The 72,089-nt window shown below is 34.4% G+C and overlaps 4 protein-coding genes across 6 annotated transcripts; 1 reads left to right on the top strand and 3 right to left on the bottom strand.

The window, feature by feature from the left end:
* Window positions 1–17,363: 17,363 nt before the first annotated feature.
* LOC109008308 (hydrophobic protein LTI6B) lies at window positions 17,364–18,923 on the bottom strand. Its single transcript, XM_035683911.1, has 3 exons — window positions 18,672–18,923; window positions 18,365–18,495; window positions 17,364–17,662 (listed from the first exon to the last, which is right to left on the bottom strand). The coding sequence occupies exons 1-2, from the start codon at window positions 18,762–18,764 to the stop codon at window positions 18,409–18,411; spliced, it is 180 nt and encodes a 59-aa protein (XP_035539804.1). The 5' UTR covers window positions 18,765–18,923; the 3' UTR covers window positions 17,364–17,662; window positions 18,365–18,408.
* A 28,910-nt stretch (window positions 18,924–47,833) lies between these two features.
* Window positions 47,834–59,583, top strand: LOC109008307 (flap endonuclease 1). 3 transcript variants are annotated; one of them, XM_018988351.2, is made up of 17 exons: window positions 47,834–48,017; window positions 48,111–48,227; window positions 48,361–48,419; window positions 48,589–48,648; window positions 48,778–48,831; window positions 48,923–48,971; window positions 49,078–49,125; window positions 49,332–49,397; window positions 49,500–49,550; window positions 49,762–49,881; window positions 49,954–50,038; window positions 50,348–50,429; window positions 56,727–56,841; window positions 56,939–56,995; window positions 57,115–57,161; window positions 57,259–57,313; window positions 59,283–59,583. In XM_018988351.2, exons 1-17 carry the CDS (start codon window positions 48,006–48,008, stop codon window positions 59,355–59,357), a joined length of 1,152 nt encoding a protein of 383 aa, XP_018843896.1. In that variant the 5' UTR covers window positions 47,834–48,005; the 3' UTR covers window positions 59,358–59,583. The 3 variants fall into 3 exon arrangements, with proteins under 3 accessions (XP_018843896.1, XP_035539553.1, XP_018843895.1); XM_035683660.1 differs by having other exon boundaries at window positions 47,847–48,017; window positions 57,264–57,313; XM_018988350.2 differs by lacking the exon at window positions 59,283–59,583 and adding an exon at window positions 58,783–59,276 and having other exon boundaries at window positions 47,847–48,017.
* A 2,186-nt stretch (window positions 59,584–61,769) lies between these two features.
* Window positions 61,770–64,922, bottom strand: LOC118343764. The gene is made up of 4 exons (XM_035683458.1): window positions 64,652–64,922; window positions 63,152–63,245; window positions 62,275–62,342; window positions 61,770–61,928 (listed from the first exon to the last, which is right to left on the bottom strand). The coding sequence occupies exons 1-4, from the start codon at window positions 64,853–64,855 to the stop codon at window positions 61,770–61,772; spliced, it is 525 nt and encodes a 174-aa protein (XP_035539351.1). The 5' UTR covers window positions 64,856–64,922.
* A 4,858-nt stretch (window positions 64,923–69,780) lies between these two features.
* Window positions 69,781–71,178, bottom strand: LOC109008306. Its single transcript, XM_035683316.1, has one exon. It carries the CDS (start codon window positions 70,938–70,940, stop codon window positions 70,413–70,415), a length of 528 nt encoding a protein of 175 aa, XP_035539209.1. The 5' UTR covers window positions 70,941–71,178; the 3' UTR covers window positions 69,781–70,412.
* Window positions 71,179–72,089: the final 911 nt, after the last annotated feature.

Raw genomic sequence — 72,089 nt, 5'->3', positions numbered from 1 at the left:
GTACCATTAGTGACCGTAAAAGTTTCGTAACTGAGCTTGGTCTGATCAGTGGCACTAAATCCCTTCGCGATATTATACCACTGGCAACCATTAATATGAGCTATTAATACACTGGTGCCTTGCTTCTTTAAATGGCAACCACAAAGTTGCCCACAGTTGTGGCTTCTTGCTTGTGGGTTCGCACAATCACAGGAATTTTGGTGAAATGTTCCCATGTCGACGACCTTTTCTTTAGAAGGCCATAATGGTCGATCGTGCTCAATGGGTATCTCTTCCTCTTCGTTGAACATATCATCATCTTCTATATATATTGGGAGTCGACTACTCGCATAGGATGTAACTGCTCTAGATGTGGCTCTAGATGTGCCTCTAGGGGTGGAAGTACTCACCGGTGTAAGAGCAGTAGGACTGGCATCCGCCACATCCCCTTGTGGACGATCGTCTCCACTGGGTGTAGCATCCATATCACAATAAAAAAAGCTGAAAAAATAAATTAAAAGCAAAAAATTAGTTTCAAAAATAACTAGGCTATATTATAAGGCATCAACTCATTTAAGATGGAGAACAATCCTAGAAGCTAAGGCTAAAGAAACATACATGGGCTGCCACCCAAACTAAAAGTGCATGATTTCCATAAAAAAGTAAAACTCATGAATAAATTATATCAACAAAAGTGAAAACAGCTTTAATTTCGTGATTGGCACTAATTAATTAAGACGATCATGAATTAATGGGATTGAAGTATTGGAAAAACAGCTTCTATCTTTGCTAATTTCAGAAATTAATTGTATTAATCGACTAGTACGAGCGCTAGCATGCACGCATTCTTCAAAATCTGCAGTCAATTTTAGAAACTTATTGAGAATTTCTTGTGGCAATTCTCGCAGTAGTACTTTCTACTTACTAATAGTTTTTAGAAACTTACACATTTTATACTCGTACTAGTCTATCTACAGTCATTTATTTGCTGATGATTATCTCATATATAATTCCCCATGTCATCACTCTAATCAAGTTTCCTATGATATTAATGTATATGTATGCAGCCTTATAGCTAGCATGGAATAATAATTGTAGGAAGAGATAAGGATTAGGCACACTAATGCATGCATGGTCAGATGAATTACGTACTAGCCCACTAATATTATATGCCTGCTAGCTTTGCATCAAATAACAAGCTTAATAACTAAGCAAAATCCGTAACATAAAGTGATCTTGCAGAGGTTAATTGGTTGCCTTTCACACACGAACCACTACTACTACTTTTTGCCAAATATATACTGGGTAAGAACTAAGCCACTGCATGTACAAATTTGCACCCACATTATAAATCACAAATTATCACACCCATTTGAAGATGAGTCTCACGTACAACTTCCACCATTTTACAATTACAAGCAACCCAACAAATGTAATGAATTCCAGCGTGACTATTAAATATTATTCCCGTATTTTCATCATCTTCTCACTGTGTTCATCTTACACATTTTTTCAAACATAGTGCATGCATACTACATTTCCAACGCATTAACCCGATTCAAGTGTATCACATTTCCTTACTACAACACATGGTTCATTACAACAGGCCAACAACCATCAACTAGACCCAAAACAACTAATTCCAGGCAACCTAACAACATGGGAAAAAAAATTGCAAAAATTACATGATTTAGGGCTCGAAGTCGGACTACACTTACGAGTTACGGCTTCACAGCGGCTGAACGGAGGCTGGCCTAAGAAGTGAAGGGGAACGGACTATGGAGGCGTAGAGAGGTAACAGAGGCAACAAAGAGGGAACAGACGCACGGACGCTCAGAGGAGAGATTCAAAACTCAGAAGGGAAGAAGGGGATTTGGGGAAAAAGGAATAAGAGAAGGGGGGTCTAGCATTTTGGACCCCCGTGTGAAGAAACAACACCATTCCACATTAAGTGGAACAACGTTATTTAGTTTTTTTTTTTTTTTAAATCCTTTGGATTTTGTTTTTTAAGTCGGACTTCGAAGTTCGGAGCTCCTTGAAGCTTTGAACTCCGACTCCGATAGTAATCTCGGAGTCGCTCCGACTCCAACTTCGCATTCCGAACACTTGGACTCCGTCGAAGTCAAAATCAAAGCAGAAGTTGGACGGAGTCGGAGTGGGCAGAGGGTTTGCACAGTCCTATATGTCGTACACCAAAACATTTGATAGACTTATATCAGGCCTCCATTAAATAAAATGAAAAGGGGGTGAAAATGAATTTTGTTAATCACAAGAATCCAGCAAATTCAACATGTACCCCAAATGGAATGGATCTCACCCATATGGATGTTTCTGATTTCTTTGTGAACCCCAACGAAAATACTTTCTTATTTTCAATGTTTAACATTGAATAGAGCTAATGTCAACCGCACTATATCTAGTTCTTCAAACCTAAATGAAGGCTCCAAAGAAGTAAATATAGGGCTCGTTTGTTTTCAGAGATGAGATGAGATTAAAGTTAAAAAGTTGAATAAAGTATTGTTAAAATATATTTTTTAATATTATTTTTATTTTGGGATTTGAAAAAGTTGAATTGTTTATTTTATTTTGTATTGGAAGTTAGGAAATTTGTAATGATGAGATGAAATAAGATGTTTTCTGAAAACAAACGAGGCCATAATGTTACTAGAAGGAACACAATTTTGTATTGACAATACTTTGTATTCTTCAAAATTTAGAAGAAATTTACTAAGTTTTAAAAATATTTGTCATAATGGCTATCATGTTGAAACCAATGAAAGCTGTAATGAATGTGTTTACATTACTTCTATGATTTCGGGTCAGAAGCTCAAATTAGAAAAACTGATAGCTTTCTCTCCGGACTTATATTATACAACTATGAGTACAATTGAATCAAATATTGTAATGCACCGGAAGTGTTCTGATCCAAAAATTTTAATGTTTTGGCATGATTGTCTTGACCGGGATCAATTATGATGTGACGAATAATTGAAAACTCACATGGACATCCTCTAAAGAATCTGAAGATTCTTTTACGAAGTAATTATCTATGTGCATCATGTACTCAAGGAGAACTTATTATCAGACTATCCCCTTCTAAGGTAGTAATTGAATCTCCATCATTTTTAGAAAGAAATCATGGGGATATATGTGGGTCAATACATCCGTCATGTAGATCATTTAGATATTTTATGATTTTAATAGATGCATCAACTAGATGGTTACATGTTTATCTACTCTCTACTCATAATGTTGCATTTGCTACACTACTTGCACAAATTATTAGATTTTGAGCTTAATTTTTTGATTATCCAATAAAGTCTATCAGATTGGATAATGTAGTAGAATTTACATCTCAAGCCTTTGATGATTATTACATGTCAATAGGAATTCATGTTGAACATTTAGTTGCCCATGTACATACTTAGAACGGTTTGACCGAATCGTTTATTAAACGACTTCAATTAATTGCTAGACCTTTATTTATGAGAACAAAACTACATGTTTCTGCTTGGGGACATGCAATTTTATATGTTGCATCATTAGTTTGGATTAAATTAACTTTCAATAATAAATACTCCCCATTGCAACTTACTTTTGGTCAACCACCAAATATTTTTCATCTTCGTATTTTTTGTTGTGCTGTTTATGTTCCGATTGTAGCTCTCAAATGCACTAAGTGGATCCTCAATGAATACTTGGTATTTATATTGGTTTTAATTCTCCTTCTATTATTAGATACATTGAACCTGTAACTAATGATATTTTTAAAGCACGTTTTGAAGATTGTCATTTTGATGAAACAATTTTTTCACCTTTTGGAAAAGAAAATATGTCTGGAGCACAAAAAGAAATAATATGGAATGCATCGACATTATCTCATATTGATTCTCATATAAATTAATGTGAACTGAAAGTTCAGAGGATTATTCATTTACAAGGTATTGCAAATCAATTACCGGATGCGTTTATTGATATTAAGAAAATAATAAAATCTCATATTTCAGCTGCTAATATCTCTACGCAAATTGAAGTCCCTGTAGGACAATCAAGAAATCAAGTAGCAAATGAATCTAAGATATGCCTGAAACGTGGAGACCTATTGGTTCAAAGGATAAGATTCCCTGAAAGAGAAAAACAAACGAAATTGGTATTCTTGAAGAAACCACACCCACAAAACAAGTAACAAATGAATTGATTCAACCAAACTTTTAACACCAAATTCTCCTGAAAAGGAATCCCCTGAAGAGGAATCTTCTGAAGAGATTTCTCTTGAAGAGGAACAGATACCTGAAAATAACGAGATCTCAATAAATTATGTAAGTACAAGAGAATTATGAGATAGAAATAAAATTATTTTTGACAATATATTTTCATTTAAAGTTGCAATTGACATTACCAGAAGTAATGATGAAATTGAACCACAAACCGTTGCAGAATGTCGACATAGAAATGATTGGCCAAAATGAAAAAATACAATTAATGCAAAATTGAATTCACTTGCAAAACGTGAAGTATTTGGACCTGTAGTCCAAACACCTAAAGGTGTTACACCTGTTGGATATAAGTGGGTATTTGTACAAAAACATAATGAGAAAAATATCGTGAGACATAAAGCACGACTTGTTGCACAAAGTTTCTCGCAGAAATTTAGTATTGATTTTCAAGAAACATATTCTCCTGTAATTGATTCAATTATATTAAGATTTTTTTATTAGCTTAGTAGTAATAGAAATTTTGGATATGCGTTTAATGGATGTGGTTACCGCATATTTATATGGATCACTAGATAATAATATTTACATTAAAATCCTTGAAGGATATAAACTGCTCGAAACATATAATTCAAAATCTAAAAATATTTATTCTATTAAGTTACAAAAATCATTATATGGTTTAAAACAATCCGGACGCATGTGGTACCATGTGTTTGGTCTAATATATGTAAACTGATGAACTAAAATTTCATTTTAAAGATGTTCAATTTGTAAATTAGGACAAAATTTGATTTTTCCAAGATCTTCCATTTCAAATTAATTTTTCAAATAAATTGCAGTTTTCGTGAGTTCTTTTGGAGTCCCAATGAGATTTAAATCATCCACATATATTGTAATAATTGTGAATCCAAACTCTAACTTCTTAATAAAAACACATTGACAAATGTATTATTCTCAAATCATTAGGGAATATCTATTGAAAAAATGATTTGAGAATAATCCAATTTGTCCATGTATTTTTATTAAGAAATCAAAGTCTGGATTCGTAATTATTGCAGTGTATGTGGATGATTTAAATCTCGTTGGGACTCCAGAAGAGCTCACGAAAACTGCAACTTATTTGAAAAATGAATTTGAAATAAAAGATCTTGAAAAAAATCAGATTTTGTCTTGGCTTATAAATTGAATATCTTTCAAATGAAATTTTAGTTCATCAATCAACATATACAGAAAAAGTCCTGAAGAACTTTTATATAGATAAACCTCATACTTTGAGCACTCCAATAGTTGTTCGATCACTTGATGTTGAGAATCACCATTTTCGTCCTCGAATGGAAGATGAAAAAAGTTTTGGTCCTGAAGTACCATATCTGAGTACAATTGGTGCTTTAATGTATCTTGGAGATTCTACAAGACCTGATATTGCATTTTTAGTCAATTTACTAGCAAAATATAGTTATGCACCAACTTGAAGTCATTGGAATGGAGTCAAACATGTTCTACGTTACTTTCGTGGTTCAATCAACACGAGATTATTTTATCCAAAAGAATCAAGCACACAATTATTTGGATATGCAGATGCAGGTTATCTATATGATCCGCATAAAGGGCGTTCTCAAATAGGATACCTATTTATATATGGAGGTACAACTATTTTGCTATTTCATGGAAGTCTGTCAAACAAACAATAGTAGCTACTTTTTCCAATCACTCAGAAATTATTGCAATACATGAAGAAAGCCGTGAATGCATTTGGTTAAGACCAGTAATTCAGCATATTTAAGAAAAATGTGGTTTACCCACAATCAAAGGCGGCCTAACAATATTATACAAAGATAATGCTGCATATTATGCAAATAAGAAGCGGCTACATCAAAGGCGATAGGAACAAGCATATTTCACCAAAATTATTTTATACACACGAGCTTGAAAAGGGTGGTGACATTGATGTCAAGAAAATACAGTCAAATGATAATTTAGTAGACTTATTCACTAAAACTTTACCAACTACAACATTCAAAAAGTTGATAAACAATATTGGAATGCGACGGCTCAAGGATATTTCATCATGAGCAGTTGAATATTTGCATACCTACAAGTGGAAGTCAATTATCATTTAGATTGTACACTTTTTCCTTTGGTAAGGTTTTTCCCCTAGGGTTTTCCTTTGCAAGGTTTTAATAAAACAATCCTAAAGTATTCAAAGACACATTAGAATATTGTACTCTTTTTCTTTCGCCACAAGTTTTTCCCGTTGGGTTTTCTTTGGAAAGGTTTTAACAAGGCATATTCTTTATGTATGGTCATTGAAGGGGAAGTGTTGTAAATACATGGAATGTATTTGATGGATGAACATTAAAACTCTCGCATATTCATGCATCTCTATTTCTCATGTTCATGTATCCCTTTGATTCAAGTATTGTCATTCCCTAAGTTCATGTACTCATTTAATATCATATATACTTCATGCCTAAAAATGGTGTCTTAAGGAGCATTTGTAGTAGACTCACAACAAGGAAGTTGAGAGAAATAATATTTAGTTCCTGAAGAACTAATTCTAGATGTTGTGGTCTTTTAATTCTCTTGCTACTTTTCTTTAGTTTTACAACATGTTGCTATTATTTGGATCCATTTAGGAGTAATAAATGGGGCTAGTTTCCAATTATCACAAATTTAACAACCAAAAATAAATAGGTTTTGGTTAGACAATACTTGGACTTATCGGTCCATATATGGGCCTAATGTTTCAAAACTACTTTATTTTGAATCTAGGTCGATAATTTCATATACAATCATATCTCCTCAATACAATCTTCAAATAATAAAGTCTAAAAAGTTGGGTCTAAAAGCTAAAACTATGATCTACAATCTCATCATCAGTTTCTGATGATGTTTTGTAGTCTATCCATTTTATAAGGAATGACAATCCATATTTACTTACCATTTGATATTAGAAACCATTATTAGTATTTTCCATACCAAAAGATATTATTTATCATCCTCACACTACACACTAACATATAATTTATCATTTTTGTCTTTCTATTTAAATATTCATATTTATACATCAATGTGTGTATTTAAATAGAATGATAAAAATGACAAATCACATGTAGATATGTAGTATAGGAGATGGCAAGTAGAATTTTTCTTCCTATTATATGTTGTATATATAATCAGAAATGTAGATTTCGAGAACAATATTGAAGTCTTAAAGATGGGCATGCTGAATATATCGGCAAAGGCTGTTAATCAACCCTACCGGGAGAAATGAGGCTTCTAAGTTGGAACTGTCGGGGGCTTGGCAACCCTCGGATAGTTAGGGATCTTAGGCTCTTAGCCTTTTGGTTAAGACCCATCAACCTAGTATCTTGTTTCTTATGGAAACCAAGATGCATAGGAATAAACTAGAGGCTATCAAAAATAGGTTGGGTTTCAAACGCTTACTTTTAGCTAAAAGAGTAGGAATAAGTGGAGGACTGGCTTTGTTTTGGAAGGAAGGCGTCAATCTTAGAATCCAGACTTATTCACAGAGGCATATTAACTCATGGATTGATCAAAAAAACTTATCTTGGATGATGACATGTTTCTATGGTCATCCTCAAACAAAAAATAGGGACAAAGGGTGGAGTATTTTGAGACACCTTAAACTTCAACATCCCAAAAGGTGACTTTGCATAGGAGATTTCAATGAAATCCTATATCAAAGTGAGAAGTATGGAGGGGCTGAAAGAGAAGAAAAACAGATAAAAACATTCATAAAGGTGTTACAAGATTGCAAGCTAACTAATTTGGGTTCAATAAAAGGCAGGTGCACATGGGCTAATAATAGATCAGACCAATCCTTTACTAAGGAAAGGCTTGATAGAACAATTGCAAATTCTTAATGGTGTGCAACATTTGGTGGAGGAGAGCAATATAATAAGGCAAACAGAACCACTCGAGTGAGAAGATATGAAGATAGATGGTCCACCTTTTCTGATTGTGAAGATGTGATAAAGAAGACATGGCAGCAAGTGAGAGGAAATTCAGGTGGATTGCAAAATATAAAGGAAAACTAGATAGTTGCATGAGTGAGTTAAGGAGATGGAGCTACAAAAAAGAATATGAGGCAGAAGGCTGCTTACTTCAGAAAACAAAAATATTGCAACAAATGCAACAAACACTCATAGCAGACTCAATACAGCAGATGAAACAGATTCAACAAGAAAGAGATGATTTGCTTGAAAGGGACCATTTAAAATGAAAGCAAAGAGATAAGGTGGCATGGCTACACCAAGGGGATCAAAACAAAAAGTAGTGTCATCTATGTGCAAGTCAAAAAAAGAAGAGAAACACAATTCTGCAAATCATGGATGAGAATGGTGTAAGCATATCAGACATTGAATAGATGGGGAAGGCTTTTACTCAGTTCTATAGGGGCTTGTTTACAACCTCTAAGCCTGATAACATTGAGACTTTTCTCAATGCAATTGGAAGGAAAGTCACCCAACAAATGAATGACAGATTACTGTTACCTTTCAGCAAAGAGGAAATCAAAGAGGCACTTTTCCAAATGGGTCCCTACAAAGCTCCTGGCCCAGATGGTTATGGGGCCTCTTGTTATCAAAGATATTGGCCAGTAGTGGGAGATGAGGTATGTGAGGCTATCATATCCTTTTTAAACTCTGAGCAAGATATGTCAACAATTAACCATACATACCTAGTGATGATACCAAAGCACAACAATCCAAAGAATATCACAGAGTACATACCTATAAGTCTCTGTAATGTGCTTTACAAAATTATTACAAAAGTGTTGGCCAATCGATTGAAGGAGATTCTGCCTGCCATCATTTCACAAAACTAATGTGCCTTTGTTCCAGGAAGACTAATTTCAGACAATATTTTGGCTGCATATGAGACACTTCACACAATGAAAACAAAGATACATGGAAAAAAAGGTTATATGGCAATGAAATTGGACATGAGCAAGGCCTATGATAGAGTAGAGTGGATTTTTCTTAAAGAAGCAATGCTCAAAATGGGGTTTGACACAAAGTGTTGACTCAAAGGTGTATTACATCATCTTCATTCTTAGTTTTACTTAATGGGGTGCCTCAAGATGTGTTTAAACCCTCAAGAGGATTAAGACAAGGATATCTATTATCTCATTTTTTATTCATTATTTGTGTTGAAGCTTTAACTGCCAAACTGCAATAAGCAGAACAGAAGGGTCTCATTTCAAGAGTTCCAATGACGAAGGGAAAGATAAAGATGAATCATGTGTTTTTTGCATATGACAGCCTACTGTTTTACAAGGCATCTATGCAAGAATGGGCTGGGTTAAATGAAATTTTATATGGTTATGAGAAGGCATCTGGGCAGCAACTCAACAGAGAGAAAACATCATTGTTTTTTCAGTACAAACACTAAGCAATCAACAAGAAACTACATCATGGAGATGGCTAGTTTAAGAGCCTTATCTAACTTGAAAAAATATTTGGGATTGCCATCTCTAATTGGAAGGTCAAAAGTTAGAGAATTCCAAAGCATAGTTGAAAGGGTCAGTAAAAGAATTGAGAATTGGAAGAACAAATTCATTTCAAAGGCTAGCAAGGAGATTCTGATTAAGGCTTTCATTCAAGCCATTCCAACATATAGCTTGAGCGTGTTTTCTTTACCAAATGTATTATGTAATAAATTGAATGCTTTGATTGTAAATTTCTGGCGGGAAACTCAAGAAAATTCTTCAAAAATTCATTGGAAAAATTGGGATAGCCTAAGTATGATCAAAACAGAAGGAGGAATGTGATTTAGGGATTTGGTGAGCTTCAATCTAGCTCTTCTAGCTAAACAGTATGGAGAATACTCACGAATTCAACATCACTTGCAACCAGAATATTGAAGGCAAACTATTTCCCTAATTCCTCTATTCTATAGGCTAAACTAGGATCAAGACCCTCATTTGCTTGGATAATCATATTCTCAGCAATTGATATAATAAAGGAAGGAAGCATTTGGGTTGCAAATGGACAAAAAATTAAAGTGTGGAAGGATAAATGGATTCCAAGAACTGGGCTATGCAGCATTCAATCACCAATGAAAGTCTTAACAGAAAATGCAAGGGTTGCAGAATTAATTAATCAAAACAGTAGGTGGTGGAACATGCAACAAAATGCTTTCAATGAGGAAGAGGTAAAGGAGATATTGAAAATACATGTTTCACAAAATGCTAGTGAAGATAAATTGGTGTGGAAAGGTACATCAAATGTGGACTTCTCAATTAGAAGTGCATATCACCTGTATAATCAGCAACAAAGAAGTAAGATGGGGGAATTCTCAACAAAAGGGGACCAAAGAGACTTATGGAAACAAATATGAAAGTTACAAAAAAGAAATTCTGTTAAAGTTTTCATATGGCGTGCAAGTATGGATACTTTATCTACAAAACAGAAACTGTATAAAAAGAAGATCACAGCAGATTCATTATGCCCCATTTGTCAGAATGCAAGTGAAACCCCAGCACATATTCTCTGGTCATGCCCATCTGCACAAGATATATGGAGTTTAGGAAGCAGGAAAATACAAAAAGCTGCAATTACAGAGGAAGATTTTGGGTCCATTTTTCTATCTATGTTTCAAAGAATAGGCCATGATGAAATATGTTCATTTGCAGAAATAGCAAGGGCATTGTGGACTAGAAGAAATCAAAGGATTTTTTAAGGTGGTTTTTTTTATCTCCAGTATCTTTATTCAACAGAGCTCAACAGGCACAACAAGAGTTTAGACAAGCACAATTATCGCATGGAGGTTCATGAAGATAAATAAATCAACAATCACAACATGGAAAGCTCCACCACCAACTTGGCTCAAATTGAATTGGGATGTTGCTATCAGAGAAGCAAACTACAAAATTGGCATTGGAGTGGTGATCCAAGACAATAAAGGTGAGGTTCTAGCCACTCTAATGAAACCTCTTTCTTTTTGCTCATAATCAGCTACTGCAGAAGTAAGGGGTATGGTCACAGCAACAATGTTGTGTAAAATTTTGGATCTACAAAATGTGGTCTTAGAAGGAGACTCAATTTAAGTAGTCAATGTTATGAGACAAAGCAAAGTGCAAAATGGGATACTTAGCTGCATGGTGGAGGATGCTAAAGCTAACTTGATGGATATAAGATGAAAAATTCAGCAAGTTAAGAAGGAGGCAAATAAGGTAGCACATCAACTGACTCAAAAAGCTGTCTCATTGGGTTATAAAGTTTTAGATATAGACTATGTAAACCCAGAGATTATGTCTCTTGTAATGACTGAAGGCCATAATACAATTTGAAGCAACGAAAAACTTGTGTTAAAAAAAAAAAAAAAAAAAGGATGGGAGTGTTGAAGTTAAGCTGTTTTATTTCACAAAAAATTGGCGAGACCGCGGTTTCAGCTTTCGGCTACTTGTAATTTGCAATTTAAATATTGTTGATGATTGATGATGTTAAAATCGTACTGCATGCCTGGGCTTGCCCTTGTCACCTAGCTAGCTTGTGGATTCTTCAAGTTCTTTCTTCCTTCCTAATATATCTTCCTAATACTTAAAAGCACGTATAAGATGAACAGTAGTGAATAGTGAATTCAGTGATTCAGCAGCGTCGTTCAGCAGCGTCGTCTCTCTTATTTCATTCAGTCACATTTTTACATTTTAGTTGAACATTAAACATCTGGTCCTCTTCTTCGGACAGTCCAAAATATCGCCTTGATGGAAGGGATTGAATGGAAGATATTTTGTAGAATCTGCAGACGTTTCATATTCGAGTGGAGGAAGAAATATTTCTTGCCGTGCTGTTTGAGAGTTTTCTTCTCGCCCTTTGGTATGCAAAAATTCTTAATTTCACTTCAGCATGTTGTTTTTCATCTTCTCTTTCTCGCATATTTATTTTCATTTCAGATGTATTTTCGCGTCTCTGTTGTTCTGTGTTTCTTTTTGGTTTGACGAGAGGAAGAGAGAGTTGCCGTGTGCGTGTGAATGGTAGTGTGCGACGGAGAGGGAAAGGGAACTTCGTGGTGGCCGGGTCTGGTAGAGATTGTCGCCGGTATGAAGTGGTGGAGGTGTGGTGGCGTGGGTGGCCGCCTACGGCTGCGCTGGTCGAGAGAAATGGGTTTCACCCATTTCGGATGGGTTTCCGCGGGGGACAAGATTGAGCTGCGCGTGGGGGACATCGGTGGTGGCTGGGTTGGTCGCCGGCGTGAGGGGGAGTCGGCTGTGGTGGTCGTGACGGTAGGTGGCCGCGTACGGCGGCGCCGGTTGAGAGAAATGGGAGAAACCCATTTCGGATGGGTTTCCGCGGGGGAGACCTAGGGCTGCGCGTCGGGGACATCAATGGTGCCTCGGTTGGTCATCGGCGTCAGAGGGACTCCCCGGTGGTGGCGGTGAGACTGGCCGGCGCACGGCGGCGCCGGGCTGGACTGAAGGAGAACGGACGTGAGGAACATTCGGGCTACAGAGAGACAACCTAAGGGAAAAAAAAAATTAATAAAATCATTATAAATTCACTAAAAAAAATAATATGTGTTGAAAAATATCTATTTATTTGTTATTAATAAATAATAGTCAATTGTTTTTTTTTGGCATAAAACTGAATATATAATATAGTGTTAATAGGAATGTTTAGATAGAAAATAACTTTAGATTAAAAACTCAGTAATATCCCTAATAACATCGGTATCCCAGTCAAAATCATTATAAATTCACTACAAAAAATAATTTATGTTAAAAAATATCTAATTATTTGTTATTAATAAATATCAGTCAATTCTTTTTTTCTTGCATAAAATTGAATATATATTATAATGTAAATAGGAATGTTTAGATAGAAAATAACTCTAAATGGAAAACTTAGCAATGTCCCTAATAACATCAGTATCATAGCCAAAATCATTATAAAGTCACTACAAAAAATAATATATGTTTAAAAATATCTAATTATTTGATATTAATAAATAATAGTCATTTTTTTTTTTTTTTGCATAAAACTGAATATATAATATAATATAAATAGAAATGTTTAAATAGGAGTCTATTTCATTAAAATTCCATAAAGCCCATTGAAGTTAATTAGAAGAAACTTTTTTCTGTTTAAGCTAATACAAGTGAGGCCAGGGTGTACGTACTAGGGTGGGTGTAGAGAGGGTAGAGAGGGGATTCTTTCCCATTATTATTTTTAAAAAATAATAAAAATTAATTTAATGATTGATAGACAATGCATGCAGCTGCATCAGAACAATGCGATAGAAATGAGACGGGAACATGAACATTATGCACGCACTCTTAAATGTCACACGGATTTGTGAACAGATCCAAGGCCAAGTATCTACATATGGTATCGACATGATTATTAATCTAGACTTAAGCGATCATATATAATTATTAAGATATTCAGGGACTAGGAGTACTTAGTGTGAGGTTGGGTATTAGCTGTTAGCTAAGCCGGGACCCAAAAATTAAAAATAAAATAAAATAAAATAAAATAAAAGAATTGCAAAAAATAATTAATTAAAGAAAGAAATTTAAATTACCTTCTCAGACACTAATATCCTGATTTAACATAGATCTCAAATATGCCATCTGCATCTTTCCCGCTTGTCTTTCCCCAGTATGCATCCAGCAAACCACCTCTATATATAATTTTATCAAGTATAATTAATATATATATATATATATATATATAATTACACACATCATGTTCATGTAAGGAGGAGGAAGATCAAGAGCAATTAATAAATAATTAATGCTCGGCCAGAAAATTAAAGTGTTTGTTTACCTGTCCGTGAAGAAAACAGTATAGCTATACTGAGATACACAAAATCCAGTCAGTACTGCACACAGAACATTGAATAAAATATGTCAGAACATTGAAGATGGGTTTGGGAGCTGCTGGCAAGCAACTTGCTTCACATTTTCCTCTATGCATGTGGATGGTCGACCTGCCCTGGCACGTGACTTTTGGCTTACTTCTTTTTGTATTGTATTGGTCTTTGTGTTAAGAAAATGAAAGCAGAAATTTGAAAAAATTGATGATTCAAATGAACATATAGTAGTATATATATAAGAGTCTGCAGATAAAATATAACGTTTTAAAAAATTTCAAAATTTGTTGCTCCCTTTTATTTGTTTAAATAGTTGATTCGGTTGTGAGTTTTTTATTTATATATTTTTCGTCTGTAATTCATACTAAAAAAGTCATATAATTTTTGTTGGTGGTGCATTTCTAATTATTATTCTCTATTTTTTGCAGCTTGGTTGAGTTTGCTAACTTGGTTGGATTTCTTTCGTCTATTTCTAATAGTACCAAGGTAACCAACAATGCTCTGAATGTATCTATTTCAATGGTTGTTTTTTATTTGTTCAAACATATATTTTGATTGAAAATGTTTATGACCTTGCATCATCATGAGCATATAGTAATGTATATATAAAAGTCTACAAATAAAATATAACATTCTCATGGATTTCAAAATTTATTGTTTCCTTCTATTCGTTTAAAGAGTTGATTTCATTGTAAGTTTTTGGTTTTGACCTTCTTCGTCTTGAATTCATACTAAAAAATTCTTAGTTTTTATATTTGTTGGTGGTACATTCTGAATTTTCATTCTCCATCCACCAAATACAATACTAACTCTAAATATATAGATTATTGTCTAATATAGACCTTGAATATCCTCATAGACCTATAGTTTGTTTTCCAAACTTGCTTAAACTTATTGTTTGTTTAAACTTATTGCTATTTAAATTAGTAGTTTTTAATTAGCATAATCTATATTATCCTCATAGACCTTATCATTAAATTCTCTTCTTCTACATTATATATTTATATTTTAGAACAATTAAATACAGGGCAAACGTGCATCGCACGTAACTTCACCGCTAGTATAAATATATATATATATATATTTCCATTTTCATATTGTAGATTCAGATGATTTACAAATCTACCACGCAATCCTTAATTTCTCCATTTGATATTTGTAGTCTTTGTTATATTATTGACGATGCCGATGTGGATGCCTCACTGCAGGCCACGTTAGGAAGATTAATTGCGTGACCGTGTAGCTAGCTCTTTTTTGCCTTAATATCTCAGACAAGGCGCGGATGGATGCGCGTTGTGATCAATTGCGGACATGGATATATATGACTATTGATTATTTGTCAATTCATAGATATCGATTTATTTATTTTTTATTATTATTGTTGAGGAACAGTACTCGTGAGCTTTTGACCAATTGCAACTATTTTTGTCAGGTTTGAAGCAACCTAAGTTGGAAAGCGACCACTTGCGTCAGACACCAAGTGGTTCTTATCTCGTAGTCGGTGTTCCCGATTTGCTTGCCACCAAGGACTTCCCAATGAAATTTAGCATTTTAAAATCTGAGTTTGGAGGAGTTTTGCCTTGGATGGTTCTTTTCCCTTGGGCGTGGAAAGCTCGAGATAACTCTTAACTTGCTTGATTTCCCCTCTTGAAGGACTAGGCGTTAAGACTTGGTTTGGATAGGAAGGGTCTATTTGGAATTGTGTTAGGGGTTGTAAAAGAATTTAAATAACCTTAAAATTTTTTAATATCAAAATTAGTTTGTTTGGTGTTACATGTTAAAATATTTTTTAATTTTAAATAAGTTAAAAAATAAGTTTGAGAAAATATCATTTTGATACTTTTCTTCAAAAGTAATTTTTCGGATAATGTAGAACGTAATTTAAATTTTAAAAAGATTGTATAAAAATAATCATAATTATTTTAAAATAATTACAATTTTTAAATTTTTAAAAATATATTCATAATTATATATAAAAGAAAACGATCGATCGTTTATTCTACATTAGAAAATGTATTACCAAACAAATGTAATATATTTTAAAGTGCTTTAAATACATGGTTACTAAATAATAAATAATTTTTTAATGGTATAATTTATTATTTAAGTTATATAAAAATCTGTTAGTCCTAAATTCACGTATGTGACCTCAAATTTCCTCATTTTGTTTTCTCAAATATTTTCAGATGCAAATTACTCAATTAGTTGGAATCCGTATACCGGAGTGAAATTAGTCTACTTGGATTGACCAATCGGGGACCTGGACCCTTTTTTGGAGTCCTATTAACGAACATGGCTGAAGGTCTCTCATTGTTTCACACCTGCATTGAATGGAGGGGCCATCGCCCATCAAAACAAAGGTCACTAAGTTTTGTTTGGATTGATAAATGAGATAAATTGAAATGATTTATAAATAATAATGAAATTTATAAATTGAGATGAGTTAATATGATTTTTAAAAATTTTGTATTTGGACTGAAAGTGAGAAGAGATGATTTTAAGTTGTTTGAGAGGATATACACTTGGATTAATTGTATAATATTTATAATAATTTTATTTTGTTTATAAATATATTTATAAATAATTAATAATAATTTTTTAAATTACATATCCAATTTTTTTTTTATAATATCATTCATAATAATATTATAAGATAACAATATTTTTATAAAATCAAATGATATAAAAAGTATCAAATAAAAATATATTTTATTTACAACATTTTTAAATAATTATGAAATATTTATAAAATCAGTTTTTTTATATTTTATTATTATAAAAATAAAAAATATTTTTTTTCGACCATTTTTTCTCTTTTTTTTTGTTGAAAATGTTAAATAGAATCAATTCTTATTGACCATTTGTCCTTGTTTATCGTCTTCTGAAAGTAATTTAAAATCTTATGAGAAAACTTATTTTGTCCTTTTAGTGAATAGATGAGTTCGGTGAGATCATCCCATCCCACTACTGAATCGAAATTAGGGATAATACTCATAGTAGTTGGGGTGTCACACCATGGTAGGGCAGCTTCGGTTTAGTTTAGGGAAAGAAACAAAAGTAAGAATAAAGTAGTTTTGGTAATGCAATAAGGCATCTTCCTTTCTTGTTTGTTCTACTGATCTGATCTTCAGCTCTTAATTTGTCCAACCCATCGTTGTCATAATAATCGTGTCTGTTTAAATTATTTGTTGCATTATATCATGGGTCCCCGGTAGCTAATAAATAGTATCCCCCCGGCCGTAACGGATAGCTATGAGCTTAGATGATTATTTCGTTCTTTTCTTTCCTTTTTTTTTTTTTTTTTAATTACTAAGCACGCAATACAATATAAGGAATGATGCCTTCCATGGATAAAAACACAATCACATTAACATATATATATATATAAGAATATATATATAAGAATATGTTTTACGATCCAGTACCGTTACCATCGTCTTAATTCATCACAAAATTACAAATATTCCATACCTTTACATGCAGCAAATACAAAGGAAAGGAAAAACCATACACTTTGACACACTAAACTCGGATTCAACTGTACGTCCATCCATTATGGCTACAAATAAACGAACTCCAAATCAGAAACGGAAAGGCATGGATGCGCTTAATTATTAATTCACCTCCACCTGTCCAAAAACCAGCACGATTAATATCATTCATAATTGGAGAAATTAAGGTAGTCCACATGTACTAATTAGTCATAATTATTAATTTATTAGGATCATGAAAAACATGTACTAGTGCAAGTCACGTCAAGGTCAAGCTAGCGCTGTATATAAAATATAAGGTCCTTCCGTTTGGGACCACCATCTCCTACTTTTGTTTTACATGATACTGTCCTTCAAAATGCATCAAGTATATACTATATATATTAAGAGTGCTAGTTATTACAATATCTCAGTATAAACGATAAGAGAAATTGAACTGACCAGATCATGTTACCCGGCCAATAATTAAATAAATAAAAAAAAATTAATGCATATATAAACAATCCATACACACCCCAGGTAAACCATAAATATCTCACCCATCATTCCAACATATATGGATTAATATATGGCTTATTATATGCGTATCAGTACTACCTCGATCTATATATATGTATATGTTTTATAATTCAGCACAAATAACAGATTAAATTATATATCTAAGTACGTATACGTAACACGATAATTTATTCTGACAAAATCACCAGTTTATGCATTGAATATCTATGATGATCACCAAGTAAACAAAAGAAAAATAACAAGAAGCTATAAGGAAATTGGAAAGAGAAAATGAAAATCGAACACAACCGAGGCGCGAGATCAAGAAATCAGAGTACGTACCGAGGGAGAGAGATGTATACTGCTTACAAGAAAAATCAACTACTTCACATCTTGGTGATGGCATAGACAGCATAAATAATCCCAGGGATATACCCCAAGATGGTCAGCAACAAACAGATCCAAAACTCCATCTGAATCACCCCCATGAAAACACGTCATCAACACTTTAATCATCTAATCAACATATATTATGACTCTATATATATATATATATATATATATATATATACATACACACACAGCACACAGCACACACACGAATATATTTGTAGTAAGACGTCATAGAGTTAAAAGGAAAGATCATGACCTTGCAACCAAACTTGAGAAAGACACCAAGAGGAGGCAAGATTATGGCCAAGATGATGTCTACGCAGGTAGCGGTGCCAGCTTCATGTACCATTTTTGGGTTACTGTACGTTTGTGGAAGAGAAAAATTGGAAGCTGGTCTGAACTGATTAACGAGAGAGAGAGATAGATCAGGGAGTTATGCAACTGCTATTTATTGTGTGTGAAAGACTGCAACGTCGGTCAGTGGGATATATAGATCAGCCCCCATGCGTCCGACGCGTTGGATAAATGCACCTAATAACGTCGGCCGGTTCCTTAGCTTGAGTAAAAAATCTCGCTTTTGATTTTCGTAGCTGGCTTACAAAAAAATAATAAATAAATATAATAATACATTAATTTATTCTCTTTGTCATCATCACCATGTGCTAGCTCCTCCTTAATTTCTTCCCATTAATTTATAATTGAGTTATATTAATTTACAATCCAAACGTTCGATCTTATTATAAGTTAAGTCTAATTATCTTATTGACATATATAGCTAGCTAATAATTATTATTTATGTTCAAAAGTTTTGAATCACTCTGATCCGTGAGTGCATGGATCAAACAATTGGAAATTGTCTTTGGATGATATCTGTATTAATCCATTTTTACTCTAGAGATCATGATCAATTAGCTATATATATAGGATTCATGATACTAAAAAGAAAAAGAATTATATATTTGGAGGACGAGATCAATATCGTTATCTTAATTCAAGTGGTATAACCTATCTACTTTCATTTAAAAAATATCTTGAAGTGGTAAAATTTGTGGAATCCAAATGTAATGCTTTCCTTCTATCTCCTTATAAATATCCACTATCCAGTAGGCATGAGGTGGCTTCGACGACTGTAACAAAGCGCGTCAGGCCATCGGTCGTACGAATCAGTTCAACCAGAGTGTTAAATAATCAGTCGGTTACAAAACTGTCGCATTCTACAAACCTACGGCGCAGATGAAGGCTTTCAAGCTAACCAAAAATTAACCCAACTATACACGCTGTACACGTGCAGTAGTAGTATACTACTAACAGATCTTCTCATGACCTAGCAGATCAGCCAGATCTCATACCTGTGTAAGCAATCTTAGAACAGAAAAACGTAGCCGTCCCATGTGAGCCATTTATATATAAATATATAAATATATATATATATATAATATACGCATATTATACGGGCCAATCCGGTTATTTTCTTAAAGTAAATATTATTCATTATCATTTAATCAATATTATCAATAAGAAAGTGTTAGAGTCATAAAAGAATTTCATAAAAGTAAATTTATAAACTAACGTGATTGCATGTGATGCGTTAAATCTATTTTATAATAAAAATAATTTTATAATCTGACATATCACATCAATCTATATAAATTTTAGGACTCGAGTTTCCCTTGATAAGAAGTGGGCCCAACATACAGGCCCAACTTAGAGAGTGGTGAGGATCAGGTTGTTGAAATCTTAATGACCTACACGACTCCCTCTCGTAATCACCAAAGGAGTTAGAATGGATAATTGATCCATAAAGTTGGGGTGAATTCAACTTTCTCATGACGAACATCAAATCAAGAGAAAATGGAGATAAGACCCAACGTGATGATCATCATTAATGTTAATGTAAAAAAATAAGTATGTTAGCATATTCTTGTGAAAATTACATTTATAAAATTGTATTGTAATAAGTGTTGAAATGTGTCAAAGTGAAAAGGGGGTCGAGTAAGCTCAACACGACTCGAGCAGAACACATATAGGAAGTTCGCTCGGCATGCGCTCGACTTGCATTCGAGAAACTCAAACAGAGAGTTTGCTTGACATGAGCTCAATACACCACTCGAGTGAAGCTCATACAGAGAGTTCGCTTGACACAGCGCTCGAGCTAAAGACAAACAGAGAGTTCACTTGATAGACGCTCAACACACGGCTCGAGCAGAACTCATCCAGAGAGTTCACTAGACATGCGCTTGACATAACGCTCGAGCGAAGTTCATCTAGAGAGTCCACTCGACACGTCGCTCGAGCTAATGTTCAGAAAACCTAATTTTTCTTAGGGTTTGAGTGCCTCACTTCTTAGGAGGTATAAATAAAACATTTTGTTCTGCCCTTCGGCAGAGGTTAAAGAGCCAAAACAAAGCCTCATTCCAAGAGCATTTGAGAGAGACTATTCTCCACATTCAAAGTTGAATATCTCTTGAAAAATATACCTCCACCATATCACACTCAATAAAACACCGTTGAGTCCACCGATGTGGACGTGGTCATTGGCCTTAAGGTTTCCGGAGCTGCTGTTGCTGTAGAGATCGAGAGGTTCTCATGAGACACTATAGAAAAGTCGGAGTTCCGGCACACTACATAAGTGTAGAAATCGAGTGGATCACTCGTGGTGTTGCAGGCCAAGTTCAAGAATTACAAAAGTTTTATGAGTGTCTCTAAATTGGTTGTAACAAATTAAAGTTTCTATAATGGATTTGAGGTGTTGACTTACTCTCGGAGTGGTTTTAGATTTTGAAGACGTTCTTCAAATGAGTTTCCACTTTGTGACCAAATCTCTGTGTTGATTATTTGTGTGATTTGTTTCTTTGATTATTTGTTTGTTTAGCAATATTTTTTAATAGATCATAATTCACAGCCCTCTAGATGTTGTATTGGGGTAGAACTATAGTTTTTTCACTTAATATCTACCATTAACTACCTACGTCTATATATATAGTAAGCCGACATCATGTGTAGGTAATATAATCCTTCTTGATCACTATTTTGGTGGTATCACATTCCACATAGCACTGACTTAGACATCAGATCATGTGCATCAAGCATACCAAGCTACCATCTTTGCTAGTTGTAGGTAGCAGGTTCTAGTTGGCAGTGGAATACGACCTTAACAAGTTTGTAAGTTTACTTTTATAAAACTCCTTTGTCATTAAAGCATGCATTTTTACAATCAATTTAGTTTTGAAAACAAACTCTTGCATGTGGGACACCTTTTGATTAATGTAAAAGCTCTTGGCATGCACGTTAACGTGTATAGCAAGTGAGAGAAGGAGAGAAGATTATCACCTAGTGGCCTTCTTCATGAAGGGTCCTATAATTATAGTATTTTTGTAATGAGAATTAGTACGTACACTCCATATATTCACCAGAAATTTCTTTCTATAAAAAACTTGAGGGTGTTGTTTGTAAAATTGTAAATGCACATGGAAGGAAATTATAACGATGATTATGGTAATAATAATAGTAACAATAATAAGAACAGAAGCAACAATAATAATAGATTAATAATAATGCTACTTCATAATATATTTTTGTACTTTATACAAACTTTAAGCTGAAATATTGCTTTTAGAATCTTATGTGAAAATGTGAATTGATATAATGATAGTAATTAGCAAGTAGTAATTAAGTACATAAGAAAAAAATACTGTTCCCTTGAAAAATTAATAAAAAAAGTTATTATAAAATAACATTTTTGAAACATAGGGAAAAACAATTTGGATTAACTCAAGTCTAGTTTTTGTTACAACTAGATTCGTTGGATAAGGAACATGTTCCTTATATTTTATAATTATGGGATATATATATATATATATATATAAATATATATGTTTTACCTCCAACGAATTCAATTCCAACAACTGAAGTCAAATCTTGTATGACGTTGATCTTGTAATTTTATCTAAATCAAAGAAATAAATACATAAAACGAAATGGGACACACCCATCCCCACGGTTTATATAAAGGAAAGCTAGTGCATATATGCGTGATCAGTTGGTTTGGTTTCATGAGTTGGCAAGAAATAATGCATATCCCAATTAGGATACTTCACACCACACAATCACACATGCCACGTATAAAGGGACTTGGCCGGACCACCTTCATGTAATCATTTCTAGTGTCTTTTTCTTTCTCTTGGCTCCTTTGCAGCGACCCACACATACATTTTCATCGTGCATTTACCATGTGCTCTTGTTCTTCTTTATTCATTTCATCATTTTTTTTCCCTTGCCCTTTGGATATGGTATGGGCCTGAGGTCATATGGTGGCCTGGCCCAGCTTATGGTCTACGATTGGTAGCCTAGGGTTGGTCCCATAACCATGAGCATTCGCGACTTGTTTGCTAGCCAATTTTTTTTTTTCTCTATTTGAGCTTTTCTATTTTTCAAGACACCGACACGTAGGGTCATGGAGCTTGACTGGTTTTGTGAGCTAGAAGAGATGCAGACAGATTGTTCGCTTAAAATGTGCTCGACTGTTGGCTCAAGTGAATTTTGGACAGAAAGTTCGCTCGAGACTCATTCGATAGTCTACCAAAACCAATGTTGGATTGGCTATTCGCTCGTAGGGCGCTTGAAACCCGCTCGAGTGAAGAACCCTTTTTTTCTAGATTAGGCTTTGTAGCGTCGCGTTTCTGTATATGTTATGTTTTATGTTCATAATGTATCAAATTGAGAGAATAGTGAGAGGCAAACGATGTAAAGCACAGTTGAGAGAGAAAAAACCCTAGAGAGAGTTGAGATTTATGTGAGTAGAGTGAAACTCTTATGACTCACTATGTGTGATTGTAATCTCCCATTGAATAAAATTATGTGCAACTTGTCGACGTAGGCAACTTGCCAAACCACATTAAATACTATGTGTTGTGTGTGTGCACTTGATTCTTGTGTTTTCACATTTATTTCACTGTTTGTCTCATTGTCATTGTGTGTGGCTGTGATATTTTTCACAACATGACATTTCGGCTATATTTGGGAAGTGAGATAAATTGAGAATATATCATCTCATCTCAAAACTTTTCATAATTTTCTTCTCAAACATCACTCAAATATAAAATACTTTTTAATTTTCAATTTTCAATTTTTTTTATCTAATCATAACTACTTTTACAAACTTCCAAACAAAATACAAAAAATAATACAACTGTTTTTCAATTTTGGAAACAAAAATAATATACAAACAATGTTTTAACTTTATAATATTTTTATTCAATTTTTTTTCTCTCTTTCCCCAAAAATCTAATAAAAGTCTTAACTCAAATCATTTTATTACTAGTCACAAATCATTTCACTATTATTAACAAAATTCTCATATCATCTCATTAGTCAAACATGTCCTTCAACTCAAAGTCAATATTCAATTGCTAGTATGCTACTTTATTTGAAGAATAATAATATAGTTACAATTTTTTTATAACTCATTTTAACAATCATGTAATCGCGCGCCACTTCATTAAAAATAATTTTACTTTTACATAATTAATTTCCATTTGAAATAGAATTGTAAATCTATTACTATATATAAAAATAGAGTCATATAATTTTGACGTGACATTCTACTCATAAAAGTATGCATTCTACCTATTAAATTTGAAGTGTTATATTTATGAAACGGTAAACCTTTTAAAAGCAATATATCATTATGAACCATTGTAATTTTTAAGTTTCATTTCTTTTCTTATATATAAATATATAAATCGATTCAAGACTCCACTCAAAAGTACTAATTCAACATTTATATCGTTTTGTATTTTAAGCGGAGTCATATGACTCCGATGTAGCATTCTACCCAAAAAAAATATGCATTCTACTTATTAAACTTGAAGTGTTGTGTTTATATATTACTATATATAAAAGCGGAGTCATATAATTTAGACATGGTATTCTACCCATAAGAGTAGGCATTCTACCTATTAAATTGAAGTGTTATGTTTATGAAGCGGTCAATCTTTTAAAACAATGTTTCATTATGAGTCATTGTAACTTTTAAGTTTCATTTCCTTTCTTACATATAAAGATATAAACCGATTCAAAACTCTACCCAAAAGTACTAATTCAACATTTATATTGTTTTATATTTTAAGTGGAGTTATATGACTCCGATATGGCCTTCTACCCATTAAACTTTAAGTGTTATATTTATAGAGCAGTAATCATTTTAAAAGTAATGTTTCATTATGAACTATTGTAACTTTTAATTTAATTTCATTTCTTATATATAAAGATATAAATCGATTCAAATCTCCACTTAAAGGTATTATTTCAACATTTATATTGTTTCGTCAAATAAATCATCCTATAAACCGTGTCGAATTTCTCTACTATAAAACCTGGTCTCTCTCTCACTCATACACAACAATCGGCGTATTACGCGGGTTATAAGCTCGTAGTCATAAAAGAATTTCATAAAAGTAAATTTATAAACTAACGTGACTGCATGTGATGCGTTAAATCTATTTTATAATAAAAATAATTTTATAATCTGACATATCACATCAATCTATATAAATTTTAGAAGGACTCGAGTTTCCCTTGATAAGAAGTGGGCCCAACATACAGGCTCAACTTAGAGAGTGGTGAGGATCAGGTTGTTGAAATCTTAATGACCTACATGACTCCCTCTCGTAATCACCAAAGGAGTTAGAATGGATAATTGATCCATGAAGTTGGGGTGAATTCAACTTTCTCATGACGAACATCAAATCAAGAGAAAATGGAGATAAGACCCAACGTGATGATCATCAATAATGTTAATGTAAAAAAATGAGTATGTTAGCATATTCTTGTGAAAATTACCTTTATAAAATTGTGTTGTAACAAGTGTTGAAATGTGTCAAAGTGAAAAGGGGGTCAAGTGAGCTCAACACGGCTCGAGCAGAACACATATAGGAAGTTCGCTCGGCATGCGCTCGACTTGCACTCGAGAAACTCAAACAGAGAGTTTGCTTGACATGAGCTCAATACACCACTCGAGTGAAGCTCATACAGAGAGTTCGCTTGACACAGCGCTCGAGCTAAAGACAAACAGAGAGTTCACTTGATAGACGCTCAACACACGGCTCGAGCAGAACTCATCCAGAGAGTTCACTAGACATGCGCTTGACATAACGCTCGAGCGAAGTTCATCTAGAGAGTCCACTCGACACGTCGCTCGAGCCAATGTTCAGAAAACCTAATTTTTCTTAGGGTTTGAGTGCCTCACTTCTTAGGAGGTATAAATAAAACATTTTGTTCTACCCTTCGGCAGAGGTTAGAGAGCCAAAACAAAGCCTCATTCCAAGAGCATTTGAGAGAGACTATTCTCCACATTCAAAGTTGAATATCTCTTGAAAAATATACCTCCACCATATCACACTCAATAAAACACAGTTGAGTCCACCGATGTGGACGTGGTTATTGGCCTTAAGGTTTCCGGAGTTGCTGTTGCTGCAGAGATCGAGAGGTTCTCATGAGACACTATAGAAAAGTCGGAGTTCCGGCACACTACATAAGTGTAGAGATTGAGTGGATCACTTGTGGTGTTGCAGGCCAAGTTCAAGAACTACAAAGGTTTTATGAGTGTCTCTAAATTGGTTGTAACAAATTAAAGTTTCTATAATGGATTTGAGGTGTTGACTTACTCTCGGAGTGGTTTTAGATTTTGAAGACGTTCTTCAAATGAGTTTCCACTTTGTGACCAAATCTCTGTATTGATCATTTGTGTGATTTGTTTCTTTGATTATTTGTTTGTTTAGCAATATTTTTTAATAGATCATAATTCACAGCCCTCTAGATGTTGTATTGGGGTAGAACTATAGTTTTTTCACTTAATATCTACCATTAACTACCTACGTCTATATATATAGTAAGCCGACATCATGTGTAGGTAATATAATCCTTCTTGATCACTATTTTGGTGGTATCACATTCCACATAGCACTGACTTAGACATCAGATCAAGTGCATCAAGCATACCAAGCTACCATCTTTGCTAGTTGTAGGTAGCAGGTTCTAGTTGGCAGTGGAATACGACCTTAACAAGTTTGTAAGTTTACTTTTATAAAACTCCTTTGTCATTAAAGCATGCATTTTTACAATCAATTTAGTTTTGAAAACAAACTCTTGCATGTGGGACACCTTTTGATTAATGTAAAAGCTCTTGGGATGCACGTTAACGTGTATAGCAAGTGAGAGAAGGAGAGAAGATTATCACCTAGTGGCCTTCTTCATGAAGGGTCCTATAATTATAGTATTTTTGTAATGAGAATTAGTACGTACACTCCCAGAAATTTCTTTCTATAAAAAACTTGAGGGTGTTGTTTGCAAAATTGTAAATGCACATGGAAGGAAATTATAACGATGATTATGGTAATAATAATAGTAACAATAATAAGAACAGAAGCAACAATAATAATAGATTAATAATAATGCTACTTCATAATATATTTTTGTACTTTATACAAACTTTAAGCTGAAATATTGCTTTTAGAATCTTATGTGAAAATGTGAATTGATATAATGATAGTAATTAGCAAGTAGTAATTAAGTACATAAGAAAAAAATACTGTTCCCTTGAAAAATTAATAAAAAAAGTTATTATAAAATAACATTTTTGAAACATAGGGAAAAACAATTTGGATTAACTCAAGTCTAGTTTTTGTTACAACTAGATTCGTTGGATAAGGAACATGTTCCTTATATTTTATAATTATGGGATATATATATATATATATATATATGTTTTACCTCCAACGAATTCAATTCCAACAACTGAAGTCAAATCTTGTATGACGTTGATCTTGTAATTTTATCTAAATCAAAGAAATAAATACATAAAACGAAATGGGACACACCCATCCCCACGGTTTATATAAAGGAAAGCTAGTGCATATATGCGTGATCAGTTGGTTTGGTTTCATGAGTTGGCAAGAAATAATGCATATCCCAATTAGGATACTTCACACCACACAATCACACATGCCACGTATAAAGGGACTTGGCCGGACCACCTTCATGTAATCATTTCTAGTGTCTTTTTCTTTCTCTTGGCTCCTTTGCAGCGACCCACACATACATTTTCATCGTGCATTTACCATGTGCTCTTGTTCTTCTTTATTCATTTCATCATTTTTTTTCCCTTGCCCTTTGGATATGGTATGGGCCTGAGGTCATATGGTGGCCTGGCCCAGCTTATGGTCTACGATTGGTAGCCTAGGGTTGGTCCCATAACCATGAGCATTCGCGACTTGTTTGCTAGCCAATTTTTTTTTTCTCTATTTGAGCTTTTTTATTTTTCAAGACACCGACACGTAGGGTCATGGAGCTTGACTGGTTTTGTGAGCTAGAAGAGATGTAGACAGATTGTTCGCTTAAAATGTGCTCGACTGTTGGCTCAAGTGAATTTTGGACAGAAAGTTCGCTCGAGACTTATTCGATAGTCTACCAAAACCAATGTTGGATTGGCTATTCGCTCGTAGGGCGCTCGAAACCCGCTCGAGTGAAGAACCCTTTTTTTCTAGATTAGGCTTTGTAGCGTCGCGTTTCTGTATATGTTATGTTTTATGTTCATAATGTATCAAATTGAGAGAATAGTGAGAGGCAAACGATGTAAAGCACAGTTGAGAGAGAAAAAATCCTAGAGAGAGTTGAGATTTATGTGAGTAGAGTGAAGCTCTTATGACTCACTATGTGTGATTGTAATCTCCCATTGAATAAAATTATGTGCAACTTGTCGACGTAGGCAACTTGCCAAATCACGTTAAATACTATGTGTTGTGTGTGTGCACTTGATTCTTGTGTTTTCACATTTATTTCACTGTTTGTCTCATTGTCATTGTGTGTGGCTGTGATATTTTTCACAACATGACATTTCGGCTATATTTGGGAAGTGAGATAAATTGAGAATATATCATCTCATCTCAAAACTTTTCATAATTTTCTTCTCAAACATCACTCAAATATAAAATACTTTTTAATTTTCAATTTTCAATTTTTTTTATCTAATCATAACTACTTTTACAAACTTCCAAACAAAATACAAAAAATAATACAACTGTTTTCAATTTTGGAAACAAAAATAATATACAAACAATGTTTTAACTTTATAATATTTTTATTCAATTTTTTTTTCTCTCTTTCCCCAAAAATCTAATAAAAGTCTTAACTCAAATCATTTTATTACTGGTCACAAATCATTTCACTATTATTAACAAAATTCTCATATCATCTCATTAGTCAAACATGTCCTTCAACTCAAAGTCAATATTCAATTGCTAGTATGCTACTTTATTTGAAGAATAATAATATAGTTACAATTTTTTTATAACTCATTTTAACAATCATGTAATCGCGCGCCACTTCATTAAAAATAATTTTACTTTTACATAATTAATTTCCATTTGAAATAGAATTGTAAATCTATTACTATATATAAAAATAGAGTCATATAATTTTGACGTGACATTCTACTCATAAAAGTATGCATTCTACCTATTAAATTTGAAGTGTTATATTTATGAAGCGGTAAACCTTTTAAAAGCAATATATCATTATGAACCATTGTAATTTTTAAGTTTCATTTCTTTTCTTATATATAAAGATATAAATCGATTCAAGACTCCACTCAAAAGTACTAATTCAACATTTATATCGTTTTGTATTTTAAGCGGAGTCATATGACTCCGATGTAGCATTCTACCCAAAAAAAGTATGCATTCTACTCATTAAACTTGAAGTGTTGTGTTTATATATTACTATATATAAAAGCGGAGTCATATAATTTAGACATGGTATTCTACCCATAAGAGTAGGCATTCTACCTATTAAATTGAAGTGTTATGTTTATGAAGCGGTAAATCTTTTAAAACAATGTTTCATTATGAGTCATTGTAACTTTTAAGTTTCATTTCCTTTCTTACATATAAAGATATAAACCGATTCAAAACTCTACCCAAAAGTACTAATTCAACATTTATATTGTTTTATATTTTAAGTGGAGTTATATGACTCCGATATGGCATTCTACCCATTAAACTTTAAGTGTTATATTTATAGAGCAGTAATCATTTTAAAAGTAATGTTTCATTATGAACTATTGTAACTTTTAATTTAATTTCATTTCTTATATATAAAGATATAAATCGATTCAAATCTCCACTTAAAGGCATTATTTCAACATTTATATTGTTTCGTCAAATAAATCATCCTATAAACCGTGTCGAATTTTTCTACTATAAAACCTGGTCTCTCTCTCACTCATACACAACAATCGGCATATTACGCAGGTTATAAGCTCGTAGTTATAAAAGAAATTGCAAGTTTATCTTTTTTCTTATTTAAATATTCTTTTATTATTCATTCTTTTTAACAATCATTTTTTTTTTTTTTAGCATTTTGTTCTAACCATCCTATTTTCAGTAGTTCAATATTATGGCTAGCTATAACAAGGAAGCTAGAAAAGCTTTTACAAAATTTTCAGCAATAAAATATACTCTTCGAAGGAGAATTGGAGAAAAATAACAAACTTCCCAAGCATGTCTTAACATATATACCACAAACTTTTAACATGTTTTTGACACTAATGTTAGGATCATATCTGAACATATCATTGTTGAAAGTCCTACATAAAATAAATTAAATATTAACCAACTAGTTTTGATTAAGAAATTCTTATGATATAACTTTTTATTAAATAAATTAACTTATAAAATAGAAAAGTAATACATAAGACAAATGCAATAAATTAAACCATTTCATATATATATATATATGAGCTATATATAGATGAAAATATAAATAACACAACTGCATTATAAGTAAGATTATATTTCTTACAAATTTATAAATCACATAGTAAAAAAAAAACCATAATTTAATTCGGAAAAAAATGAAATGTGAAGGAAATAAGAATAGTAAATTACAAAGAAAAGAAAGCAAAAAATATATGCAACAATGATAGTTATATATATGCTAAAGAAGTTTGATATAAGCTTACAAAATATAGTTTGATTTAACTTTTAAAGAGGAACTGAAGTTTAGAAAACGATATCATATTATCATTTAATCATGATCAGCATGTTTCTTTTTCTTTCACAGGATTAATTGATAAAATATTAAAAATTTTATGGCATTGTGGTTCATTTGGTCTAAGTTTGATTAGCCATTCTTTTCGTGAGATTTCTTTGGCCATGCTTTCCAAAAAGGTAGATGGTCCTATAAAAAATTAAAAGACCTATTATAAACACTTATGTTTTGATTTATAATTCTATTATTTGAATTGAAAGAATTAAAAAAATTAAAAAAATACAATATTATATTACCTTGCCAATATGATTTATAAAATAAATTACGGAATAACCCAACGTTTTTTCTACAATTTCATCTAATACTACTGCAGTTAGCTGCCTTGTACCATCATCAACTTCAACATACACTTGACAACTATTAAAAACATGGTTAAAAAATTGGAACAATTATAATTACATGGCAAGTTTGATAAAAGATTGCATTTCTTTTGATTTTCACTTCTATGTTTTGCAAGGCTTTTTTCATTAAAGAAAAAAGGTAGCTACAGTTTTAATACATTTTACATTTTCCAAGAATAATAAATACTTATCATAACAACAAATCAAAAACACGGAAAACATTCCTCCCTTTTAAAAGAAAAAAAAAACAAATAAGAAAATTCTGAGTAAAATAATTACAATTTGTTTTAATCTTATTTTATAAAATATTTTTTTAATTTATATGTTTTATTTTTAAAAAAAGGAAGAATGTTTTGTAAATTTACCAATACAACAAATATGTAATTTTCTTAAGAATAATGTAGTAACATTTTAAAACTGTAAAACCTTTAACTTTTTATGAAAAAAATTTTTGCCTATACAATCAGATAAAATTAAAAATAACAAGAATCATTTGGACTAATAAATTTTGCAATTTAAGTAAAAACATATTTTAATTTACTAAATTCACCCTTGAATAGAGGTAATTTTCAAATCTAAGCACGTTTGGAAAAATATCTATTTTGGACAATAATTTTGTACATCAAAAGTTAATTTTAACAATATTTTAGAAACTAAATTCTAATTTTGAAGTTCTTGACGTTCTACTGTACATTGTTTATTTTGAGACTGAACACGTTTGGAAATTTTTTGTTGTAGTTTTTTATTCTAATTTATTCTCACTATGTTATTTTCAGAGTTATGTTATTTCCTTCATACATATTTGATTTTTGTCATAAAGTAAACAACAATTTGTGCAACACTGCATTATAATAGGTGTTGGTTTCAAATGGAAAAACAACACCAAATAAAAAAAATTCATGTAAAAATAATACCAAATAAAAAAGTAACAATCAACTAAAAAAAGTAAAACACATAACAGTTATATTCAGTTGATAAAAAAGTAAAAAAAAAAATTAGAGAAGTCAAAACACAGTGGATAAAAAAGTAAACAAAATTGAAAGGAAAAAAAAAACTAAAAATATATTTAGAAACCTCAAAATCATACAACAAAAAAAGTTATACTTTTCACGATGTGCAAATCACAGAACCTAACACTACACGGGAAAAAATTAATTATAAAAAAAGAAAAAACAGAAAATGCTCCATAAATGAAACAACCAAAAAGAAGCTTTACAATAAAATGAAAGGAATAAACCGACACTACACCATAAAAACAAAAATAAAACACTGCATTATACCTGAAAAGTTAGATTCACACAACTAAAACTCTATAGAACGGATCTGAAAAAAAATACATCATTATAAGAAAGAAAAAAACAGAAAAGTTAAAACACACTTGATAAAAAAAGTAATCAAAATTGGAAGCAAAAAAAAAACCAAACAGCTAAAAATATATTCACAAACTGCAAAATCATACAACAAAAAAAAAAAACATCATACTTTTCACTCTTGTGCAAATCACATAAACCAACACTACAGATGAAAAAAAAGCCATAACCGAAAAGATGTACTAAACCCAAAACATAAAAAAATTAAAAAAAAACCGAGAGCATACAAACCCAGAACACACGAACAAATGTTTAAGTGCACGAGAGAAAACCCCAATGCAAAAAAGCTAAAACCCGATAAAAAGATATTTTCCACACAAAAAATACGAAAAACCAAGAACATTGAAACCCATACCATATAAACTCATGAAAAAATATATTTTTTTACCAAAAATACAAACAATCCACAATATACAAACTCAAAATATAGAAACGAATAACATCTCTCCAGATCCAAAGAGAAAAAACCAACAAGATCATGCAAATAAAATATTCTTTGACAAAAAAATACAAAAAAACACGAACAACCGCTAATATACAAACCAATGAAAAGATATATTTTTCACCAAAAATACAAACTAACGACAAGGAAAAAAATACAGAACAACCCTGACGAAAACACAGAACAACCTAGAACATGACCGTGCAAAAAAAAATTATTTTTTGTCAAAAAATACAAAAAAAAAACACAAACAACCGACAATGCACAAACCCATGAAAAAAAATATTTTTTCACCACCGATAGGGAAAAAAACATAGAACAATCCGAAAGAAAACACAGAACAACCCAAAACATCACCGTGCAAAAAAATTATTTTTTGTCAAAAAATACGAACAATTGGCAATATACAAACCCAGATCATACAAACCCATGAAAAAATATATTTTTTCACCAAAAATCCAAACTAACGGCAAGGAAAAAAAAAATATGACAACCAAAATGAAAACACAGAAGAACCCAGAACATGCAAAATCCCCAAATCAACGACATGGAAAAAAAAAACGCAACCCTCTATAAAACAAACCTGAAGACATAGCAAGAGAAGAGAGAAGATAAAGAAAAATGGCCAAGAGAGAAATTAGCAAGAGAAAGCAAGAAACAGCGGGAGAAAAAAAAAGGAAGAGAGAGAGAAAAGACAAAGAGGGCAAGATAAAAGAAAGAGAGAGAAGACGGAAAGCAAATAAAAAAGCAGAAGGAAAAAATGTCTACACCCTCTGACATAGTCAGACCAAAAATATCAAAATAACCTTACTTAAACGAACACAAAAGAATAAGTAAAACAAAAATGATGTTTGCACCTGAGAGAGGTACCCACCGCGTACCCATGATTCCACGTCAACTTATTGAAACGGTGCATATCACACACTCGTTTTGCCTCCTCGCTTCTTGAAACACGAGCTATCTTCTCAGTTCCTAAAACTCAGCACCTCATGAACTTTGCACTCTCGTGACGGTATATACTATGTTTCGAAGAAACTCGAAATCCAGCAACCTGCACGGCCATGGAACCCCGCACAGAACACAACAACCTTTCCAAGCAACCTGTAAAGACGATTCACGAAGGGAGGTCATCTTCTTCACCACCAACAAGCTGCCCCATCGACGTGCAGGAAGACAAAACACGAAGGGAGGTACTGGATTTTTGTCATCTTCTTGTTCACATGCCCTAAACAGAATCTCACATTGGTATTGTTTCTTCAACCCATGATTTCGATGTTCCCAAATTAACCGAATCGGTATATACACATTTTGAATAACTGGAAACCCTATACACAATAGCACAAGCTTGTACGTGCTTACCTTCAAAAATAAAAGTGATAGTGAAATCAGGCAACCAAACAAAAAATGCATAAACTTACAACTCTAAAGTTTGTTTGCAACAACAGAATCCAAACTCCACAAGGGTTTCACCACGGGGAGGCCACCACTGAAGGACCTGTATTGGAGTTACAAAGGGCACAAATCACATTCAGTGGCTTTTCTATAACACAAAACTGAGGTAAACCTCAACTTCTTAAGTTTACTATCAGGAATATTACTTCAAGAAAATACATTACACTTCAAGTTCTTAATGATAGCATCAGGAATATTAGATTAGATTATACATTACCCTTCGCATAAAACAGAGGCAAATAGAAGCAAAACCTTCATAAAACAGAGGCATAAACCCGTTTTCATACCCACGACGGCAAACGGTACCCCACGGTGTGAACCTGTAGCACTATTGGACGTCACTCTCTAACACAGAAATTTGATCTATCTGCGCAGATGAGGGTTCGGTTCGACGACACAACGTTTGCAATGTAATGATGTTTCTTCTAGGATGGGTTCGACGCGACGATGGACAACAGCGATTTCACTTTCGTCGTGGTTCGTTTGACGACAATTTCAACACCACAATGCGGTTGGTTCGACGACACTCGAGGATGCAAAAATGGTAATGGCGGATGGAAAACGATTTTGGCGCTGGAGCGGATTTTGATTTGTCTGAAATCCTGAAATCGAGTTTTGTTTTTTTTTTTTTAATTAAATAATATCGGCTGAGCCGATTCCTCAAATGGTACGCATGGGCGTGTACCTGTAGCACTATTGTAAATAAAATGATAAAGAGACCAAACACCAAAAAAAGGGACAAAATGCGTGGAGGACGACAATTTTACTGTTCACTCGTATCGCCACTTATATATTCACTATAGGTAAGCATAATAAGTCAAAAGTTCTAGTTGTATAGTATATTATTATTAGATATAAACTATGAATATATTATAACATACATTGCTAGATTTATAAGTGTATTAAAAGCATATGATATAAGCATATAGTTATAATATATAAGTTATTGTATATATATTACACTATAAAAATATAATAATATGCAAGCATTAAGTAATAATTAATAGTTATAAATTACAATATGCGTTGTCATTTAGTATAATGAAAACCATATTGTGTATAAAGTTAATGATATAAGTCCTTAATTAAAACAAATACTATCGACTTACATTAGGATATGCATTATTTATACGAATTATAGTTAACCAATTAAAGTTAATTTGATAACTGTTTCAAGTAGATGTGCATTCACTCCATCATTTATAACTATATCAATAGACTATATAATCTATATAACAATTAGGAAATAGATATTTAACATTAATGTTATATTACATAATACATAATTAATTAAATTTACACAATAACTTGTATTACAAACATAACATAGCTTTATATATTATATAATTTGTAATAAAATACAAAATTAAATATATATAACAATTAAATATATATAACTAATTACATAAAATATTAATCTTCATATTTCTATTTGTTATGTCTGTGTCTCTATATTAGTTAAAGTTATTATATATATATATATATATATATATATATATATATTAAAGTTATGCTATTCTAATTGTTTGCTATTTCATTGTTATCATACATCCTGAATACAAAAATTTAAAAGTTGTTACTAATAATATACAGGACACTCTGTATTTAAGTATGGAAGCACCTATTATTGACATTGAAGAATATCTCAAAGGACTTTGTGAATCATATAAAAGGTATCAGGATCAACTGACCTTTATCTCCTTAAGAAAAAAGAGTAAGAAATCAGTAAGACAAAACCTTTCTCTCCTTGAGGAAAAAAGAGTAAGAAACCCAATGCTAATATATTTTAACAAAATAATATACTGGAAGGAAGAAGAAAGAATATCAAGAGTCTTATGTTGGTAAGCCAATAAAATTCGTTGGTCAACATGTCAATGCTAGAAAGCTTTAGGGTAGTCCTGGTAGTGTTTCCTCTAGATCTGATCTATCTATTTCTCTTGTAATAGATATATTCGCTATACTTATTTTTTTATGAAATTTCTTATCCAAAGTCTGATTCAAATAGATCTTCAATGTCCATTATAACAGAGCAAAATTTTGTTAGTAAGAGGATTATAATATATTAGATATTGAAATAAATTTGCAAGATTGGACCATTCCTTGTACTCCAAAAAATCAAATTTATAAACAATCTACTTTTTCTTCTAAATGATCATTTCCTACTAACTATTCAATTAAAGCTGTTGAAAAAACTATTAGCTTAAATAATAATTATGAATCACTACAATTATAAATTAAAGAAATTATTAAACGACACATTGACCAAAAGTATTCTTTTATTCGCTTTGGATTAATACAAATTACTATAAAACCACTAAAAAGAAAAGGAAAAACGTTTTAGTATTTTTATTTTTATTTTTTTGAAGTAAAACATTGCCATTCATGTAGAACCAGTAACAACAAAGTCAAATACCAAACAATTACAAAGTGGAATCAAGCATGATACCACCACTAAAATATGGACATTGATGCCACCACTGAATAGTATCATCCACAAAGTGAGCAACCCTTACAAGTAAATGAGTTGCTTCGTTTTCTTGGCGACCAACATGAGCTACTTCATATACTGCATATCTAAATAGGAGACGTTGAATTTCAGATATCAGATTACCTTGCCTTGAAAAGTTTGGCTCATGTGAATCAATAGACTCAATAATTGTCCATGAATCCCCTTCTAGTGATAAACTTGAGAAGCCCAAATTATATTATATCATTTGAAGAACCCGTCATGCAACCAAAGCTTCTATATCATCTATTTCATACAACCCAAGTTCCTTCCAGCTCAAAGCATATATAACATCACCTTTTTCATCCCTCAAAATAGCCCCAATACCAGCATAGTCAAAAGATTGAAACAAAGCACCATCAAAGTGAAGCTTTACCATACCTAGAGTAGGAGGCTTCCAAGAGAGGACAAGCTCTTTCTGTATAATCAACTGGGATTGTTGGACAGTAATATAACTCTCAACATATGCTAAACAATCATCAACAACATCTTGCAACACACAAGAAGAATTCTGAAATAACTTCAAGTTCCTATACTTCCAAACTCCCCAAGAAATAGTAATAAAAATAGGAACTAAAGTCACATTAAGTTGCATTAATCCCCAAACCACATCTACATAACAAACAGCAAACTCCAAGCAAGATAAAATTGGTGGACAGCGAAGAACCAATACCTTTTGAACTTTTGGATAGCCACAAAAAACATGATAGTAGTCCTCCTCAACCAAGTGACAATGAGGACAACCCGCATTTGACAGAACATCGTGCTGCATTAAGTTCATTTTAGTAGGAAGACTATCCTTACAAGCTCGCCATCCAAAGTTTTTAACCTTATTTGGTAAATTCAAATTCCAAAACTGATGCCAAAATTTGGAAGAGCCATGTGAATGAGAACTTTCAACCCCAACAATAGAGTCAAACAAAAAAAATTCAAGGCTAGACGATACCCATACTTTACAGAATATACACCATTCTTTATGCCACTCCACATAAGTTTATCTTCACATTCTCTTCAAAATATATGAAGCTGAATAAATGCATTAGCAACAATAGGAGGAAAAATTGCTTGAATTAAACCCATGTTCAAAGTTCTGTGATCCAAATTCATAAGCAACTTCACCTTAGAATCATCTTGTAAAACATAGTTAGGAGGGAGCATCCTAGATAACCAGAAAATTGGTACCCATTTATCATGAAGGATTCTAACTCTAGCATCATTCCCTATCCACCAAATGCATCCATTCTGCAAAAGAGACTCAGCAGCACAAATACTACGCCACGTCGCCATATATAAGAAGAGCTCCTATGTACATGAGATTGTAGAAAATCTATGGTAAGAACTTAGCTTTAAAAACTCGATAAAGTAAGGAATGAGAGTTTTGAATCAACTGTCATCCATGTTTAGCAAGCAAAACCAAGTTAAACAACTCAAATACCACCTCTTAGCTTAGAAGAACATAGTTTTTTTTCCAGCTAATCCAATGCATATTACATTCAGTCTATCATTGTCCCTACTGAAATTTTGCAAACAACCATTCTAAGTCCTTACAAAATGATTTAGGTAATAAGAAACAACTCATAGTATATGTTGGCAATGCCTGTACAACTGTTTTAATTAAAACTCCACACCCGACCTACGATAACAAATGTTCCTTCCAACCTTGTACCTTCTACCAGACTCTATCTTTCAACTTAGACCTACCAACCAAAGAAGGAAGAACCAAGTAACGGTCATGATGTTGAAGAGAATGCACATTCCAAATGGCCATAATTGCTACAGTTTCCTCCTCATCAACATTAGGACTAATCAAAAGCTTAGTTTTATCTCTATTTACCTGTTGTCCAGAAGCCATCCCATAAATATGTAACAGCTGCTTCAAACTTTCATTTTGAGACGAGTAGCTTGACAGAATAAGAGACTATCATCTGCAAAAAAAACAAGTGAGTAACAACAGGAGCTCAAGGGCAGACTTTGACACCATTTATAGAATTTTGTCTCTCGACAAATTTTAGAAGGGAAGACAGTAACACCTAGGCCAACACAGCGCTCAGGCCAAGCCCGCATATTATAATTTTTTTAATATATTAGGAAGCCCAAGAATTTAATCTAAAAAGCCCAAACCCATCTACTCAACTTCTCATGCACATTCTCCCTCTCCTTTTTCCTCTCTAGGGTTTCTAGCTATATTTGTATACCCTCATGTACATAGAACTCCCCAAGCTAGGGTTGTCGCACCATCTCCAGAAATGTCCATCAAGCACGGTGCGGCCACCACAACCCTCACCATACATGTTCCCTCCCCCACGTCGCCCTTCTTCTCTCCCTCTAATCCCAAGCGCAACAACCCTTCTTCTTTTTCACCAACCACTGTTGCACGTCCTCCACACCAAACACAAAGCCCAATTGTGTTCAACAACTGTTAGCCACTCCGTGTCCTCAAATGGAAACCAGAACCACGCTTCAAGGCAAAACAGAAAACTACACGCCTAACCACCATAGCCTCCATCATCAACCAACCTCCCTCAACCTTCCTATCACCTAGGTCTAAGCCACTACATTATTGTCATTGCCTTCCTCCGCCATAAAGCCATTGTAGGTTAGTTTTTAGTTTTGGAAATACACAGCCACAAACCGTTGCACCATCACCACACTTAGGGCAGGTTTGGGGCACAAGATAAAACACAAAATTCTCATCTCATCTCATCTCATTATTACACATTTTTCAAATCTCCATACAAAATATAATAAACAATTCAACTTTTTCAAATCTCAATACACCTTTTTCAAATCTCAAAATAATAATAATATTAAAACATAATATTTTAAATTTCAAAACAAAATATAAAATTCTCATCTCACCTTCCAAACCTGCCCTTAAACCAAGAGCCTCTGTTTTAGGAGGCTAAAAATAGAGTCAGTCGTTGCACCTTCGCTGCCAACGACGGAAGCTTCCCAACCATATGCCGATGTGCACCATAGCCCAACCGTGAGACATTGCCCAGGTCGATCACCATTACACTATCGTAAGCTTTTGTATCTTCCTCCTGTGTTCTCACACTCTCTCACTCTTCGTCTCTCTCTATATATTTCTCTCTGTCTCAGCACTTTCTCTCTCCTTCCACAGTGGTCTACTACTGCGCCCAGCCGCTTGTTGCTTCTCTCGGTAAGTCCTCTACTGCCCTCTACCCACAATGAAGCTAGGTTGTTTTCAAATAAAATAAAAGTGGTTTGTTTAACTTTCCCCTAAGGCTTTTACATAAAGTAAAGTAAACTTTTGGGATTAAATTACATTTATACCATTTTAGTCACAAGCCAAGACAAACGTGTTTTGAATGGGTAATTTAGGTGGGGCTTGATTTTACGATGGGCCTCAGTTTGATTACATAAATTATTATGTTATTTTATGTGGGTTTCATCTAACTTTATATTAGCCCAAAAAGTTTGTTTAATGGGAATTAGTTAAGGATTTAAATTATATTAGTTGGTATTAAATTTTCTATTTACAATTGAATTCCAGTAGTAAATAGTAAGTGTTTATCTTTATTTTTAACGCTCTAAATCGGATCAAGTCTATTTTTATTATTCGACAATTTGCTGGTTATTTTAATAGATTTTGTTATAATTATGTTAAGTGAATAATAAACCGTTGATGTATTTTACACGGTCTAGTCATGCACTTTTTTTTACAGAAATAATTTAGAGTGTAGTAATCGGAGAAATTAAAAGGGTATCGGTTAATTTCGGAGGTGGTGATACTTTAGGGTTATGTTTAGATCTTAAAAAAAAGGATTATTTTAGTATCTTATGCTTAAATATCAAAATGCGTGTTTAATTAGGGATTTAAGTAATTTACATGTTCATTTTATAGGTATCGATTGATATTCGTTTGGCACAGTCATGGAAAAAAATTTAAAGAAATTAAAAGATTGAAGTAAATGGAGTTACTATGCTAGATTTTGTATAAAACGAATGGACTGAGGTTGATCTTATGAGAAATGTGCATGTTTTGTTATGAAAGAAAACTTGAAAACAACCTTGGTGATTTTATTTGCATCCGCATGAAATGTCGTTTAAGAAGAGAAAATTATTTTTTATCATGATTGGTATAGACATGAGCTTATTTTTGGCATTATGTCTTTGAACTGTGCAAAAAAGAGCGAATATGAGAATTTGAAGATTTTTGCGTTGATTAAGTGAAGATGCTTTGAATCTGTTTTTGATATGATGAAGATGATATGAATTCATTCAGTATTATGTTTTGATATGATGTGGCATCTGAAAACCTTTGGTATGACTTTTCGATTCTATATCTGGTTCCGATTCTGTTTCTGTTATGTTCAATTAAAGCCCCACCACAATTGATAATAGAGGTATAAGACCCTGCCACGGGTAATACTAGTGGTACACGGCCCTGCCTCAGATAATAATAGTTGTATACGACTCTTCCATGTGTAATAATAGTAATATACAACCTTTCCACAATAATAATTAGGGTTGTACACCGATGGGTTCGGCGTCGGTTTCGGCACCAAAGCAAGACCCCATCAACGTCTGTCATGAGTCTATTGAACTAGTTGAAACCGTGGGTTTGGGGAGAGAAAATCGATCATATTAATCTCGACGTGCGTTGGTGTGGTTTTCGATCTACCATCGGCGTCTTCTGTGAAGGAGGAGGAACTGATTAAGAAGAAGACGCGTCGCACTGTCGTCTGTTATGGAAGAAAAAGAAAGTTGTAGAGGAAGAAGACGACGTGAGGAAGAAGAAGAGGGGTTATTAATTCATTTTGAAACGGCACCGTTTGGCTTAAAGCCAAACGACACTGCTCTATTATATTTTCTTTTAACTTCTAGGCCCTAAAGCGACGTCGTTTCACTCATTTAAGTGAAACGGCGCCGTTTTATATACATATATTCAAAAAATATATAAATAGACCAGATCGGCAGGTTCAGCGGTTTCCCAAGATTCAAACTGGCGCCGAACAACCGATATCGATTTTCCCTCAATTCCTCTCACCCGCCAACTAGTTCTAGCCTATTCCGTGCTCCAGAGGTCGGTCTGATCTGTTCCCGGCCAGTTCCGGCAGTTTCCATATACCCATAATAATAATAGTGGTATATAGTCTTGCCACAGGTAATAGTAGTGGTCTCTGTTTGAGTGCACACTACCTTGGTGACAAAGTGATTTATGTTCTGTTTGACTATCTGCAGATGCACAACCCTGCCACAAGGGTTAGATATGGTCTCTGTTCTGGTATGATGCTCTGATATGATGATGATGATGCTCAGTTATGCAATGCCAAATGATATTTCTTAATATGAACATTTTGAACGTTCGCGCTCATAGTTTTTTATTGCATGTTGTGATTATGCATTTTGAAGCTAAAAATATTTTGTTCTGCATTCTAAACTCAATAAATGCTGATGTTTACATACTAGTATATGTTCTCTGCTTATTGAGTTATTGATAACTCACCCATTATCTCCACAATATTTTTCATATAATTGTGATGGTTCAGTTGGAAATCAAGATTAATAAGTATTAGCAGGATTTGATGATCATAGAAGAATAAATGCCAAAGGGTACAAGTAATTATTGGAAAGTCATATTTAGTAGATTTATTATTTTTTGTTATTTTGGAATTTTGAGACATGGATGTTTTTTAATCTTTATGGAGATTTTAATTTGTTATATTGAGGTTTTGTTTTTGGTGTCCCTGAGGAGGAACAAATATATTTGTATTAAACAAATAAATTTATATTTTTTGGAGTCTTTGGAGTATATATAAATGTGTCATGAAAGATGATTTTAGGTAACAGGAGCTAACTTCCTGGACCTCTAGGATCGAGGCATTACAAAGACAATCTCTCATCACATAAAACAAACAAGTAAGGCGAAAGCGGGTCTCCTTATCGCCAACCTCGTGAAACATCAAATGAAGAAGTAGGCATCCAATTAATTAGTGCTCTATAAGATACACAATTAATACAAGACAACACCAAAGCCACCCATCTTGAATCAAACCCAAGTTTCAACATGATGCTTTCAAGAAAACCCCATTCCATCCGATCATAAGGTTTGCTCATATCAAATTTCAATGACATCACCCCCTTAAGACCTCATCTCCTTTGACGAATATAATGCATAGTGTCAAATGCTACAAGCACATTATCCGTAATAAGCCTACTCAGTACAAAAGCACTTTGTCTATCTGACTCCTCTTGGGATAAAATGGACTTAAGCCTATTAACCATAACCTTTACAATAATCTTATAAATCACATTATATAAACTAATAAGCCTAAAGTTCTTAACCTTTTCAGGATGCTTTTTCTTGGGAATAAGAACAGTAAAAGTCTTATTAAGAGCAGGAGAAACAACACCTGTATGAAGAGAATCTAAAACTATTCGTGTTACCATTAGGGGTGTAAGAAAAAATTGGAAAACCATTGAACCGGACCGAACCGGTGGGTTTGGTCCGGTTTGTCACCGATCTGGTATGGTACCGATTTTTTAAAAATGAAAACTGCTCCTAAACCTGTGGGTTTTCATATTTTAAAAACCAGTTTAAGCCGAACCGGACAGTTACATATATATTTTTTAATTTTTTATATTATATTTACTTTTTATATTATTATTATATATATTATATGCTACATTTCTAATTAATATAATATGAAATTCTAATCTTTTTATTTAAGACTATTAATCTTATAACATAAAATTAATATACTAGTATAATTAGACACTAATTATACTATTTTAATCTTATATTCAAGTTTATTAATCTCACTAATAAATTATACATTATTTATATTATACTACTATAATTGAACAGTAATGAATTAGACCCAAACAAACGAGTCTTTGAGAAGCTTCAGTTCAGAGATACCCACAACAGCCTTTGAATCTAGCTCAATTTGTGTGAGTGATTGTCGCTGCCCAATATGCTCAAGCATTTGCCTTTGATCAAACAAGTCAACCTGATTTTTCCTCAACCACAGAATCTTCATCCCATATGGTAACCTGTTCCTTAGATTGACCTCCAAACCCTACATCAACACAACTTGTGACAAGCCCACAGTAGAGTAAGAAGAGCAACCAGCCCCATCATGTGGCCCATACCCCTTAATGCCCAAACTAGAAACCTTGTCTCACTGTTCCTCATCATCATCACTCACTCCTACCCTCCTGCCTAGACACCATCAACTATCGTCTTTGAAGAAACTGCCATTGTTGAATGTCGGTTGGTTTGAAGAGACCCACAGCCCATAACTTGCATCCAAGTACCAAATGAAAAGTCATCTTTCTCATAGCTAGACTACTCTATTAACCACCCACAAATCACAATCTCTATCTCCATGTCCCAATTTTCCACAACAACAACAAAAATTAGGCAATTTCTCATATTTTAACCGGACCAATGTTAGGTTAGAATGATCTAGAACAATGTTCTTAACCCTCGACAATGGTTGGTGGATATCTAGACTAACATGGACACAAGAAAAAGCACCCCATCCTGGATTATGTTTTGGTAGATCAATATCTTCGACATCGCCAAGTGCCTCACCAATGCATTGAACAACTTCGCCAGACATATCCTTGAACGGTCATTAATGCAGTCAGACCTAGAAGACATAATTCATCCCAATCGTAAAAGGCTGAAGGTTACCATCATACTCCTTCAAGAGCACTAAGTTCTTATCAAAACTCCAGGGACTATCACGAAGAACCACATTCTTATCACCAATGTCAGAAAATTGTGCCAAAAAAAAGATTATGTCCCAAATCAAAAAACTTCACACCATGCTCTGGATGCCAAACTTTACGCATCATCGATTTGAAGGCCTATTTTTTTAAAACATTCCTTGTACAGAGCTTAAATAGGAGACGATGATCATGATGAGTAACAGAGAAATCCAATAACGGACCCTGTACCAAAACCTCTGTTCTCTTCAACGTCAGATAGGGAAAAACGTCCCCGCTGATCAGCCAAATCTTCATCCATGTTGGGATATAAAATCCCGAGAGAAAATCCTACACCCAGGCCAAATACTTGCAAATTACAAGACTAAAGCACCCAAGTAACAATAAGTAGGGGCGTAATCGATCCGGTTTGTTTGGTTTTGGATAAAATTTGGAGTCAAACCGGTATGTATCGATTTTGCATCTTTAAGAACCGAATCGGTACCGGTTACTCCCCTAAACCGATACTTCCAGTTTTACTGGTTCCGGTCCGATTTTTCGATTTTAATATACTATATTATATAATATATATATATATATAATAGTATATTATAGTATATAATACTTTAGTGATCATATATTATAGTATATTATAATATATATTACAATTGTATTATAGACTATAGTGATATATTATGATATATAATATAATGGTATATTATAGTATATTATAATATATAGTGATATAGTATTAGTTTAATTATTAAGACAATAGACTATAGTGATAAAAGATTTTAAAATTTAATCTTATATTAATTAATAATTTATCATATAATATAAAACTATTTTATATATAATTATATATTATATATAAAAATTATAATATATATATGAACCGGTCCGATTTTAAAAAAAGAAAAATCTAAACCGAACCGATTTCGACCGGTTTTAAGAAAAATAAAATCGGTACCAGATTGAACCAAACTCAGTACCGGACCCAACCCACCAGTTCGGTCCGGTCAAGTCCAGTTCACCGGTTTTTTTTTACATCCCTAACTATAATTGTAATTGCAAACTGAGAGAAGCGAAAAATTGCCAAATGACAAAGTAATCGCCAAGCGCAATCACTGGAGCAAAAAGTAATTGTAATCGAAATCCCTTGATAAGACCCACTTTTTCAGTATTATTATGTTTAAGAGATGAGCGTCATTATAAATTTTACGATTCATTTTTAGTATCGTAAAGTCCAGCCTATATAAGGATATGTTTACGTTGATTGTTATCATAATTATTTCTTATCATTATTTGATATTAACATTATTCCTTCATTATTATTAAATGTGAAGACTAGCAGTTATCATATGATAAATGGATCACATCGTTTAATAGTAGTTTATCATATCTTTATGTAAGTGCCACACACTCATTTTAAAAAAGAGTAAAGTCTGCTATTAAAAAATTAACTTTTTTATATGAGTCTTATATGTTTTCACTTTTTACAAAATAAGTACGTGATGCTTGCGCAACTCATGATTATAAATATTATTTCTCTTATAAATTAATGAAAATAACATTAGAGTCCGTAGCTCTAATTAATAGCCCTGCGTGTCATACGTTATTATTACAATCCAATACACTAAATTCTTGCATACAAATTCCAAGACAAATTAATTAGAGTCAAATTGTTTTCCCTAATGAAAGGAAATTAGATAGCATAAATCCATTAACTAAAGTTGAAAATAATAATTAGATGAAAAAGTTAAAAAGTTAAAATTTTAAAATTGAAAAATATTTGTATTTGAGTGTTGTTTGAGTGTTGAGATGAGATGAGACGAATTGAGATCATCTCAACATCCAAAAGGTGGCCGTTTTTCTCTTTTTTGTGTTTTCAGACGACATTTTGTTTTGAATATATATGTTTTAAATTTTTTAATAAGTCACGTTGATGGGAACCAAGGTAGGCCTACTCTTAGGCCTACCTAGAGTAGGCCTACCTTGGTTCCCATCTCAACCCACTTCAACTCATCTCATCTCATCATTATAACTTTTTTCAAATTTTCACACAAAATATAATAAACAATTCAACTTTTTCAAATTTCAAAACAAATTTTCCAAATTTTTACACAAAATATAATAAATAATTCAACTTTTATTCTAATATTCACAAACCATCTCAAGTCATCTCAACTCATCTTTGAATCCAAACCACTCCTTAAAGAACATTTGCAAGTTTCAGATGGACCAATTACAATATTAAGGGCCAAGAAAATCAAGGAAGCAATGCACAGATTGGTGCAATCCACTTGGGATGAAACTAGTAAAAGCCCAACACTTAAGATGAGCTTGAAAGAAGGAGAATCAGTTTTGATCCACTTGATTCAAGCTGTGGAAGACATGACTTAGAGATAGAGCCTAATTGTTATTGGAGGCTTCCAATTTGGTTAAATGATTTATTTTATTAGTTTAGAATAAGTGAGCTTGAAGATGTTGCCCACACGTCTTATTTTTAATAAACTAGGATTTTTCGGGAAGACCTTATATTTTGGCCAAGAGCTTATTTGGAAAGTTACTTTTTTAGAAATTAGGGTTTCAAGATGTTACTGTAGCGGCACTTTAGCTGCGCGTACTGTAGCGCGACACTGTTCATCTAGGGTCATTTTGGGTAAAATGGGCTTTCTTTTGGCTAGGATTTTAATTATGTTTGGTTTAAATACTCTTTGTAGCCTCCTTTGAAGTTTAGACAATATTAAATTTTATTTGTGAGTTGAGTTTACTCCGCTTGTTCTTGATTGAACTCTTGAACTTATCAAAGGTAAATCACAACCTTTTTGACGTTTCTCCTTGTAATCTGGGTTCTTGAAACTTGTTATTCAACGAGTTTAGATTTTAATATAATCTAGGTTCTTGAAACTAGTTCTCATCGGGTCTAGGTTTTCCATCCTTTGACTTGATTTTGATTTTTTTGAAGAGTTTGCAAATTGATTGTGGGTTCAAGGGATTCCATTCCCGCGGGTTCATATCATACGTGATACCACATTATAGTGTCATGTTAAGGGAGCAAAGTGAATGGTATAAATTAAGGCCCCGTTTGGTTTTTACAGATGGTTTCAACCCATCTCATTTCATTTCATTTCATCTTATTTCATTATCCAAACATCATTTAAATACAAACATTTTTCAATTTCAAATTTTTAACTTTTTCATATAAATATTACCTAATCATTATAACTTTTCCAAACTTTTAAACAAAACACAACAATTCAATTTTTTTAAATTCAAAACATAAAATAATATTAAAAAAATTATATTATAACAATATTATAACTTTATAATTTTTTTTTGAGAATTACTTTATAATTTATTGTCCAACTTTTTATCTCTCATTTTCAAAAATTTCATAAAATATTTTAACTTAAATTATATTACTATTATTTATAAATTATCTCATTATTATTTAACGATTTATCATATATTATTTCATTTCTTTTAATTTGTATAACCAAACAAACCTTAAACGATGGTAATAATATTCTATCATCTAGAGCGCTGGCCTAGGCTCCCAAGGTAAAGAGTGCTAGAAGATCAGGAACAGTAAAATAGAGTGGGCGGGAAATTAGCCAAAACCCTTGTTTTTTATTTGTTCTCCCAGACTTCGTTCTCTCATTGATTCACTGCTGTACACAAACAAATAATGGGTATAAAGGTATTTGATTTTCCAACTCCATCCTCCCCCTCTTTCATTTCTATAATTTCTGAATTTTTTACTTATTCATTTGATGTATGATGGGTCTACCAGGGTTTAACGAAGCTCTTGGCGGACAATGCCCCAAAGGCCATGAAGGAGCAGAAATTCGAGAGCTATTTTGGCCGCAAAGTCGCTATCGACGCCAGCATGAGCATTTATCAGTTCCTCGTCCGTACTATTTCCCTCCGTCTCTTTATTCCTTTTTTGGATGAGTTAATCGGTTATTTATACATGAATTATGTCAATATCAACGAGTATTTATTAGGATTCAGTATGCGGGTGTGCTTGAATTTTGGTGCAGATTGTTGTGGGAAGAATTGGGACTGAGATGCTGACCAATGAGGCTGGTGAAGTTACTAGGTATCCTTTGCAGAGTTTTCTTTTATCAAGTAAATAAATACGTCTTGGTGGGATTATGCTAAATTAAGCTTATTTTGTATTTTTGGTGTCTTTAATTGTTGAATGGGCTTCACTTGAACTCTTTGTTTTGTGGAAATTGATGTGGGTCTTCTTTGGGGTCCATTTATAGTCATCTGCAAGGCATGTTTACGCGGACAATAAGACTTCTGGAAGCTGGAATAAAGCCGGTGTAATTACATTCTCTACCTTTCACTTTTTCCTACATTTTTTCAAGTGTAGGCATTGTTATTTCCACGTTGTTATACTTGGTATATTGGGTGAAGTGTGCCTTGCTAAGCTAGTTGAAAATTGGATTCAGCTATGTTTTTGATGGGAAGCCTCCAGATCTGAAAAAACAAGAGCTGGCAAAACGGTATTTTTCTTTCAGTTTACCTTCTCTATTTAACGTGATTAACAATATTACACGCGCATGCTAAATAAGGGTTTCATTTTAACTGGTTTAGTTACTCGAAGAGGGCCGATGCTAGCCAGGATTTGGCAGAAGCCGTGGAGGTAAGTGCATATTGATTTCAATGTCCATTTTCCATCTTGCTACTGTATTTGGTTTCATTGTACTTCACTGCATGTATAACTTAGTTGCCTTTTGTTTCCATTGCAGACTGGGAATAAGGAAGATATTGAGAAATTCAGTAAACGTACAGTGAAGGTGGGTTCTTTCCTCATATCCATTTCCTTTGCTGTGCTATTTCGGGGTTCATGGCTAGTGTGGAACGTTAACAATCAGAACTGTAGTGTTGAATATTTTTGTTTTTGTTTTTGTAGTTTTCAAGTGAAAAACTGAAAGGTTTTAGGTGTAGGGTAAGTGAGAATTTGTGTGAGCTTTTGATGCCATCTACTCCTTACTTTTCACAGGTGACAAAGCAGCACAATGAGGACTGCAAAAGACTGTTAAGACTCATGGGAGTGCCTGTAATTGAGGTGATATTATGTTCTTTAAAATAGTGTACTGTTGGTGTGAGATTAAGAGAGTACACAAATTTATTCTTCTTGTAACGTATTGGTGTGGCATTGATTTCCAAGGCTCCTTCAGAAGCAGAGGCACAATGTGCTGCACTTTGCAAATCAGGAAAGGCAAGTATCTATCTGTTTTGTGATAAGTTGGTTATTTTGTGTTTATGGGTACACCTCGTTGAAAAGAATGATTATTCTATTTTTTCATTTGAATTTGAAACAGGTTAATGGTGTTTTCCATGACATTCTTCTAATGGATTATTTCATCATCTTCTGTTGTCCAACATGTTCAAAGTAAATGACACGCTAAGAGTTACTTGATTGTTTTTAGGTTTATGCTGTGGCTTCAGAAGACATGGACTCCCTAACATTTGGAGCTCCCCGGTTCCTTCGCCATTTGATGGATCCTAGCTCAAGAAAAGTCCCAGTAATGGAATTTGAAGTTGCAAAGGTACTTGCTACTTTCAAATCTGATATAATTGCTCTCTATATTAGTTCACTGTTCTGATAATGACATTTTCAGACCTTGGAGGAACTAAATCTTACTATGGATCAATTCATTGATTTATGCATTCTTTCTGGATGTGATTACTGTGACAGCATTCGAGGTATTTTGGATTTTCATTTCTACTATTCAGCCTGGTATGAGTATTATTATCATGTGTATACTTCTACATTTTCTCCATCCTTATTTTCATGTGTTTATTAATATCTTTTTCTTAATTTCAAGAAAACTCCATGCATTGATTCTAGAGATATAAATGATGAGCAAAAAGATGTGTTGCTTTTCAATAAAATTTTTTCAAGTGGTGGCATTTGTGAAGTAATTGTATTTTTTATTTTTAATATCCTGCATGTCTGTCTTGAATGCTGAACCATGCATTTAGTATATGGCACAACTGTAATTTTTGCTACAGGAATTGGAGGGCAGACTGCTTTGAAGCTCATCCGTCAACATGGCTCTATTGAGAACATATTGGAGAACATAAACAAAGAGAGGTGTTTCTTGCATTTCAGCTTGTATTCTTTCTTCTGTTTATGTAGCTAACATGGTGAAATGATACATTACTAAACCCCTAGGGGTTGACTCAAGTGGTAATGATATTGGTCTGGTGGTATGCTCCCTCCGCATCTAAGGATCAAACCCTTGGATGCGAACAATTTCTAGGGCCCATTGGACTGGGAGAATTTCCCCTTGAGTTACTTGAGATGTACTTGCACGAAACTCTTTGCTGAGAGCTTTTGCATCCTCGAGATTAGTCAGGACTTTGTCCCAGACTCCCGGTGCCAATAACAAAATGATTCATTACTACAAAGGAGAAAAGAAGGAAAAAAAAAAAAAAAAAGAAGCGGAAAAAAAAAAAGAAAAAAGAAGGAAGAAAAAAAGAAAAACCTAGAGCAATGTTCAAATGAACTTAATCGTGCATTTTGCTTTTGAAACCATCAAACTTTTGATAGCCTGAAAAGTAATTGGATTGCATTTTATAGTATGATTCTCTTACCTTTCCTGTGTACTTGGGCTATGTCTTCTGCATTTTTTTAATAAAATCTTTGAATATTTTTTTTTTATCAAAAGTATGATTCTCTTACCTTATAGATTAGCTGAAGTTTAAAATTACTTATAAAAAAAGATTAGCTGATGTTGAAAATTATTTATAAAAAAAATATTAGCCGAAGTTGAGAATTACCTATCATCCAAAAGAGATTAGCTGAAGTTGAAAGCCAGTACAGTCAATGGTTCTTATTTCATTGCTTGTAGAAATGGTTGCATAAGCATTTATATTTCTGGACTGGATTCTTATGGTCCTTTGCATACTTGGTACCTCTCCAATTTTTAATTGTATAAGCATTCTCCTCAAGAGCACTTCCTTGTGATTTAATTTTAAAACAATCTCTCTCCAATTTTTCTCTCCGTACACCTTTCATTTCCTTGCTACTTGTGATCAATACTCCATGGATGGTATTTCTCTTCACGATTAGCATTATTCTGGAAGATATTAGGAGGTGTAATTGTTAAGGATGGGGTACACAAAGACAGTTCTTATAGAGACAATTATTTGAGATTTTGCATGATGGAAGTCGAGCATTTGGAGGAATGTTCTGGGTTAGTAATAAGTTCTACTACAGTGTTTTGGGTTGTGTAGACTTGGGAAGAATGTTCTTAATCAGATGGTAATAAGGAATTTATCAAAACTTCCCGCTTCGGTAGCAGTGCTTATATGGTTCTCTAATGCTTATGTAAGATATTTGACCATAGTAGAGTATAGAGGTAGTGGCAGGAGAAGTATAATCATCATCCCCGAAGAAGTTGAAGGTCAAGGTTGGAGAAAGATGGTCGTGGAACTCTGTGAGAGGTGTGGTTGTGTGGGTAAAGCCATAGGGAAGAAATATGAGAGTGTTGAGTCTCTCATCCAGCGACCTACGAAGAAAGCCACACACGGTGTAACTGTTGCTAAGACATACACAAAGGCTGTCGTGGGATCTGCTCCAGCCATAAGAGGTGACGTCGGCAGAACATAAGCGATACCATGAAGAACATCGAACCAAGCACTGGAGGGTAGGATCGAGATATTGAAGGAGAAGTTATTGTTAGAGAGAAGGGTAGAGAGCCGAGGATTGATGCGTTGCCAGCCAAGAGTGTTTATGCAAGAAGGGATGGTGGCTCTCTGTTCAAGAGGCATGGTGCAGAGAAGACTTCCATACTTGGCATAAAGGAGGAATTGATAGATTTAAGGGAAAGGCTCACGGGTCTAATAAATAAAATTGACAAAGATATGGGCCTGGGCCAGGGCTCGGAAGTGGCCCAACTTGTCTCTATGTCATTGGGCTTGGGGGAAACAAGAAAGTCTTGGGTTGAGAAGGGTCATAAAGCCCACGAACCCACAGGGCATTAGGCCTGGCGATGGCGGGTCAAACATGTGGGCCAATCCACCTTCAAGCTTGGGTTGACCTTTGGAGCTGCTCAACAGTCATCAGTGGCTGTCAATCATTGGATGGGGCCAACACATAATAGATCGATAGAGGAAGGCTAGTCGGTGGTCGATATCCCGGTTGAAGAGGGGGTGTCGACGTTAAACACAATGGACGTTGGGCTGGTTTTTGACACAGAAAAAGTCAGACGGACTGTCCAAACCAATGGGAACACCTTTGTTCCACCCCAAAGAGTGCCGTCGTTGGAAATGGGTGAGCTTTTGAGCCAGGGAAATGATCCAATAGATGTGTGGGATTGTGAAGAGGCTACAGAGGTAGTGGGAACCTCGAGGGGAAGGGCAATGGAGTTGGTTTTATGAAACTAAAAATTTTTTCGTGGAACGTGAGGGGGTTGAATGAGAAGGAAAAATGCCTCAAAGTTAGTAATTAGGTTCGCAAATGGAAGGTAGACATTGTATACTTGCAAGAAACGAAATTTGCATTTATCCCCCTTTGCATTATTAGGAGTTTTTCAAGTTGTAATCAAGTGGGGAAGCATTACTTACCATCCAATGGAGCGTCGGAAGGTATCTTAGTGATGTGGGACAAAAGAGTGGTGGAAAAGATAGAGGATTGCTTGGGGGATTTTATGGTAGCTTGCTTGTTTAAGAATGTCATGAATGGATACCAATGGGCTTTCGTAGGAGTTTATGGACCCAATCTAGATTGCACACGAAGCTTATTATGGGATGAGCTGGCTGGACTAAGCAGCATATGGGACTTACCTTGGTGTGTTGCTGGCGACTTCAACTTCACTCGATTCCCAAGTGAAAGATTGGGTGATTCTAGCTTTAACCCACTAATGGTAGACTTATCTAACTTCATCTTTGAACTAGATTTATTGGATATTCCTCTTGCAGGTGGTTCATTCACTTGGTCAAGCAACCAAGAACACCCTTCTTGGTCAAGGCTTGATAGATTTTTAATTTCACCAGATGGGGAGACACACTATCCGCACCTTATTCAAAAGAGACTTCCCAAGTTGTGTTCAGATCACTTTCCCATCCTCCTGGATTGCGGAGGTCTTCGTAGAGGCCCAAGGTACTTCAAGTTTGAGAACATGTAGTTAAAGTTAGAGGGATTTCTTGATAGTCTGACAATGGTGGTCTTATCATTTTTATGGAAATCCCAACCATATCCTGGCTTGCAAATTGAAGTCCCTGAAGAAAGATTTGAAGGTGTGGAATGAGCAAGTGTTTGGCGATGTGGAAGGCCAAAATGATACTCTTTTGGAGGAACTCAAGGGATGGGAGAGAGTGGAAGAGGAGAGGGAACTATCTGAAGCAGAGAGGGCTCGTAAAACCCAAGGGACTGTGGACATTGAACGCGTTTTTCTTTTGGAAGAAATATTTTGGAGACAAAAATTGCGAGCATTATGGTTGAAGAAGGGGATAGATGCACCAAGTTTTTCCATCGGGTGGCTAACTCACATAGAAGAAACAATGCGATAGAGATGTTGATGACAGATGGGGTGGCTTCCTCCAACCAAACCGAGATTGCAAATCACATTGTCACTTACTACGAGAGTGCTTTCGGAACAATTTTCTTGGAGACTGAGACTAGATGAGCTTGCTTTTGATGTTCTTGATTCACGGAAATGGAACAACTCAAAAGGCCGTTTGACGAGTTAGAGGTTAGGCAAGTATTAAAAAGCATGGAGGTGACAAAGCTCCAGGATTGAATGGCTTCTCTATGGAATTTTTTCAAACATGTTGGGAAGTGGAAGGTTTGAAAAAAAGCCTAAATGCAATTTTTATAGTGCTCATTCCTAAAAAGCTTGTGTTGTAGAGGTAAAAGATTATTTTCCCATCAGCTTGGTGGGTGGGTTGTACAAAATTCTATCCAAAGTATTTGCGAATAGGTTGAGCAAAGTGTTGGAAAAATTAATAACAAAGCCTCAAAATGCCTTTGTCAAAGGTAGGCAAAGCCTCGACTTAGTACTCATTGCCAACAAATGTCTGGGTGGTCAACTCAAGACGGGAGATCTAGGGCTTTTGTGCAATTTGGATATGGCACCTCGATGGAATTAAAAGCAAAAAGAAAGAAAACCTATGATCATGTCAATTGGAGATTTTTACTTTACATGCTCGAGAGATTGGCTTTGGTACTAAGTGGCGAACATGGATCCATCACTGTATCTCTATGCCTTGTTTTCTATATTGGTGAATGGCAAGCCAAAAGGCTTCTTTAAAAGCTCACGAGGTTTGAGACAATGTGACTCTATCTCCGCTACTTTTTGTTTTTGTGATGGAAGCTTTTAATAAGATGATTTCAGGTGTTGTGAAGGTGGATTCATATTTGGATTCTTAGTGGGGGAGGCAATCACCGGTTCGCTCAACATATCTCATTTATTATTCGCCGATGATACCTTAATCTTTAGTGGGGCTAGACGTGATCAAATTAGAGCCTTGAGAGCCCTCCTATTATGCTTTGAAGCTACATCAGGGCTGAAGGTGAATTTGGCCAAGTCAAAAGTAGTGTCAGTAGGGAATGTTTCTAATGTGGAGAGTATGCTGTCCATTTTGGGTTGTAAGATATCTCAGCTACCTATGAAATATCTTGGCCTCCTGTTAGATGCTATTTGGGATGATGTTCTAGAAAAAATGGAGATAAAATTAGATAATTGGAAGATGATGTATCTATCTAAAAGGGGTAAGGTGACCCTAATAGAAAACACTTTCCAATTTGCCAACTTATTTCCTCTCCCCGTCAAGGTTGTCCATCATATGGAGAAACTCCAACGTGATTTCGTATTTCCGAGGGTGAGGGTGGGGGTGGGGGTGAGGGTGAGGGTGGGGGTGGGAGGGAAGATAAATGACGAGTTTAAAATCTACTTGGTGAAATGGGCCACAATTTGCTCTCCCATTAAAGAAGGAGGTTTGGAAATTCGGAATTTGAAATCTTTTAACAAAGCCTTGCTTTGCAAATGGTTATGGAGATATCACTATGAATGAGGGGGGGCCTTGTGGAGAATCGTCATCACATTGAAGCATGGGGAACCATGGTGAGGTAAGTGGGCCTTATGGAGGGGAGCTATGGAAGCATATAAGAAGAGGTTGGGACACATGCAACAAATACTTGCTTTATTGTGGGTAATGGATTGAAGGTGAAATTTTGGCATGATGTATGGTGCGGCGATAGGATACTCAAGGAAGTTATCCACAAGTTTTGTCTCAAGCACGAATGAAAGAAGCCTTGATTGCGGATCTATTAATCATCTCCAATGGTCTTCCCCAGTGGAATGTTACATTCCTTAGAGATGTACAAGATTGAAAAATTGATGTTTTTTCGGCATTCTTTGACCTTGTGTACTCCACCCGTTTCTCGGGGGGAGGTGAAGACAAGATTTGGTGCCTCTAAGAAAGGGATATACATGGTCCGATCTTTTTACCACACCATGACCACGCATAACACATACATTTCCAAGGAAGAGCATTTGGAAGACAAAGACTCCTCTAAAGGTAGCATTTTTTTGTATGGAAAACTTCTTTGGGGAATATTCTCACTTTAGACAACTTGTGGAAATGTCGAATCGTAGTTATGGATTGATGTTGTATGTGCAAGAAGAGCAGAGAGTCCGTTGACCATCTACTACTTCATTGTGAGATTGCCATGACGTTGTGGATTGAGGTTTTTCCTTGTTTAGGATTAGCTTGGGTGATGCCGAGAAGGTTAAGTGACCTCCTAGCTTCTTGGAGAGGCATTCGGGGCAATTTTCAAATTGCATCCATATGGAAGATGATACCAATATGCCTATGATGGTGCATTTGGAGGAGAGGAATGATGGAAGCTTTGAAGACCAAGAGCAGTCAATGGATGAGCTTAGAACTTAGTTTTTCAATCCTTTACACCATTGGTTGATTGTAATTGATTTTTAGGGCATGGGCGTTGGTATTGTATATGTCCCGTATACTTAGGCTTTTGCCTACTCTTTTGATTGGTAAAAATTTGTTTACCGATAAAACAAAAAGAAAAAAAAGGGTCCTTTGCATGCTTGGTGACTTATCTGATAGCATTTTCTTTGAGATTCTTCCATTTTTACCGTTGTTTGTGTAATGTTTCTTTCATGGAAACATAGCAAAGTCTAGCTTCCTTATTGACTGTAATTTTTATCAGCTATTGTAAATGTAAGCCATGTTACACGATTTTCTATCTACAAAGTATGTCTAATTATCACACGGATCTATGTTACTACCTTGTGCAAATTTAACATCTGATTATTTTATGGAGCGTTCTAGCTAATGGATAATTTTTTATGATGGCATACTTCTGTTCCATTTTTTTTTACCAGTTTTAAATTTTTAATCATATTTGCTCTATAATTAGGTTCCATATACCAGATGATTGGCCATACCAAGAGGCTCGGCAGCTTTTTAAAGAACCAGTAGTCTATACTGATGAAGAGCAACTTGAGATTAAGTGGACTGCTCCAGATGAAGAAGTAATTCATCTTTTGTTGAAAATTGCTTGTAGTATAAAGTTTTGTTTTAAATGTTTGGCATTTTAGAGAGGTTGCCTTGTCTTGTCATTTTATACAGGGACTGATTACCTTTCTTGTGAATGAAAATGGATTCAACAGTGACAGAGTGACAAAGGTGTGCTCTTCTGTCATCTCTATAAAGTTCTTAAATTGGCTTTTCATGAGTTTATATTGCTATTTGGAATGATAAGGAAAGATCTATGCTTAATTATCTTGGTTTGTCTATTTGTCTAGGCAATAGAAAAAATTAAAGCAGCCAAGAACAAGTCAGCTCAGGGCCGGTAGGTCTTACTTATAGTAATGAGAATGAGCTCTCAAAGTTTTTATTTTTATTTTTCTTGCTCAGTGATGTTACTAGTAATACTATTTTTTTGGCAGATTAGAGTCATTTTTTAAGCCAGTTGCTAACCCACCTGCACCTATTAAACGAAAGGTATGTTTCAACTATGTACTTTAGGTGTAGTTCCTCTACACAGATATGACTTCTGGGGTTAATGAAAGATTTATATTTAAGAGAAATGTTCTTCATCCTGATTTTATCATTCCCAATCACACTTGTTATGCGGCACATTTTCAGTGGTTGCCATTTAAGTGGTTGATGAAGAAGCCACTTGAATTATGCCACATCAACAAGTGTGACTGAGGATGACAAGGTTTAGGATGAAGAGTAGCATTGCTCTATATTTAATCTTCATGCTCTGACTTTGATCACTCAGTTTATCTAATCATTATCAATAAAGACTGCTCATTCATAACTCTTCTTGTTGCTTATCATATGTAAGGCTGCATTTATTGTTGTTATCTGTCTAAATACATTTATATCTGAATTATTTTCCTGCCAAATACTAATTTTCTCTCATGGCTATGAACTTGTAAGTAAGCTCTCATATCCTTACTAAATCGCATCAGCTAGAAAGTGGGCAGTTGCCAGTAATATTCTATAGAGTGACTATCTAGTGGGAAGATATAGATTCCTCCTTGTCTGATTTAATTTCTTAAATGCAAGATATATAGTTTGAGGCACACAAGATTTGGTGCTTGATGTTGCCCGTGCATGGCTATACCACAGTCTTTGTGCACGCTCTCTATCTCTCTCTCTCATACTAATTTTTTCAATGTAAACACATTTGTGAAAAACTAATTATTTTTCTTTGTGCTACAAGTATCTGTATGCCCCAATATTGAACATGGAAAAGAGAGAGGGGTAAGATGAGGAGAGAAGGTGGAGGAATAATTTCCACCACAAGAAAAGATTTTATTTTTATTTTTATAAGTTCCACCACAAGAAAAGATATACCTGGCTGACAGCCTTTTCAGCGTTCACCCCTCCCATGTTAATTTTGATTTTTTTCTTCTTTTTCTCCCATTTTCATTTGACTCTTGCCATTGGATCTGCCTCCTTAGATCTTTGCCACATGATCACATCGGTCTAGATTGAGATCCGCGGTACGGTCTGCTTGGCTCGGCTGGGAGGCCTCCTTTAGTTTGGAACCAAAATTCTTTCAAATTTCTAGACTATTTATTTATTTTCACACCTATCATATCCCAAAACAATACGAGGAAGGGTAGTAACAATGTTACTATGAGGTAGAAGTTCAAAAGTTTAAGGATCTATCAACTCTCAGGATTGAGATTCTTTTCAATCTTTTTGTCCAAATTGAATTATCTAATCTTCTCTCCACTGCAATTTTTTTTCTCAGCTTCCCCACTGCTAACTGATCTAAAGCTTCTAATCTTCAGATTAATTAAACCTTTCTCATCCCATACCTTTTGTGCCATATAATCTTTTCCTTCCAAATATCTCAAGTCAAGTGAGCGGAAAGCCTTCCAATTTTTTTATTGATCTATTGGGAAGTCTTAGATCTGTTTGGCTGCTTAATTTCTTCCTACACTGAATGACAGGAAAGCAAATGCGTGCTTAGATCTCCCAGACCAGCAATTGGGCATAAGATGTTTTCTCTTCATGCATCTAGGTCCAGGCTCATGGTCCATGCCAGCTTGAGCTTGCCAATCCCGGACCTAGGTGTCAAGAACTCCACGTCATTATCCACAGGTGTCATCTTCAGAGCATGAAGCTCAAAACCCTGGTGATATGTCTGAGGCAATCTGCACGTATTTCTATTCCACTTAAATCATTAACAACATTGATTATCCTGGGTGGCATCATGCATCCGGGGTTTCCTCCCTTGGGGTAGTCCATATCCACCCTGCTTAGTCGTTTTCAGTATGTGGAGTCTTTCTTTGTGGTTCAATTATCAAGTGTTAGTGGTAATCGTTAATTTTACCACTCAGAATATTTTAAGAAATTTCATGCAATTAGAAATGCTGGAATTAGACACTTTGGAAATTGCTCAACTTCATATTTACCTCTGAGGTTCCTTGTTTGCCCACCAATGTGACAGGTAACACCAGAGAATGCTGGTAAAGAAACTACTGACAAAAAATCAAAGTCTGGTGGTGGTAAGAAGAGGAAGTAGTTGACTTAGCATATCTATCTCAATGTAGACTGATGGAACCAACAGAATTCTAATTATGTTGGAATTTTGAACTCAACGATGTATCCTCCAATTGAATGGTGCAGTGCAGTTATTTATTTGTTATTTTCATCCACTCTTGACAAGATTTTTACTTCTAGCCAACATGTAGTGGAATCGTGTAAACTACCTAAAGAAAAAACGTTGAAATTGAGATTGGTTTAAATCTCGGAAATTAGTTGATGGTATCAATTACTTTGTGGACGCCTTGTACACACTATGGCGCCTTCGTGGTTGACACTGCTTGGATGTGCTCGTATGCTGATAAGGGCAGTTTGAGATCTCAACAAGATGCAGCGACGCTGTGGGTGCTCTACACAATCAAATATGGCAGCGGGAGATTTGAGAATGTAGTCTCTTCTCACCGTTTTAATTTTTGAAATAATCTTCCAAGAGGCCACTTGTCAAAAAAACTAATCGAGTCACGTCTGGTCTCCTTGATATACTAGTCTGTATGGCTAGAGCTGGAAAACAACCTATTGGTGGTGTTCCGGCCCAAAATAAACACTTACCGATCAGTCATTTTGAGTAGCCCAAACTCATCGAAGGGAGGGTAGAGAACCGGTCAATCTAGCTTTGGCTAGGCTGTTCATCAGTTTGGGCCAATGGCGACAGCTACTGGAGACAGTCGACGTAGATGGTTTGGGAGCTAAAAAATATTAAATTTTAATATTTAACCCTATAGGGATGATCACGGGGATGGCGGGACTCAAGGAGTAGCTTGTGGGATTGTCGGTTTTTGGTTCTAGGCCACCAATGGAATGTAGGACTGCGGAGGGAGAGTTGACAGCGAGAGAACTGAGAGATGATAGAGAGGATTCAAATTTTTGTCGAAGAGAGAAGTCAAGGAGGAGGATGATTAGAGCTTTTGCCCTAACCAAAATGACTCTGTTTGGTTTATTAAGTCAAATGGTGTTGTCTAACTTACTCTTCAATTGAAACAAACGTCATTTGACTTACTTAAGAGTTAAACGACGTCGTTTTATGTAAATATATATAAAAAAAAATATAAATATACATAATCGGTCGGTCACTGGTTTGAACCCAATGCAAACCGAGGAACCCAAATGATTATTCTTGGTTCACCTGGTTGGACCACTGGCCTAACTGGTTTTCACCGTTTTCAGCATTCAGTGGTCATTGATTTTGTCTATTTCTATTCACCGGCTGAGGAATGATACTGCAGCTTACTGCCCCAAAATGGAGCTTGACTATTTTTAGACCCCGAGGAGAAGCTTCTCTCTCACATAATATGCAACCTGAATTTTTTTAAGTCAAACATTTATGCTACTTTTGGTGTTTTTACCCGGGGTCCCCCGATCCAATTCTGAGAGCAGTCAGAAGTCCAGAATGAGGCACTAGATTTTAAATTTAATTAGTTTCCAAACATGATATTACGAAAACAAGCATCACCACACAAACTAATTGCTTGCAAGTTGCGGCATTCTAATTTGGGGAACATAATAGTGATTATGCTATTGCTTTATATATAGAGAAGTGATGGTGATCACACCCGCAACAGCTCTAAATTATTGACAAAAAACTGAAACAAAACAAGCTTTGAAGGAAAAAATTCCACGCATTCTCATTGCACTCTGTACGGATATATATAGTCTCGGCTATGCGTCCATTTTGTATGAGGAAACAGAATAAAATGACTATCCCTTACAAGCAAATGTGCTGCAATGATGGAACTAATATCGCGCGTTGATTTGTCTGCAAAGAATCTTCTGATCATTTAGCTTGAATCATCGATGACTGAGTAGTATCCATAGCCATAACATAGGTGATTTACTGTGTTCCTTGACTGCCACCTGCATGCTGATGTGTGAATCTTTAACCATTAGCTTGTTTAGATAGAGAAAACCTGGCAGTCGTTAGCCCTTCTTGGAAAATGTTAGATACTTGTTGGCCTGTTGATCCAAGCCCATCAGATCGATATTTCTTGTATGCTATCTGAAACGGAATAAAACAGACATAGCTTCTCAAGGAGATGACAATCCAAGAATGCCTATCTTGTACAATAAACTCGAGCAAACCTATGAACAAACACTTCCCCTATCTGAAGCTAATCGCACAGTTGTTAGAAGCATGGAACAGATAAATGCTTGATAGTTTTATCAATGCTTAAACTCTTAAACCTCTACGAACACTTGGACAATTGGGAACGAGCATCATCCCATCCCATCCCATCCCATCCCATCCATCAACCTTTCCATATTCAACGAACCATAGAAGCTTATGCTTGCTGAGAAATGAGAAGGTATGCACCATATATATTCAGCCGGCTAAATTCATAAATCCGAACCTTTCTTACTCCCATATCCTCGACTCCGACGATTCTGAGTATTACGGTCATATATAGTAATCACTTGATCGTAATGGTTTGCTGATAGCTTCAATGGCATCAGCAAAACGAGCATCACCAATGTCTGATTCCCATCCATCGACAGGTTTGATGATACGTAGGGATAGAATAGTCACTAATTGATTATAAGACTCTGAATGGTTGTACTGTTATTGCGAGACTATATCAATCAAAATTATGGATTATGAAATTGATGCATCATATAAACAAAACCAGTTGGGCCAACTCACGTGTTACATTGGTTGAATCGAAATGACACTTATTTATGGGATTAATCAGGTTAATGTCAAATTGATTTAGATCTAATTAAGCTCAATCTTAATCTTATTATTTCATATCATATTTATGCCAAATTTGCAAATTGAGTACAAAATTGCAAGTTCTACTTGAGAAACCAAACATCACGTAGCATTGTGGCCATGGAGAAAATCATTGCATTTCCTCAGCTAGTTTCTTGAATTATCTTTCAGGTTGTTAATTGTATAGCCTAACCTCATGACCAGGAATGAACACAAAGTAGGAAGGGTTGTGCATCTTCACTTGTCTATGATCATGGAAATCTAAATAGTGAAATGGTCAAGTTGATTGCTTAACAATTACATTGCACAGCTGAATCCACAAAGAAGTATAGGTAAGCTAGTTATCAGAAGATGCAACATTTCCAAAAAAATTTTGATATGAACCTGTTGAAATGGAATCTCTTGAACCCAATCAATTTGAAAACTCATTTAAGAAAGTCAAAATCAAGCCAATAGAAAATTTAGATCCGTTGAGAAACTTGTTTCAAGAACCTGCCTCAAGAACCTATATTATAAGGAAGAACGTCACAAATGTTGTGATTTGTCTTTGATAAGTTTAAAAATTCATTCAAGAACAAGATGAGATAAACTCAACTCACAATGAATAAATTTATCAAATTTCATAAATTGATTAAAATGAGATTACAAAGAGTATTTAAACCAGAACTTAATTAAAACCCTAGCCGTAATAAATCACTTTCTTCCAAAAATATCACTGAATGAATAGTGTCGTGGCTACAGTAACTCGGTTATAGTCACTTCTTGAAATCCTAATTCAACAAAATAAAACATATGTGGGCCAAAGATTCTCAAGCCCAATTATTCTAAACTAATAAAATAAGTCCCTTTAATGAAATAAATAAGTCCAAGACCTCCAATCCCATAAACATAATAATAGGCCCTAATTTATGTTGCACTGTTCCATAACTTGTATCACGTGGATGATCACTGGATCTCCTTCTCTCAAGCCCATGTTGAATATTCAGCTCTTGCTAGACTTGTCACAAGTGAATTACACTAATTCTTGCATTACCTCCTTGATCTTCTTAGCTCTTGACCTTGTAATTGACCCATCTGGAACTTGCAAAGAAACTTTAAGACTAGGTCTATCTTGGTGCCCATAATTCCCCCTCTCTTCAAAAGGATTCGACCTCGAATCTCCACCTACATCAACGAGAAAAATGTTAGTAACATTGAAACTAGCAGAAACATGATAATTACTTCGAATTCCACCTGCATCAAGTTCGTTAGTATTAAAACTCGCTTTAGTATAAAAACTCATTTTTCTCTTTATTTTTCTCTCACTTTCTTCACTCTCACTTTTCTTTCTGCTTTCGTTTTCTTTTTCACTCTCTTTTTCCTTTTCAGTTTTTTTTTTCTTTCTCACTCTTTTTTTCTTCATCTTTTTTTGAACTCTCGATCTTATAATTGTTTTTCAGCTCGTTCTTTTTTTTTTAGGTCTCAGCCTCAGCCTCATCTCTCTCTCTCTCTCTCTCTCTCTCTCTGTCTCTCTCTCTCTTCCTCTCCTTTTCGGCCTCACTATTTTTTTTGTCTCAATCTCACATTCACTCTTACTTTTTATCTCAATCTCACTTTCACTCTTACTTTTTAGCTCAATCTCTTTTTCACTTTTTCTTTTTTGATCACTCTCACTCTCATTTTTTCTTTTTTGATCATTCTCATTTTCACTCTTTTTTTTTTTAGCAACCTCACTTTTTAGTTTCAGTTGGTCTTCATGGATCTGTCTTGGAGTTAAAAGAGTGAACTTGATTATTTTGCTCTCCTTTACAAAGCTGTACATGTTCTTGAATCCATCATGGGTCACCCTCCTATCATACTGTCATGGCCTCCCCAATAAAATATGGTCAGCATGCATAAACACAACATCACAAAGCACCTCATCCTGATAATTCCCAATTGAAAAAATAACTAACACTTGTCTATTCACCTTAACGTCCCCACAATTATTCAACCACTGCAACTTGTATGGTCTAGAGTGTTCCAATGTATGTAAATTCAATTTCTCGACTACAGTAGTTGTTTCCTCATTTTCCAAACTTTGATTAAGAGGTCTAACTCTATAACTCAATTGTCAATCTAGTCTAAGCATTAACAATCAGAAAATGAAGATTTAAAACCAGGTTTCCAGTCCAAGGTATCTATAGAATGCAAATAAATTTACTATGAATACCAACCATGAAAAACCTTGAAAATATTACCAAGTTTCTGCTGTGCCTTTCGTCAACAGTAGAACAAGAACAAGAGTTTCTGGTTTTGACTTATCTCAACAAAATCGACTTGCAAAACTATAAAATGGATTTTTATCATATCAGAATCACTCTAATCAGTAGTTTAGACCAAGAGAATCTATATATTGTAGCTCAAGCTGAAAACTTAGCCTAACATCATTCTCTTAGGAAAATAGAATTTAAAACAAGTAAACCCCAACTCATAAAAGGGGTGCTCTGTGCAAAAACAAAACTGCCGAAAAGAAAAAAAATTCCAGAACAACTATAACTCTGAAAAAAATCTCCTCCACAAAAGTTTGAAAAAAGATATGCAAAAAATACCAAAGAGCCTCTACACGGAAAAAATGGCTTCCTTTTATACTGTGCGTGACCTCGTTCTAGCCCCTGTAGTGCGCGTCTTGCGCTGCTTGTGAGGCCACGATCCTGGTTCCCGCACTCCCGCGTGCTGCTTTGCCTGTGAGGCCACGATCCAGCCCCTACCAGCGTGAGCTGCTCGGCACCAGCATTGAAGCCAAATCGTGCCATAGCTGTTTGCGTGCATGAGTTTCCAAAAGCTGCTCTACTTCACACTACTGGATATATGTCCCTTAGTGAATCCCATGCTTTGGTTCTTAATTCCAAAATTACCCCTACAACAATTAGTTAAGTGTTTAGCATATAAGGGTAAAATGGGTAGATTAACTTTGGTGTGTCTTAACAAAGTGAGTATGCCAGTTGCATTACAAGCTTTTTAAGTGTAAAATATCATGATTTAACAATTGACCCCAGTTTATAATTTATTGCATAATTAAGTGTTTAATTCATTTTTGGCTAACACAACTTAGTCACTTTATCAACTTAATTATGCAGTTTTTTGACACTATTAGTAGTGCTAGCCACATTGGTACAACTTCCTCCATTAATGATCATACTACATACTTTGCTGTCGACGTAGCATCCAGAATGGAAAATGTTCGCATTCTGTTGCTCTGTATCATCCATCTTAATGTGTGTATTGAGAGCACGTATGACAACAAGAGACTCACCTGTCACGGTGTATTCCATTCCATCATCATCACTAGCATCAACTAACTAGGGCATCTCATCACTATCATCCTCAGTCTCAATCATCACCTCCTCATTGTTCCGCATAATCATCACCCGCTTGTTTGGACAATGAGAAGCGATGTGCCCTGAACCCAAACATATAAAACATTTAATATCTCTATTCTTTGAAGGTTGGATTTCTACCTTCGGTTTGTTCTTGTTAGTTCCCTCATCTTTTCCCTTAGATGGTTCGGTCTTTCTCTTTGCTATAGCTTGATCATTCTTATTCCACTTTGGTTTCCAAGGAGTGCTAGAAACCAAAGTGTACCTTGTTGTCCCCTGCTGTCCCCTTTCTTTTTAACTGCATCTCTACCTTCATAGCCATGTGCACCATGTCCTCTATATCTACATAATGCTGCAATTCAAATACATTGGCTATTTTCCTATTCAAACCACTCAGAAATCTAGCCATGGTGGCCTCCTGGTCCTCCTCTACATTAGCCTGAATCATCACCACATCCATCTTCTTATAGTAATCCTCCACACTCATAGACCTTTGTGTAAGATTTTGTAATTTCTGGTAAATGTCTCTATAGTAATGGCTAGGTACAAATCTCTACCTCATGAGAGTTTTCAACTCTCCCCTTGTCTCTACAGGCCTCTCATAATTCCTCCTCCTATTGGTCACTAATTGATCCCACCAAATAATAGCATAATCAGTGAACTCAATTACCGCAAATTTCACTTTCTTCTCTTCTAAATAATTATGACAATCAAATATCAACTCTATCTTTTTCTTCCACTCTAACTAAGCTTCAAGGTCAGTTCTACCTTAGAAAGATGATATTTTCATTTTGATGCTCCCAAGATTCCTATCTACTCCAACCCGATCCCTTGAGTTCCCCTTAAGTCATCTTTCACACCTAACTCCTTTATGTCTGCCCCTTCCACCCATCCCAACTTCCGATGTTACATCTTCTTTATCATCACCATATTCTTCATTCTCATGCTCATTTTCAACACTAGACTCACATCGCCTCATATCTCTCATGCCATGTAGATTTTTAATTACCGCTTATTGATGATTCATCATATCTTTTACTTCACCCAACACCAAGTTTAACTGGTCAAACTGTTGTTGCATAACTTGCAACACAAATGATGAGTTATTTGACATCCCCTTTGGTAATGAGTCACTCCTATGGGACATCGTAATGTACTACACAAAAAGAATGTTAGTGAAAAACCTCTCACACTCCTTTACGCGTTTACACTCGAATAATGACACTTCATTCGTGTTTCACTCTTAATTGATTTTTTTTCGATAATAGTCTCACACTCTCTTGCCTTTTACCTTAATAGTTTTCCCGCTCAAGTTCTTTAAGAACTAGTTGATCTAAATTAAGACAATACAACCTTGTATTATTCCAACCAGCAATAGGTTCAAGAAACAAAAAACAAGAAACAAGGAAGGAATAAAATGACACGAGACTCAAAGAATTTATATGAGGGAAATAATAATTAGAAAACAAGATACTAACTAGAAAGATGTATTCAGCTCATTTGATGATAAAACTCACTCAACAAATATATTTCTTTCTCTTTGTTATAACTATGTAACAACTTTTGAATATGCTACTTTTTTTTTCTTCGATTTTTTTTTTCTCTAATTCAATCACAAATAACAATATTCAATTGTGATAATCAAGCAATTGAATTCAAACACACAAGAATTGACAATGAAGTATAAGAGAATCAATGGAACGACACTCTAAGCAATTGACAAATTTAGAGATGCAAGAAACCAAAGGTGATGCAAATTTCAATCAAACCAAAAACCTTAAGAATTCCGCCATCCTACTTTTTGTTTCTCTTTCTCGTTTTTTTTTTTTCGCAATCCTAGAACAATGAAGCCCTAGAATTAAATTTAAATATGCAATAATTAAAAGATAGAATCAGATTTGATTAGAAACCTTGATCTGAATACCAAATGATATGAACTCGTGAGAATGAAATCCCTTGAACACACAATCAATTTGAAAACCCACCCAAGAAAGCCAAAATCAAGCCAATGAAAAATTTAGACCCGTTGAGGAACTCGTTTCAAGAACCTAGATTACATGAAAATTTAGACTCGTTGAAGAACCTGTCTCAAGAACCTAAATTATAAGAAAGAACGTCACAAAGGTTATGATTTGTCTTTGATAAGTTCAAAAGTTCATTCAAGAACAAGAGAAGAGAAACTCAACTCACAAATGAATAAATTCATCAAATTTCATAAATTGATTAAAATGAGGCTACAAAAAATATTTAAACCAGAACCTAATTAAAACCTAGTCAAAATAAAGTATTTTCTTCAAAAAATACCCATGAATGAATAGTGTCACGACTACAGTAACTCGGCTACAGTAACTTCTTGAAACCCTAGTTCATCAAAATAAAACATATGTGGGCCAAACATCCCCAAGCTCAATTATTCTAGACTAATTCTTATAATTAATAAAATAAACTCCTTTAATGAAATAAACAAGTCCAACACCTTCAATCACATAAACATAATTATAGGCCCTAATTTATGTTACACTCTTCCATAGCTTGTATCACGTGGATGATCACTGGATCTCCTTCTCTCAAGCCATCTTGAATATTCAGCTATTGCTAGACTCGTCTTAAGTGGATTGCATCAATTCTTGCATTGCTTTATTGCACTTCTTAGCTCTCAATTTTGTGATTGCCCAATCTAAAACTTGGGAATGATCGATTTGATCCACCTTAATGTCCATCAAATTTGGTGGACAAGGATAGATTTTTTTTTGCTAGGTAATTTTTTAGGGACGTCAGCCCTAGTAGTGGGGGGTTTTGAAACCCATGGACCCAATGGCCTCTAAAGACCATGGGTGGTGCCATAAGGCCAGCAGGCCGTTGGCTGGTGGACAAGATTAGATACAAGAAACGAAGTGATGCTTACAGAACAGACTGCAGAAAATCTTAATTTCTCGTAAGGATCTTCCATAAATTTGATCAATGGAAATCTTCTCATGCTCTGAACTACATTATTGAAGAAAGAGAAGTGCTACAACCACAAAGAAATTTCACAAAATTGAACTCATTAACTGTCGTGTCTTCATATAATACGTTAGATCTATTTTATAGTAAAAGTAACTTTGTAATCTGGTATACCACATCAAGCCATGTCAGTTCGTGAGTTTTTGTAAAATTGCTTTATGGCTAAAGCATTTCTCTTGAAGAAATTTCAATAAATCTTAACTTTGCATAACAGAAATCATGTTTACTAATATTCAATAAGTTCCAGATTCAGTTCTTGTCACTTGCAATTTAATAATCAAGAAAGAATAAGAAAACAAAAAGGGAGAAAAGTGTACATCCTATAGAAACTTGGAGGATTTCTTTTTCTCACCTGGCATAGTTATGTCAATACCACAAACTGGGGATAGTACTCTCAAAACTGAGAAAAACAAATAAATTTTTATGGTTTCCAATATCAAACTGATGACTGACTAGTTGATCAAGAAATATTAATAAGTCGCACAGCCGAGAACAATTGAGGTGAAAAGAGATATGACCGATCAGAAGAACAGAAAATTTCTTGACACTAGGATGAAACTCTAAAACTTACAGCTTACAACAAGATTAGAAAACATTCACAACATGAGCTGCCTAAGACATTCTGCATTGTTATTAATTAGAATTTCCCTGATAACCTGTGGATTGGCATGCATTGCCAACACTAAACAGGGAATCCTAGAAATTTTCCATCCACCTCACAAGGAGAGGTCACATTATCTGATACAAAACGCTACAGAATATTTCTTAAGAGAACACGTCCCTCCAATTAGGTGAAAAATGACACGAGAAATCTGGGAACTACAGACAATGAATACCACAAAGTTACTTCTGCTGGCTGGCAATATCTTATCCCAAAAGCCTATGTTAATAAGAGTGACATCCCTGAACAAGAATAAATATAGAGAAGCCTATGAACTTCAAAGAAGTGACCAAGATTAGTTCCCTGGATAAAGATATATTGGCAGAGTACACTTTCGGGTCAATGAAACTCTTCCTTAAAGGTTTATTTATTTATTTTTTTGATAAGTTCCTAACAGGTTTATTATCCCTCAGAAGTAATAAAGAAACCAATGATCTCCATAAAACAAACTAAATGATCCCCCAGTGATGTCATGACCAAACTAAAGTGCGAGTGGCATTTCTTTCTATTGAACATCATCAAATCCAACAAGTAAAGACCCCAACTAAGTAATGGCAATTGAACAAGAAGTTGAATTCATGCTCCTGTTATTGTATAAAATCTCCTCATAAAAAGACATTGACCATGGATTACGAGTAGATATAGAAAATTTCAGTCATAAAGTAAACAGAAAATGGGAAGATAAATGCACAGAAGATTAAGAAATATATGCTGTATGAAAATAAATTAATTAAACAAATAGGCTATATAACTTGAAACAATGAAAGTTTCCAACAACCTCTTCCACTCCCGTAATGGATCAATCTACTCTTCCTCTAGAAAACATAGAGATTGTACAAAATATCAGCTACCTGCACCTATACTTTGTATGGAAGGTGACAACTGACTGCCACGTATAACAGAAGATTGAACTTCTTCATTGAACAATGGGAGGTAATGCGGGATGCCAAATGACGTGTAGCACAACGAAAGAAGGATCTGAATTGATATATCACAATAACATTGGATGGACTCAAGCTCCGTTCTCACAACTTTCAGCAGTAGGCATCCTCAGCTTGTAGTCTATACCATTGAAGCTAACAAGGAACATGACTGAAACATCTTGGAAATACCTCCTCATTAACACAGAGCATTAGACTTCCAGTAGTTCACAAAATTCTTTCATAATCTATACATAGTTAATGCCTGGAATTGCATAATGAGCTCAGTTACCGTAGCCTTCAACTGTATGTTTTTTAACCTCTCCAAAGCTACTGATAATAATCCGAACAATTACTACCACACAACAGGAACATAACGATGTTAAGGAAATGATTACACACGAGTCTTTCATTCTGTTCCACCCGCAGTGAGATCAAAATCTAAGTGGGGATTGCATTCTTTAGAATAGAAATCATTCTTTTCTATAAAAGCTTTCAGCATGTCATAGGTGAAATTTGGGCTATTTGGGTCGCTTGCGCAAGACCCAGTCGGTGATTCCAAAGTCTGGGGTTGCGTGGAACAGAAGTAACAACCTTTACGACCACCAACACAACCAAACCTCTTACCTGAATTCTCGGCATTTGCCGCCGCAGAACAAGAAGAGGAGGAAGTCCTCCTATTCATTTTTCTGAGGAGTTGTTTCTTGGCTTTTGTGAATGGCCGTAGAACCACCTGCTTTGCCTTTGTGAAATATATTGTACATCCACCAGAACCATCACCATCACCATCACCACGACCACCATCACCACGACCACCACCATGTCTCTCACCTCTCTGCTTCTTTCCACTATCGTCGTCGTCGTCTTCGGCATCCCTGGAATGGACCCCATCGGCAGTGCCAATCGCGTTGAAGATCTCCTTATCAGGCACAGACATCAATTTCTATTTGTCCAGATTCGTATTCTTACAGAAAATTCCGACGCTCACAATATTTTGAAATTTATATAATTTAAAAAGTTCGATCAAGAAGATGGGATAAAAGGAGGGTAAGAAGAAGATCCACTTGAAAAGATTGGAAATTGCTTTTCTGAGGTATGGAAATTTCAATTGATTATGCAAAACTTTCTTAAAGAAGAGTTCACGAGATCAAAGAAAAGGAGAAATAATTGTTCGATTTCTTCGCCTGGCCTGGTTTGGCCGCAACATTGTTATCTATTATAATTATAATAATTTTTTTAAATTTTTACATAAAATATAATAAATAATTTAATTTTTTTTAATTTTAAAATATAAAATTATATTAAAAAATTTTATTTTAACAAAATTTTATTTAACTTTTATCTTTTATATTATTTTATTTCATCTTATCTATATAACCAAATGAGACCTAAGTCATCCAAGGCCACCCAAGAAAATTCTCATCCGAAGTAATTAATATATCCATTTTGAAGAACTTCGAAATTATAAAGAAGAAAAATAAACTTCTCTTTTAATATCATTTTTAGTATGTTAGAGTGATAATATGTGATACAAATTGTGAATTAAATATGAAAACAATACAAAATTAACAAATTTAGATTTGATATAAATGAGTTTGGATCAAAACGGGTAAACCTGTTAAGATATGATTAATAAACGAATCAATAACTGATCAACCCGTAATAACCTATTTAAATTTTATTTCAAAATTATAATTTTATTATTGTTGAGTTGTGATATTGGTATTCGCAATATGATTAGTTTTTATTATTGGAATTGTAATTTTAGACTTATGTTCATAGTCTTATTGTGTTGGAGATATTGTGACTATTGATAAATATAACTTTTAACTTTTATACGAGATTATGTTAATAAGATCAAATAGGTTATGTGAGTTATCTCAACCCATTTACATAAAACAGATTGTAATGGGTCATGTCATGTTTAGGGGTGCAATCCTCACACTCGGGTGCTCCTATGATGCCCATCCCCCCACATAGGGGGGGAGAGGGAGAGAGAGAGAGAGAGAGAGAGAGAGAGTTTGGGCCTTGGAACCCTAGCAATGCCTCTTGGTGCCCATGTCTGCAATCCGGGAGGCGAATTGGC

This window comes from Juglans regia, chromosome 12, assembly GCF_001411555.2.
Source record: "Juglans regia cultivar Chandler chromosome 12, Walnut 2.0, whole genome shotgun sequence".
Classification (NCBI taxonomy): Eukaryota; Viridiplantae; Streptophyta; class Magnoliopsida; order Fagales; family Juglandaceae; genus Juglans; species Juglans regia.
The sequence above is the reverse complement of the archived record's forward strand: the minus strand, read 5'-3'. Positions and strand labels throughout refer to the sequence as shown.

What these genes read in the sequence shown, in the direction of transcription:
- LOC109008307 (XM_018988350.2), top strand. An exon ending in GAGAACATAAACAAAGAGAG is followed by an intron (nt 50,430 to 56,726) that starts GTGTTTCTTGCA and finishes CTCTATAATTAG; the next exon opens with GTTCCATATACCAGATGATT. An exon ending in GGACTGCTCCAGATGAAGAA is followed by an intron (nt 56,842 to 56,938) that starts GTAATTCATCTT and finishes CATTTTATACAG; the next exon opens with GGACTGATTACCTTTCTTGT.
- LOC109008308 (XM_035683911.1), bottom strand. Translation starts at nt 18,764, where the DNA reads ATGGTACATGAAGCTGGCACCGCTACCTGCGTAGACATCATCTTGGCC. An exon ending in TTCTCAAGTTTGGTTGCAAG is followed by an intron (nt 18,496 to 18,671) that starts GTCATGATCTTT and finishes GGGGTGATTCAG; the next exon opens with ATGGAGTTTTGGATCTGTTT.
- LOC118343764 (XM_035683458.1), bottom strand. Translation starts at nt 64,855, where the DNA reads ATGGCACGATTTGGCTTCAATGCTGGTGCCGAGCAGCTCACGCTGGTA. An exon ending in TTCCGTGTAGAGGCTCTTTG is followed by an intron (nt 63,246 to 64,651) that starts GTATTTTTTGCA and finishes TCGTTGATGTAG; the next exon opens with GTGGAGATTCGAGGTCGAAT. An exon ending in TCTTTGCAAGTTCCAGATGG is followed by an intron (nt 62,343 to 63,151) that starts GTCAATTACAAG and finishes TTCACTATTTAG; the next exon opens with ATTTCCATGATCATAGACAA.
- LOC109008306 (XM_035683316.1), bottom strand. Translation starts at nt 70,940, where the DNA reads ATGTCTGTGCCTGATAAGGAGATCTTCAACGCGATTGGCACTGCCGAT.